At 39.0% G+C, this 72,089-nt stretch overlaps 1 protein-coding gene and 2 non-coding genes across 4 annotated transcripts; 2 read left to right on the forward strand and 1 right to left on the reverse strand.

Annotated features, from left to right (window-relative positions):
- Positions 1-6,590: 6,590 nt before the first annotated feature.
- On the forward strand, positions 6,591-41,545 carry RPAP3 (RNA polymerase II associated protein 3). Of its 2 annotated transcripts, none has more exons than XM_057702705.1 (17): positions 6,591-6,671; positions 9,138-9,304; positions 10,068-10,208; positions 15,497-15,619; positions 16,454-16,581; positions 19,895-20,016; positions 20,711-20,781; positions 21,797-21,922; positions 23,013-23,140; positions 26,187-26,308; positions 27,915-27,985; positions 28,102-28,203; positions 33,228-33,469; positions 36,836-37,022; positions 37,870-37,967; positions 38,426-38,526; positions 41,243-41,545. In XM_057702705.1, exons 2-17 carry the CDS (start codon positions 9,152-9,154, stop codon positions 41,326-41,328), a joined length of 2,001 nt encoding a protein of 666 aa, XP_057558688.1. In that variant the 5' UTR covers positions 6,591-6,671; positions 9,138-9,151; the 3' UTR covers positions 41,329-41,545. The 2 variants fall into 2 exon arrangements, with proteins under 2 accessions (XP_057558688.1, XP_057558687.1); XM_057702704.1 differs by having other exon boundaries at positions 6,597-6,671; positions 9,121-9,304.
- On the forward strand, positions 28,970-29,076 carry LOC130834265 (U6 spliceosomal RNA). The gene has a single exon (XR_009048647.1). It is a non-coding gene; the product is annotated as a U6 spliceosomal RNA (small nuclear RNA).
- An 11,134-nt stretch (positions 41,546-52,679) lies between the features above and the next one.
- On the reverse strand, positions 52,680-52,786 carry LOC130834256 (U6 spliceosomal RNA). Its single transcript, XR_009048639.1, has one exon. It is a non-coding gene; the product is annotated as a U6 spliceosomal RNA (small nuclear RNA).
- Positions 52,787-72,089: the final 19,303 nt, after the last annotated feature.

Genomic DNA, 72,089 nt, shown 5'->3' on the forward strand with positions numbered 1-72,089 from the left:
CAGAAAATTAATAAGGAAACACAAGCTTTAAATGATACAATACATCAGCTTGATTTAATAGATATCTACAGGACATTACATCCAAAAACAGCAGATTACACATTGTTCTCCAGCGCACATGGAACATCCTCCAGGATAGATCACATTTTGGGTCATAAATCAAGCATTGGTAAATTCAAGAAAATTGAAATCGTATCAAGCATCTTTTCTGATCACAACGCTATGAGATTAGAAATCAATTACTGGAAAAAAACTGTAAAAAACACAAACACATGGAGGCTAAACAATACACTACTAAATAACCAAGAGATCATTGAAGAAATCAAAGAGGAAATCAAAAAATACCTAGAGACAAATGACAATGAAAACACAACGATCCAAAGCCTATGGGATACAACAAAGGCAGTTTAAGATGGAAGTTTATAGCGATACAATCCTACCTCAAGAAACAAGAAAAATCCCAAATAATCTAACCTTACACCTAAAGAAACTAGAGAAAGGAGAGCAAACAAAACCCAAAGTTAGCAGACAAACTGGGACATTTGTAGAGACATGGATGGACCTAGAGACTGTCATACATAGTGAAATGAGTCAGAAAGAGAAAAACAAATATCGTATATTAACACATATATGTGGACTATAGAAAAATGGTACAAATTAACCGGTTTGCAAGGCAGAAACAGAGACACAGATGTAGAGAACAAACATATGGACACCAAGTGGGGAAAGCAGGGAGGGTTGGGGAGGAATGAATTGGGAGATTGGGATACCAAACTGTACACTCTAAATATATGCTGTTTATTGTATGTTAACTGTATCTCAATAAAAGTTCTTAAAAAAAAAAAAAAAAGAATCCGCCTGCCAATGCAGGGGACAGAGATTTGAGCCCTGGTCCAGGAAGATCCTACATGCCTCAGAGTAACTAAGCCTGTGAGCCACAACTACTGAAGCCCGCACGCCTAGAGCCTGTGCTCTGCAACAAGAGAAGCCACCACAATAAGAAGCCCCCGCACCGCAGCAAAGACCAGCCCTGGCTTTCCACAACTAGAGAAAGCCCGTGCACAGCAACGAAGACCCAACACAGCCAATAAATAAATAAATAAATAAATAAATTTAAACAAACAAAAAAAGAACAATATAATGCCATTTGTGACACGGATGGACCTAGAGATTATCACACTAATTGAAGTAAGTCTGACAGAGAAAGACAAATATCATATGGTATCACTTAAATATGAAGTCTAAAAAAATGTTACAAACAAACTTACAACACAGAAATAGACTCACAGACATAGCAAACAACTTATGGTTACTGAAGGGGGAAGTGGGGGAGGGATAAATTAGGAGTTTGGGTTTAACAGATACACACTACTATATATAAAACAGATAAACAAGAACCTCTTGTACAGCCCAGGGAACTGTATTCAATATCTCATAATAACCTATAATGGAAAAGAATCTGAAAAAGATTACATATAACTGAATCATTTTGCTGCATACCTGAAACATTGTAAATCAACTATACTTCAATTAAAAAAAAATCTGCTCTGGGAAAAACAATATCAAGGGAATTAGCTGACAAGCCACAGATGGGGAGAAAATATTTGCAAAAGACACATTTGATAAAGGCTGTTATCTGAAATATAAAAAGGCGGCTTGAAACTCCACAAAAAAGTAAACAAACAACCAATTAAAGAATGGGACCTTAACAGACATCAACCATCAACAGACCAAAGAAGATATACAGATGGCAAACAAGCATATGAAAAGATGCTCACCTCATATGTCATCAGGGATGTGCAGATTAAAACCAGACACCACAACACACGTTAGAATGGCCAAAACCTGGAACACTGACAACACCAAACACTGGTGAGGATATGGAACAATGGGTTCTCTCAGACATTGTTGGTGGAAGTGCAAAACAGTATAGGCACTCTGGAAAACAGCTTGATGATTTTGTAACAAAACTAAGCATATTCTTACCACATGATCCTGCAATTGCAATCCTTGATAATTACACTCCCAAAGGAACTGAAGACTTCTGTCCACACAAAACCCTGCACGTGGATGTTTTTGGCAGTTTCATTCATAATGGCCCAAACTTGGAAGCTACCTAGGTGTCCTTTAGCAGGTGAATGGATAAACTGTGGCACATCCAACAATGGAATATAATTCACAGCTAAAAAGAAATGAGCTATCATGCCATGTAGAGACATGGAGGAAACGGAAACTCATGTCACTAAGTAAAAGAAGCCAAACTGAGAAGGCTGCATACCGTTTGACACTCTGGAAAGGGCCAAGCTATGTAGACAGTACAAATGATCAGTGGCTGCTGGGCGTGGGGGTGGGGGGGAGAGATGAGTACGCAGAGCACAGGGGATTTCTAGGGCAGTAAAAATACTCTGTATGGTATTACAACGATAGATATAGAGTCATTAGTCATTTGTCCAAACCCACAGCACAACACCAAGAATGAACCCTTAGTTAAGTTAAGGATTCTGGGTGACTATGATGTGTCAATGTAGGGTCATACTTGGTAAAAAATGTACCATTCTGGTGAGTAATGTCGACAAAGGGGAAAGGCTATGCATATGTGGGGACAGGGTTTTTTTGGCAAATCTCTGTACCTTTATCTTAATTTTATTGTAAACCCAAACTGCTCTCAAAAGATAAAGTCTTTTTTTTTTTTTTATAAGTTATTTATTTTATTGGCTGTGTTGGGTCTCTTTTGCTGTTGCGCAGGCTTTTTTTTTTTTAGTTGCGGTGAGCGGGGGCTACTCTTCGCTGTGGTGCGTAGGCTCCTCATTGCGGTGGCTTCTCGTTGCGGAGCACGGGCTCTAGGCGCATGGGCTTCAGTAGCTGCAGCACATGGGCTCAATAGTTGTGGCTCACGGGCTCTAAAGCGCAGGCTCAATAGTTGTGGTGCATGGACTTAGCTGCACCGCAGCATGTGGGATCTTCCTGGACCAGGGATTGAACCTGTGTCCCCTGCATTGGCAAGTGGATTCTCAACCACTGCGCCACCTAGGAAGCCCTCAAAAGATAAAGTCTTTAAAAAAAAGAAAAAAGAGTTGAAGGAGCATTGCATACAGGCTATGAGTGGGTAAATGGAGACTGGTGATCTCTAGCCCTGATAAGCAGCTCCTTTCACCATGTACACAGGGAACATAAGGATGCCTCTGGATGCAGCTTCTGTGGTTGCAGCACTGACCAGACTGAGGGAGGAGGAGGTCCCAGAGAGACACGGGTAAACAGGTTATTTAGGCCACAGATGCTAGGAAAATGCCAGGCATGGAGGTGTGCCTCAGGTAAGTTACAGAATGCAGATGGATGAAACAGGGCCTCTTCTTACCTTTCCTCAGGGGAGCTCATAGTCAAGTAAGCAAGACAGGGGCAGTAGAACAGGGGGTCACAGGTGTCAGCTCTGAAGTCAGACTGCCCAGGTACCTCACCAGGCTCTGTCACTTGCTAGCTGTATGGGTAAATTTCTTAATTATTCAGGTCAGTGTCCTCATCAGTAAAACAGGGATAATATTACCACTGTTATGAGACAAGGAATGTAAAATAGCATGCTATTTCTTATAATAATTCTTATTGTCTCCCTTATCATACAGATTGCAAAGCATTGGGAGAGGCAGTTTACCTTCCCTGCTATCAACCTTAACCTTCATCTCCTGCTACCCAGTACTTGCACTCCTTAGAGACCTCTTCAGAGGTCTTCCAGGTAGTCAAGTGAGAGACAGGGAGAGATATAGGAGAGTTATTAAATCCCAGGGTCTGGACCTTAGCTTTGCAGGAGGGAGGGACAGGAAATAACTATTGTTAAGCTCTTAGCATATCTCAAGCTGTGTTAGATAGGCCGTTTACATTCATTTCCTCACTCCAGCAGGTTTATTTTCTCGTTTTTGTTTTTTAAGATTTATTTTATTATTTAATTTTTGACTGCATTGGTTCTTCCTTGCTGCACGCAGGCTTTCTCTAATTGTGGCGGGCAGGGGCTACTCTTTGTTGTGGTGACTGGGTTTCTCATTGTGGTGACTTCTCATTGTGAAGCACAGGCTCTAGGTGCCTGGGCTTCAGTAGTTGTGACTCGAGGGCCCTAGAGACCAGGCTCAGTATTCATGACACACAGGGGTAGTTGCTCCTCAGCATGGGGGATCTTCCTGGCCCAGGGATTGAACCTGTGTCCCCTGCATTGGCAGGAGGATTCTTAACCACTGTGCCACCAGGGAACCCCTCCAGTAGGTATTTTTATATTTTCCAATTTAATTTTAATTTAGATTAAGCTTCAGTGTACAGATCTTTTCAGTATGTGGCAGAATCAGCATTTCAGAATTCAACCTTTTCCCTCAGGTTATAGTGAGCCTGGCTTTCTAGCAGTATCAACTCATTCATTCACTATTCTTTCAACAAATACTTATTAAGGTCTTTGATAGAGGTTACCAGTTGCCCCTCAGTATTTGCTTTCTTCCCCTCCTTCCGTATTTATTGAATTCTTAGTTTTTAGATGAGCACATGACTGCCAAGAGTAAAAATCCTCAACCTCCCTGGCAGAGGGAAGGCTGCCATTACAGGCATAGTTTTTTGTAGGACAGTGGGAGCCTCAGGATTAGGTGCTGGTGGCCATCAAGACCGTTTGACTAACTCCTCTCACTTTGATTTTGTACTCACCAAGCAACAACTGATTATTATGTGATGAGAGAGAGAGAGAGAATGTGAGAGGGTCTATGAGGTTTTTTTTTTTTTTTTTTTTTTCTATGAGGTTTTACTAGCATAGCCAGCTGGCCCCCTTCTCTCTCATCTCAGGTAACTCTGCCAGAATTAATTTTTAAAAACAGAGTTGCTTTGGAATTTCCCTGCTGGTCCAGTGGTTAAGACTCTGTGTTTCCACTGCAGGGGGCACAGATTCCATCCCTGGTCAGGGAACTAAGATTCGGTGTGCTGTGTCATGTGGCCAAAGGGGGGAAAAAAAACATCCCCCCAAACCTCAACAGAGTTGCTTTTGTTAAGAACATCTATAAATCAATATCTGTTTTAAAATTATTTATCACTAGGTTAATTTTATGTTTTTAAAATAAATTTATTTATTTATTTATTTATTGGCTGCACTGGGTCTTTGTTGCTGCACGTAGGCTTTCTATAGTTGCAGAGAGTGGGGGCTACTCTTCATTGTGGTTTGTGGGCTTCTTATTGCAGTGGCTTTTCTTGTTGTGGAGCACAGGTGCTAGGTGCGTGGGCTTCAGTAGTTGTGGCACGTGGGCTCAGCAGTTGTGGCTCACAGGCTCTAGAGCGCAGGCTCAGTAGTTGTGGTGCATAGGCTTAGTTGCTCCATGACATGTGGGATCTTCCCGGGCCAGGGATCAAACCCATGTCCCCTGCATTGGCAGGCGGATTCTCAACCACTGCGCCACCAGGGAAGCCCCTTATTAGGTTAATTTTAAAACAACACACACAAAAAAACTTCTTAAAAGTCAGTTTTCTATCCGTCAACACAAAAAACTAAAGACTCATTCCTGCAGTAAATATTTTGTTGGCATTTAATGATTTGACTACTATGACTTTAAAATACAAAGATACCAAATATACAGTGGGAAAGATGTGCTGATGACTTTGTAAGGAAGGACCACAGGGTGGTTTTTCACTGATCACTATCCAGATGAGTGGGTCCCAGCCTCAACTGCACAGCTATATCCTGGGCTTTAAAAAAAATCATGATCCCTAGGCTGTGCTAATTAAGTCACAATCTCTGGGGAAAGGTCCTAGAAATCAGTATTTGTTTCCCACGCTCCCCAAGGTGATTCCAAAGTTCAGCCAAGCTTGAGAGCCACTAATCTCAATTTTTGGTCCAATGTTTAAGATCATAGGACTATTTCAAATGGAAAAGTTTGTTTCTGTTTGCTTCCGTGGGCTTTTAAAATTACTTTTGTTTTAAAATTTGAGTTGCTATGAAAAATGAGAGAACATTCACTCATACAGGAAGCAGAAGCACGACACATTAAAAGCTTCATATTCTTTTTTTCTTTGACTAAGAAACGGCCAGGGAAAATCTAAAGGCAGACCTTAATTCTGACACACATCCAAGAAAGACTCAGAGATTGACATATTTAGAAGAGTTATTTGCAAAGATGCAAGGTAGTCAGACTGAAAAACTGCTTTGCCAAATACAAGAACTTAAAGAAACAAAAAAACAACACTGCAAAAATTGCTAGAGTTACCAGTTTACACAGCCTGTTTGTGGCAGACAAACAGTAACGTTTTCACATGATTAGCATACTCACAAAGGTGGTAAAATCCCATTACACACAGCGAGGCAAACATTAAAGATAAAACTGAGGGGAATCCAAGGAACTATTCAAGGCGTTGTTATTTGGGGAATCAGAACACGTCAGGACGATCCTGCAGTTTCTGGGTTACCTAGTGTGAAGTTTGGTCACACCAGAAGCAGGCAAATCTGGAGACTCCGCGGTAACACACCTTTCAAAGCTCCTGGATGCTTCCACCCGGAGGAGCGCGCCGTACACCTGACCTTCTGCGCACGCTCCGTCCCTGCTCCCGGGGGCGGGGCGAGGGCACGCGGGGACTTGTGGGAAAGCCCAGGAAGGCGGGGCCCGGCGTGAGGCGCTGCGGGCCGGACGCGGCGACCGTAGGGCCGGTAACGGCCTGGTGAGGTGAGCCGGCTTTACGGTCCTCGCCGGCTGCCGCAGCGAGGAGGCTTTTGGGATCGCCCTGCGGGAGGAGGGGGTGCGGGGGAGGGGGAGACGGCGAGGGCGGGCGGCGCGGCGGTGTCCAGGGGAGCGGCGCACCGGGGAGCGCGTTCCGGGAGGGGCTCGCCCGGAGCGGCCCAGGCCTGGACGGACAGCCTTGTTGTGCGTCCTTCCGCCCCGGCTGCCCGCGGCGTGGGGCGATTCGCGGTGGGCAGGACCGCAGATCCACCCTCGCGAGGAGACCTCGGCGGGGCCCGCCCCCTTGCGGCGTGGGTGTGCGGTGCTCGCCCGGGTGTTGGGTGTGAAAGGGATACCCCCTCAGGCGCTGGAAGTTTCTGTGTGCCTGCCTGGACGCAGGTTCGGTGGGAGCAGAGGTGATGGGTGAGAGGGAAAAGGTTTCTGCCCCCCACGGATCTCAGTGGCTTGCTGCGCTTCTGTTCACAGTTTTTGTGTCCTCCGGCAAAGCATTGTACTAGTTTTGTTTTTTAATGAGATGTACATATGTAGTCAAACATGGGTGCTGCCTGAAGGAAGCTTAAATTTAGTTTCCTTTTTGAGGCAAGGCTAGGTAGGGGTCAGAAGACCTGGCTGCTGTTGCAAACGTTTTTTCTTCCTCCTAAACGAATCCTTTTTCTACTCTCTTACCTTACCTCGCTCTCATCCTGACCAATTCCCCCCTCCCCCAGCACACACGCTTAAGCTTCGAATTCACTTCCACCTTTTTGGCGACCTTGCCCCATCACACATCCCCCCCTTCCCCCCAGGCAACTTTAGGTTATTAAAAGCAAAGTTATGCCAATCCACATATAGTCTCATTTACGCAGCTCATTTTATTTCTGTCCTTAAAAAAAAATTCCCATTAAAACTCTAAATAGTCTTTATATGACTAAATATAATGCGTTTTATTTCCCCCATGTGACCTCTGTGGCCTTTGACACTGCTGACTCTCCGTCTTTTTGAACTCACGAAAATTCTCTTCTGTGACAGTACTCCCAGGTTTTGCTCCCAGCTCTCTAGATGCCACTGCCAGATTTTTACTGTGTTGGCATTTCTTCCTTGGTTTGTTCGCTAGATATAGTGTTCTCCAGGACTCCACCCCCCCCACCCCCGCCGTAATTAAACATGTCTAAACGTGATTGTGGCTTCTACCTTAATGCCAGTGACACACAAATTTATATTTCTAGCCCTCTGTAACTACCTGTTGGCTATGTCCTGATGTCCCATAAGAACTCAAATTCACCTTATCCCAAACTGTACAAAGTCTGTCTTTACACTTGTTCTGCAATCCTGAGACCTCTTTTCCTTTTAAATTTGTGATTCTTGACTCAAAATGGTACCACTAATCTTACCAGGCTCCCAAACCAGAAATCTAATAAGATTTTGAGTCCTTCTCTGCTCCCCAATTCCTCAGTCTAATGAGTAATCATGTCGCTTTTATTTTGTCACCTTAATGTTTCCCATAGCTTTCAGACTAGGTCCTGTCTCATGGCCTGGCATTTCCTGATCTGTCCCATATTCACCTTGTTAGCCTTCTCTTCCATAATTCTCCCTCCTAATCCCTCATTCTGCCTGCCAATTCCTCCTCCACATTAATCACTTGGCTGGCCCCTTTTGAAACATGGTTAAATTTCCGCACCTTTGGGTAATTCTTTCTTTGAGCCTGCAGCCCGATGGTCTGATTTATACCCATCCTTTGTGGTCAGTCCCATAGCGTGTATGTACCTCTAGCACAGTGGTTCTCAACTAGGGGTTATTATGCTACCCAGGGGACATTTGACAGTGTCCAGAGACATTTTTGGTTGTCACAGTCCAGGGGGAAGGGAGTAATCCTGGCGTCTAGTCAGTAGAGGCCAGGGATGCTACCAGCCATCCTACATTGCACAGGACAGCCAGCCTACAAGAAAGAATTATCTGGCCCAAAATGTCAGTAGTCCCCAGGTTGAGAAACCCTGCTTAGCATAATATTTTGTTACTCAATACTTTATTTTGTTTTCTTCTCTACTAGAGAAGGGATCTTGTCTTGTTTTTGAATATCTAAATCTTGATACAGGGCCTATCACATAGCCATACTTCAATAAATGTTGAAAGAAAAAGGAGTAAAGGAGATAATTAGGTTAAATTTATAAACTCTAGAGATGAGTAGCCAATCTGTTACCATAGGCTGCCTGCTACTTGCTCCCTATTGCCTTTCATTCACATTGCATGGATGCCCAACTTAATGTGTTTATTTTGCATTTGTTTATTCAGCAAACGTTGATTGACTCATTTTAAACATATTATACTGATATTTTCTTCTGCATCATTCTCGGTTCCTTTCTTTACATGTATCTTGGCCATTTATGAAGAGGTAAAAATCATTGATTAGCTGGGTTTCAAAAAAATAAACCAAATAATTCTGCTTAATTCTTATCAGAAGTTTGTTGGTCAAAGCTCTGCAGGCCATAATGACTTCAACAAGTAAAGCAATTGAATTACAACTACAAGTGAAACAAAATGCAGAAGAGTTACAAGACTTTATGAGGGATTTGGAAAACTGGGAAAAAGATATTAAACAAAAGGATATGGAACTTAGAAGACAGAATGGTGTTCCTGAAGAGGTAAATTTCTTAGTTAAATTCCTACTTTAGCATCCAGCAAAACTACTTAAAGCACCACCTTTAAAATGTTTTCTGGAAATACTGATTGAAGTGATTTGCTTTCTGCAAACATTTTGAAAAATTCTACTTTTTATAGTCTTTGTAATAATTGTATTAACTATATTAAGATATTTTAAGGCTTCGTGAATAGTTACTGAGAGGAGGACTGTGATAATTCTTAAGGTAGATGAATAGTATAAAATATGTAGGTTTGTATATATATTATGAATATCATATATAATTATATATTTAGTAATATATTAACATACAGTATTGCCATAAAAACTTAGGTAGTACCTAGGCTCAACCAAATGCTTTTCTTAAGACAGTGCATTCAGAGATGAATAGCGTTTTCATACTGTTTGTAATGATGTGAAGGCAGTTCAGTTTGCCATTGTACTGCTGCTAAATCATTGTACCAAGGCTGAAGATCAGGCAGTTTTTGATTTTGAATTTAGGATTGCAAATTAAGTGTATAATTAAGATTTCTAAGTAATACTTTTCTTATGACTGAACAATGTTCAGTATTTGTCAAAGGACGAATTAAACTTTTCAGGCATAAGTTATCATTATAAATGAATGAATTGGTATTTCTAACCACTTGAAAATTAAATTAAAAATTACTTTTACTTGAAAATATATGTTAGAATTTTAAACATTGCTAGTTATTATACAGAAAAGTAACAGAGCAGTCTGAAAACATTGTGGTGTTTTCCCTTCCTAGAATTTACCTCCTATTCGAAATGGAAATTTTAGGAAAAAGAAGAAAGGCAAAGTTAAAGAGTCATCTAAAAAAACTAAAGATGAAAACACAAAAAACAGGATAAAATCTTATGATTATGAGGCATGGGCAAAACTTGATGTGGTAAGTTAATCTGGTTATGTGCTTCTTAGTATTTGAGTAAAGTTTTCTTGGAGTTAGTTGAGTCATGGATTAAATGAAAAATAATGTAGAGTTCTTAGGACCTGTGTCTTTCTCTTGTAGACTGTTTTGTATGGAATAAAAACTTAAATACATAGCTCTTCAATTAACTAGATTATTTTTTTCTCCTACAGCCCTCTTTCAGTGAATAGTGGCTAAAACAGCTGGATTCTTTTTTCCTATTTTTTCTTTTTTCTTTTTGCACAAATAGTACATATAGTACATAGAGATTTAGTGTACTCTTTACCCAGTCTCCCCTAATGGTTACATCTTAGTTAACATTAGTATAGTATCAAAACCAGGAAATTGACATTGGGACAATGTATGTATAGTTCTATGCCATTTTATGACCTGTAGATTTGGGTAACCACCATTGCAATTAAGATACAGAAATATTTCATCACCACAAAGATGTCCCTTGTGCTACCCATATATAGTTGCACACACCTCCTTCCTCCTCACCATCTCTAACCCCTAAACAGCCAGAATTCTAAGATAGTAATAATATAGGAAAATAATGACTCTACCAACATCCGTTTTTTTTTTTTAAATAGACTGAAGGACCTGTAGAATACTGGCTAACAGAGAATGCCTTTGGTTTAGTCTTAGGGTTAGGGCTGCATGACAATAGGAGTAGGACTATCTTGATGTCAGGAAAGTAGGCTTCATCCTTCCAGGCTGGTGTGATGCATGCCTCCCATCTCCCACACATGAGACACAGTGTAGCTGGAGAGTTAATTACTCTGCCTCATAACCCTCTACCAAGTGTTCTAAGCAGTCACTGTTGAGTCAGCCTGTGGATGGGAACCTGTTGGCCAGCCTTATTCTAGACTCTGACCCACCTTAAGGGTTGATTTGGTTAGGTTGATTTGGAGCACACATTCATTTTTAGTCTTTTTAAAAGTGTTCATTATGAAATATTTGATTCATACGAAATAGTTTGTAGAGATACATGTAAAGCATGATAATAAAGTGAATACATGAACCCACCATCTAACATAAAGAGAATTTTTCCAATCCCAGTGTGCTCCTTCCCGACCCCATCTTTTCTCCTCTCTACTTTCAGAGGTAACTACTATTCTGATTTTTATGTTTGTTATTTTCTTTGCACTTTTCTGTTTAACATTTTTATTGAGGTATAACATTCATACAGTGAAGTCCCCAAATCTTTTTTTTTGTCCCCAAATCTTAAATGTACAACTTCCTGAATTTTCACTCATGTATACACCTGAGAAACCACCACCCAGATCAAGATGTAGAGCATTTCTAGCATCCCAGAAACTTTCCTTTTCAGTTGATTACCTCCCAAAGGTGGCCACTGTTGTGATCTCTAATACTGTAGATAGTTTTTCCAGCTTTGAAATTTCTTACAGATGTATCATACAGTAGGTACTCTTCTGTGTTTCACTTCTTTTGCTATTATTGTCTGAGATTGGTCTGTATTGTCAGTAGCAGTAGTTTGTTCTTTTTCATTGCTAATCAGAATTCCGTTGTGTGACTATATCACAATTTGTGTATCCATTCTCCTATTGACATACACTGGGTTGTTTCCAGTTTGGGGCTGTTATGAATAAACCTGCTGTGAACATTCTTGTACGTGTCTTTTGATGGATAAAAACACCTTGGATGTTATTTGCCCAGTCATAGTTTGCATATGCATTTAGCATTAGGAGATACTGCTAAATGGTTTTCCAAATTAGTTATATTTCTCTTTTTAAAAAAATTTATTTTTAATTAATTTTTTAATTGAAAATTTAGTTTTAGGTATACAGCAAAGTGATTCAGTTTTATACACACACACACACACACACACACAGACGTCTATACTTTTTCAGATTCTTTTCCATTATAGATTTTTACAAGATATTGTATATGTTCCCTGTGCTTGTTGTTGAGCTGTTTTATATATATTAGTGTATATTTGTTAAACCTGAACTCCTAATTTATCCCTCCCCTCCCCCTTCGGTAACAAGAAGTTGTTCTCTATGTCTGTGAGTCTGTTTCTGTTTTGTAAGGTCATTTGTATCACTTTTTTCTTTTTTTTTTAATTTTAATTTTAATTTTATAGTGGAGCACAGTTGATTAACAGTGTTGTGTTAGTTCAGGTGTATAGCAGAGTGATTCAGTTATACATATACATGTATCTTTTCTTTTTCAAATTCTTTTCCTATTTAGATTATTACAGAATATTGAGCAGAGTTCCCTGTGCTATACAGTAGGTCCTTGTTTGTTATCTGTTTTAAATATAGCAGTGTGTACATATTAATCCTAAATTCCCAATCTATCTCCCCCCCCACCCTTTCCCCTGGTAACCATAAGTTCATTCTCTAAGTCTGTGAGTCTGTTTCTGTTTTGTAAATAAGTTCTTTTTTTTTTTTTTTTTTAAGATTCTGTGTATAAGCAATATCATATATTTGTCTTTGTCTGACTTGCTTCACTTAGTATGATAATCTCTAGGTCCATCCATGTTGCTGCAAATAGCATTTCATTCTTTTCAATGGCTGAGTAATATTCCATTGTACTGTATATATGTATCATTTTTTTAGATTCCACATTTAAGTGATATCATATGATACTTGTGTCTTTCTGACTTACTTCACTTAGAATAATATCCAGGTCCATCCATGTTGCTGCAAATGGCATTATTTCATTCTTTTTTCTATGGCTGAGTAATAATCTGTTGTATATATGTACCACATCTTCTTTATCCATTCTTCTGTTGGTGGACAGACATTTAGGTTACTTCCATTCCTTGGCTATTGTGTTGCTATGAACATTGGGCTGCATGTATGTTTTCAAATTAGAATTTTTGCCTTTTCCAGTTATATACCCAGGAGTAGGATTGCTGAATCATATGGTAGCTCTGTTTTTGGCATTTTAAGGAACCTTTATACTGTTCTCCATAGTGGCTGTGCTAATTGCATTCCTGTCAACAGTGTAGAGGGTTCCCTTTTATGTGCACCCTCTCCAGCATTTATTATTTATAGACTTTAATGATGGCCATTCTGACTGGTGTGAGGTGATACCTCACTGTGGTTTTGGTTTGCATTTCTCTAATAATTAGTGATGTTGAGCATCTTTTTATGTGCCTATTGGCCGTCTGTATGTCTTCTTTGGAGAAATGTCTATTTAGGTCTTCTGCTCTAGTTGTATTTTTCTTTTCTTTTTTGAGAAAATTAATTAATTGGCTGCATTGGGTCTTCATTGCTGCACATGGGCTTTCTCTAGTTGCGGTGAGCAGGGGCTACTCTTCGTTGCAGTGTGTGGGCTTCTCATTGTGGTGGCTTCTCTTGTTGAGGAGCATGGGCTTTAGGTGCTCAGGCTTCAGTAGTTGCAGCACGTGGGCTCAGTAGTTGTGGCTTGCCGGCTCTAGAGCACAGGCTAAGTAGTTGTGGTGTGTGGGCTTAGTTGCTCTGTGGCATGTGGAACCTTCCTGGACTAGGGCTTGAACCTGTGTCCCCTGCATTGGCAGGCGAATTCTTAACCACTGTGCCATGAGGGAAGCCCTCTAGTTGTATTTTTCTTAATGCAACCAAAGCTAATTGACTCCAGAGAGAGCTCATGCTATTATTTAAATAGTTTGTCCTCTGCTTTAGTAATGTCCCGATGTAAGAGAAATATGATTTTGGGTCTCGAATTTATTACTAGAAATGATACTTTCTGAATATATGATTTATTCTCTGCTGAGTATTATTTAGTCTGCTTTCTTTTTTGTAACTTTACCCCTTTCTTATGTAGCCTTCTCCTTTCCATAAATTGGAATCTTCTTATAATACCCTTTCCTGAAAGGCATCATGTCAGGTGATTTCTTAGAGAGTTGCTTTCTGCATTTACTCATTGAACACGTACTGATTCAACTCCTGCATTGTGTGGCCAATGCAGTCATGGTTGTACTGCATTGCTTGACATTTGTCATATTAGTGTGTCTGTACAAAATATAGGTGTTTACTAACTATTCCATTCCAGTTCAGATCTGAGCAGTGGCTTTGGTGTCTTGCTGCTGTTAGTTTTTGACACATGCAAGAGTAGTAGGGTTGGACAGTCTTGGCTTTAATCTTGGTAGGCTGGTGGAGTTTCTAGAATCTTCATGCTAAAACACATAGCTAAATTTCAGTCCATCTTTTAATGTTCATTCAGTGAAACAGCATAGATCTTATTTTGTTTTTTAATTTATCAACAATTTTTTTCTTACATAAATTATTTAGTATATTACTTGTTAAATGCAGAAAGGATTTTGTTTATATAATAATTGTTTTTGTTTACATGAGCTTTAATGAGCTCTTTAGTGCTTACTGGTTTAAAATCTCTTACTAGGGAGTTCCCTGGTAGCCTAGTAGTTAGTATTCTGGGCTTTAACTGCCATGGCCTGGTTTCAGTACCTGGCTGGGGAACTGAGATCCTGCAAGCTGTGTGGTGTGGCAAAAACAAAAAACTCTTACTAAAAATCATTCTTTTATTACATATGCTAAAAAAAATGATTAAAAAAATACTGATGGGGTCCATAAAATGATTTATTACCGTGAAAGGAATGTGCGAGTCAAAAGAGATTGGGAATTGTTGGACTAGCATGTTCTTTGGTAGAGTCAGCTGTATTTTGGAATACGCTGAGAAACAGTGTAACATAGGCATTGGTGGCTCTATGGAGGAAGCAGGCTGCCTGGGTTCAGATCCTTATTTGGCCACTTACTAGCTGAGTGACCCTGAGTGAGTTAACTACTATTTCTCAGTTCAAGTGAAAAACATGGGTAATTATATCTACCTCATAGGTTGCTGTGGAAATCAGGAGTTAATTGTGCTCTACAAGCAGTTTTTGTTGTTTTAAAAAAAAGAAAGAAAAAAGTTTTTAGATAAAACCCTTTCTCTGCTGTTGGATGCAATTACATAGATTTGGGATTATTTGCTAACTTCTCTCATGTAAATCAGTAGTACTTCACTGCTAATAGTTTGTGATTTAGGGGTAATTTGTAGACTTTATTGACTTAGCTTACTTTATGAGTTCAAAGTCACATTCTCTGAGTGGTTTCAATCTTGGTTTTCTAAAGAAGAATACCCTTTTCTCTGAATTTAATCTTAACAACGAGAGGTTGAGTTGCTTTTATATAAGCTTTTAGTCCTTAGATTGTAACAAATTAAGTTCTGTTGAATGTTCTTTTTGGGGTGGGGGGGGAGTGTATCTTCTTTTTTTAATGGTCATGTCATTATGAGCACTTTTCCCCTACTTTTAATTTCAGGACAGTATCCTTGATGAGCTTGACAAAGAAGAGAGTACCCATGATTCTGTGTCTCAAGAATCGGAGTCAGAAGAAGATGGGATTCATGTAGATTCACAAAAGGCTCTTACTTTAAAAGAAAAGGTACTGTTTAGATTATCTGTTGGCCCCTTCAAGTAAGCAGGGTATATTGAAAATCATGTGGATCCCAAGATTTCTACAATGTAATTTTGGGGGAGTTCAGACTTTTAGTTGTTATTTGCTGTATCCGTATCAGGAGGCAGTGTAGCGTAGTGGTTAGGAGTATGTTCTCTGAAACCAGATTATCTAGGTTCAAATCCTATGACAAGTTCTTTGAATTGCCTGTATGTACTCAGTTTTCTCAGCTGTAAAATAAGATTAATGTTATTACTAAACCTCAGTGGGTTGTTGTGTTATTAAATGAATTATTATATGTAAAGCGCTTGGAGCATACGGAGAGTTGTTCTAGGGCTTTAAGTAGTAGACTGAAGTACTCATCAAATCAGCATGTAATTCTTGATATGGATATTATATCCCACTCCTCCATGTCACAGACCATCTTTGGTTGCTTTCTGGAACGTTCAACATCTCCCTGAGGAATGCCTCATTATTGTAAAACTGGCTATATTGCTTTTCAAACAGGTGGCACTCTTTCAGATTAAAATTTATCTTGATGCCTTTCTTTTGTTACATTTCTGTGGGTTATTATTTTCAATAAAAAGTATATAATGCTAGGTATTTTACTTGTTTTTCTGCCAGGGTTCTTGGATTGTGCCCAAACTATGACTATATAGTGAATTTCAGTACTTGTAAAAAGACTACTTTGCTTATAATTCCCTTTTCTTTCCTGTGAGCCTTGATCACGTGGCTCATGAGATAGGAAGAAATGGATACTAATGAAAGAAAATGGCTGTGGAATTTTGTGCGAGTATATATCTGACTCGTATGCTTTTTCAGGGCAATAAATACTTCAAACAAGGAAAATATGATGAAGCGATTGAATGCTACAGCAGAGGCATGGACGCTGACCCGTATAACCCCGTGCTGCCAACAAACAGGGCATCGGCCTACTTTAGACTCAGAAAGTAAGAAGCTGCCGTATGTGTGTGCATGTTTTATGTGTATATGGAGACTATTTTTTTTAAAAAAATCTTTCAAGATAAAATGTGTAGTAATGCTTGAAAAAGTTTTACATTACAACTATAAATTCTTACAGCTCACTCCCTTTTATTGAGTTGTTTTACTTAAGCCATTTTAAACATTCAGGTGCTCAACCCATGCTCCTGTAGCCCAGTTTACTGAGGTGTTCTTCCTCTAAAAATTGAGTAATGATGCTCTTTACCTAATGCACAGAAGAAAAAAAAGTTAGCTGGGTAAAAAGTTTTTATAAATTAATTTTCCTCCATTTTGAAAAATTATCCATTATTTAACACAGAGAACTTTTATTATGATAAAATATGTTCCAACATATTTAAGTTTAAGTTATACTGACCTTTTAAATACATGCTTAATGTTGAAGGACATAAATGTGTATGGTCTTAATCCTAAGCAGGGAACTGATCTGTCATAAGAAATTTTTAAAAGACAAATACTGGGACTTCCCACTGGTGGCGCAGTGGTTGAGAGTCTGCCTGCCAGTGCAGGGGACACAGGTTCGATCCCTGGTTCAGGAAGATCCCACATGCTACAGAGCAACTAAGCCCATGCACCACAACTACTGAGCCTGTGTTCTAGTGCCTGAGAGCCACAACTGTTGAGCCTGAGTGCCACAACTACTGAAGCCTGCAGGCCTAGAGCCTGTGCCCTGCAGCAAGAGAAGCCACCGCAGTGAGAAGCCCTCACACCGCAACGAAGAGTAGCCCACACTCACCACAACTAGAGAAAGCCCAAGCATAGTAATGAAGACCCAACGCAGCCAATAAATAAATAAATAAATAAATAAATAAATTTATTAAAAAAAGATGAATACTGTCAAGGAAGACATTCTTACTGTTTTAATTATTATTTGAAACTAGGAATTATATTGGTGCATGCATTTTTACTATTTTTAAATAGCATATTTTTAGATCTTTGACACATACTATTCATATCCTGACAGATTAAGGGAATGTTTACATTTTATAATATTTGATATCTAAGTGATGAAGGATAATTTTATTTTATTTTATTTTATTTTTTAAGCTACTGAAGTCTAATCCTCTGGTATTTTATTTTATAAATTTATTTATTTATTTATTGGCTGCATTGGGTCTTCGTTGCTGCACACAGGTTTTCTCTAGTTGTGGTGAGCGGGCCTCTCATTGCAGTGGCTTCTCTTGTGTAGCACGGGCTCTAGATGCGCAGGCTTCAGTAGTTGTGGCTCGCTGGCTCTAGAGCACAGGCTCGGTAGTTGTGGCACATGGGCTTCATTGCTACATGGCATGTGGGATCTTCCTGGCCCAGGGCTCAAACCCGTGTCCCCTGCATTGGCAGGCAGATTCTTAACCACTGCGCCACCAGGGAAGCCCCTGAAGGATAATTTTAAATAAACCTGCATGAATCTGCCACCCAGCTTCAGAACCAGAACATTATTTTTGAAGCTACCTTTGATATTCTTTTCCATATCCTGACCCGTGTTCCTCCCAGCTAACCACTATCTTGAGTTATATATCATTCTTTGGATAAAAAAAAAAAAAAACTCATTATATATGTATGTATCTTTAAAATAATATGTTGTATAACATTGCTTATTTTGAGCTTTGAAAGTATATCATACTGGGTGTAGTCTTCTGTGGCTTATCTATTACTTTGAATAGTGTATTTCTAAGATTTGTTCGTATTTTGCATATAGCTGTAGATCTCACATTTCACTCTTATATGCAGTTCCTTTGTTGGAATATACTATTATGTATCTTTTCTCTGGTTGCTGGATTGTTGATTTGTTCCTTTCTTCCTCTCTTTCCTTTTCTTCTCCCCATTTTATTTCCCTGCCCTCCACCCTCATTCCCTTTCTTATTTAACAACAGTGATACTGTGCACACTTCTGTACACATTTCTTGGTGCTGGGTCATAGAATGTGCACATGTTCGATTTTAAATGGTGGTGACCAGTTGTTACAAACGTAGGTGTAACATTGCCATTAGTAGTGTGTATGAACGTATGTTACATATCCTTACCAACACTGGTATAATAGGGCTTTTGAACTGTTTTCGATGTAGGGGGTGTAAAATAGTAATTAATTGTGGCCTTAATTTGTATTTCTCCAATTTTTTTAATGGAGTCTTGGTGAGCAGAAGTTTTGAATTTTAATGTGTTTCATTTATTGATTTTTATAAAATGTTAGCACTTTGAAAAATATGATTTGTTAAAATAGTTTCCTTCCCTGAATTCATGACCTTATGTCTCCTATATTTTCTCCTAAAAGTTATGTTTTACTTTTCACACGTGTCTTTTTATATATGCTGAAGGCAGAATTCCAGTTTTATATCTTTTCACATGAATATCCCAATTGTGTCAGCTCTATTTATTGAATATCCATGCTTTCCCCATGGATCTGCAGTTCCACAGTGTCATATGTCATGTCTGGCGGATCTCTTTCTATCTCTCTATTCTTATCTGTTGCCCATTACTGTAACCATTCCACACAATCTTTAATTATTACAGCATTATAGTTAGAAATCTTGGTATTTGGTATAGGACATGTTTTCCTACCTTATTATTCTTTAGGAATGTTGGGTATTCTTGGACTTTTACTTATCAGTATAAATTTTAGAATCATCTTGTCAAATTCCTTAAAAGATTTTGATCACAGTTTCATTGGATTTATAGATCCATTTGGAGGGAATTATATTGTTGTATTTTTGTGTCTTATAGATGAATGTGAAATTGCTCTACTTGTCTTCTTTAATGTCTTTGAAGACAGTCTTGTAATTTTCTGCATGTGAATCTTGTACATCTTTTGTTAGATTTATTAGTTTTTTGTTGCTGATCTCTAGTAGAGTAGCCACCTTGCTAAACTTTCATTATTTCTAACAACGTTTCCAGATTGTTTTGAGTTTTCTTGGTAGACCATCGTATCATCTGAGAATGTCAGTTTTGTTCCTTCCTTTCCAGTCTCATTAGCTGCATTTCTTTCTTACGGAACTGTATTGGCCAGGACCTCTGGTACAGTACTGAGAAAAAGCAGGACCTTTGGTACAGTACTGAGTGGGCATTTTGTTCTTTGCTTGAAAGGGAGTACTGCTCACATCTCACCATTAGGAATTAATTGATTTTAGTGGGCTTAACTAAAAGGAGATAGGAAACATGCCTTCAATTGGGAAGTAAATTCCCTTTTCAGAGGTTGCAGAAACAAATTTTTTAAAGTTTTGGTTTAACAGATGATTCTTATTAACCTCACTTTATTTTTTTAAATTGCAGATTTGCTGTTGCTGAGTCTGATTGTAATTTAGCAATTGCCTTGAATAGAAGTTATACAAAGGCTTATGCAAGACGAGGTGCTGCTCGATTTGCTTTGCAAAAATTAGAGGATGCCAGAAAAGGTATTAATATTTTCCAGGTCATCATTATCTAAGAAATTATTTAAGATTTTAATTTAACTGATCCTGTGTGAAGAATAATAGATAATCACAGTTACTAACTTGAGATCTTTCTATTTTTGAATAAAACTAATTTTTGCACTTTAAAACGTATCTTGATATTTTGGGAAAAGAGCATGTTATTTGCCACCAATTAGACTTTGGCTCAGATTCTCATTCAACCATGTGTTAGCTGTGTGACTGGGGAAGGATTACATATCCTCTCTGATTTTCAGTTTCTCATCTTAAAATAGGGATTAAAACATCTTGTTGTCTATTGTGAGGCTAGAGGTAATGCATTAACACATTTTTATTTGTGAATTCTAAGCCTTTTATTATTCATAAAATAGATTTGTGTAGTATAAATCACAAAATCTGAATGAAGCTGATATCTGAAAGATTGGTTTTATGAAGTATGACTTACGATACCAAGTATTCTTCCTGGGGCTGGTAGATGATCTGTCACAAGGATTCTGTCAGGGTTTTGTCTTTCCTGGGGAGTGGAGGAAGTCCAGTGGCATAATGTTAGTGTTTCTTAGTTCCTCTTAATTTTGCTATAGGATAGTTCCCTATTTGTCATATGTAAGCAAGTGATTATTGTTTCGATTTTTTAATCTCATGTATCTTTCAAATATTCTTTATCTTCTGTTTTACTCAGATTATGAAAAAGTATTAGAACTGGAACCAAATAACTTTGAAGCTACAAATGAACTCAGGAAAATCAATCAGGTAAACTGTAGTTATTTAAATTAAGTATGTTACTTGTTACCTTTATTTGATAAAGTAAAGGTTTTTGCACAGGCTTTGTACTATATAATATAGACATTTTTCTAATTTTAATTCTTTGTCCTATAGTTTTTTACTAAACAAACCTATCAGCTAGAGGTGGTATAATGGTATTTAAAGTTTCTTAATTAGTTACTATCTTAAAAGGTTGTCTGCGATATTTAGAACTACTGCTGCTTTTCTTCCTCCTAGATGACAGAATTATTTTTCTTTATCTCACTGATTTTTCTTATTTGGCTTGTGCTTCGATTTTTGTACTTTCACATATTTCTTTGATTTTGTATAGTTTTATAGTTCCATCTTTATGGTTTATATATCAAAAATAATACTAATTTTTTAGCAGTAAGAAAATAGGTATGTACTTAAATGTAAAATTTGCTGTCAGATGATGCTGAATAATTAAATATTCCTTTTACTTTGCTGTTGAATCAGTTATAAATATTTTGCCATCTGTTGAAGCTTTGAGAAAACAGTGACAATGATTGGGGAAAGTCTGCCTTTAAATATTGCCATTACTTACTGCACATAAAATCTGTTGGTAAATACATCAACTTGATTATAATTGTGAACTGTATTGTATATTTTTGTGTTTTGTCCTAGGTCAGATAATGACTATGAATATTAAATTTGAGAAATTTGGTGTTGTGGTCTCAATTACCTTCCTTATTTTTGAAAATTACTCCTAGAATAGTGTAGAAGTTCAACAAATATTTGTTGAATAGATAAATGAATAGCTATCTTTAGTGAATATTACTTATTTTAATTGGAATAAGATGCACATTAATTTTATTTGCTTTTTATTTTAGTAAGTAGAAAGACTTTGAATTGGAGTAAATATTTTAATTATTTGAAATGTGGCAGGAATTCTAATATATTTGAATAATTTATTATTTTAAAGTCAAATATGTATGCATCTTCCATTACTTGTTGTATTTTAGCTGACTGCTATGTCTCTTAGGCTTTAACTTCCAAAGAAAACTCATATCCAGAGGACGCTGATACAGTGATTAAGTCAGCTGAAGGAGAGAAAAAACAAATTGAAGAGCAGCAGAATAAACAGCAGGCCATTTCAGAGAAAGATCGGGTAATCTAGGATTCCAACATATGTATGTTTTGCAGAGCTTGCTCTTAGTTTTTTGTGTATCAGTTAAGTTTCTGTCTTTCCCAATATTATATTAAAATTCTTCTTCAGTAGAAACTGAAAATTAAATATACTAAAACTTCTGGAGCCTACTAATTAAAACTGAGTAGTTGATAACCTAATACATAATTTAAAAAGTCTTTAAGTTCAGGAAACAAATTGTTTTTGAACATTTTAAAATGTATTTACATATAGATAGCTATAAGTTTAACATAGAAATAAATTACAGTTCATTCTTATTTATTTTTCATTAATTCCCACTGAACTGTTTCTGATCAAAATTTCTTTAGAAATCTTGAGTCGAGATTTAACATTATAGCATTTCATGGACCCACAGAGGATTCCTAATAAATACTTATGGAATGATTATTGATTGTGATATATCTGACTGATTATAAATAAATGTTACAATGAAGTCTAGTACACCCATTCCAATACAGTTTAGTTTATCCTGTTTAGGCATATTAATGTTACTGAAAAGTGAGCTGTATCGTCTGGTACTTTGTTCTTTCACAGGAATTAAATTATGAAATTCTTTTGTACAGACTCTATTTTTTTTTTTTGGCTATGCCTCGAGGCTTATGGGATCTAAGTTCCCCGACCAGGGATTGAAGGCGAGCCCTCAGCAGTGAGAACACGGAGTCCTAACCACTGGACCTCCAGGGTTCCCTGTACAGATTCTAATATAACTAAAGAGTATAATATTTGGGCTTATATTTATTTAAATGTGTTTTTAATTTAAGCTGTGCTCAGTCTTTAATTAGTAAAATAACAGTTAATGCTGCAAGGTAATATAGTAGCATACCTTTTTTTTTTTAGTACTGAAAAGAGAATAACACCATTATAAAAAAACAACACAAACTAACAGATTCTAAAACATGTATCATGGATTTTTAGCAATTAAAATATAGTTTAATTACTGATATAATAATGATAAATATACTTGCAGTGTTGCTAAATATTTGAATTCAACTAATTTTCTTTTTGCATTTTTAAAAAGAATTCTTCTCCATACTTCTTTCCAAAACAATAGGGGAATGCATTTTTCAAAGAGGGGAAATATGAAAGAGCAATTGAATGCTATACTCGAGGGATAGCAGCAGATGGCGCTAATGCCCTTCTTCCAGCTAACAGAGCAATGGCCTATCTGAAGATTCAGAAGTAAGTATTGGTTACTTTTAATTCTTTTCAGGGTGAAAAATGAAATTGACTGTAAATTGGCATATTATCTAAACAGTAAATTTAAATTTAATTCATTTACTCTTAAGCATTAAAGATAAATGAGAGAGAGAGAGTGTGTGTGTCATAGTACATATTTAGTAAATGTTAGCTGTAAAATATTTCTCTAGCTTTCATGGTCTGGCATTACACAGTTTAAAACTTCTTTAATTTCTTTATGTTATTCTGAATTCGTGATTTGAAAATGATTTTTAATCTCAGAACCCTTTGGGCAGAATCTTATCTGGAAGCATATGCGTATAACAAAAGAGAATTGCTGATTGATTACATATACAACTAAAACTTGGTCCTGTGATACTAACCACATAGTTCTGGATGCACTCAAGGACTCCATATTGGACAATCAACAGGATAATATCTGATGACAGAAACTATGTCTTTGTATCTGTTGTAATAATACTTTATATACTAGTAACAGAGTTAAACATTCCTATAAATATTATAAGTAGGGATTCTAAATTTTTTTGGTGCCATAAACTGCTTTGACTGCATGGTGCACCTTTCTCAAGATAATATTTTTAAGTGTGTAATTATACATTTAGGATTACAGAGGAAACCAACTATGTTGAAATAGAGTTTTAAAACTTAAAATTTGTGATATAGTGGTGTATATATACTTTTTAAAAATTAACACAGAACAAAATGAGAAACTGTATTTAAAATAAGACAAGTTAAAAAAAGTAAAAATACAGGCAAGTTAAAGTTAAACATTTAAAGACAGTAGTGTTGTGAAAGTTTGAATAAAGCCACTAGAATTTGGGGGTGTTCTTTGACACATCTTCCACATATTGATCAACTGGTGTGTCTAGGGAATGCCCAGAAAGCAGCACAGATGATTACGTTACCAGTGTAGTAACATACAGCTTCACTCTTTGGCAGCTGGAGTGACTGCTAGGGACAGAGTTGCCTAGTAATTGGCCAGCTGTGTCATAGGAGCATTTATAAACAGGGGTACTATGATCACATGCAAACAAGCAGCAAGTTAAATTACCACTGTATTTCTGAAATAGTTGTGTTATCTCAAAGATATCTATAACAAATGTAATGTGATATGAAAATATCTGTGATTTTTATTGGTGACAAAGTCATACCTGCTGTTTTTACTACTGTGATTTACTATCTATAGTTGTAACTGAGAGGAAAGCTACATTTCATTTAAAATTTAATGAAAATAAGGATACAGTATTTTTCCCATCCAAGTTTTCAGATCTCTCAAAGGATCTTAGGCTAGGAACCTCTATCACAGAAGATTATAATTGTATATTTAACCTCACTGAAACTAATAGACACACTAGAGATGTATTATTTTGATTAGTGAGAGTAAAGATCATTGCATATCTTAACTAAGGAAAATTTTGCATTTTGCTATTCAAGAATTGCACATGATTTAAGGATTGTAAGGCCTATATTTTTAGGTTTGACTAATGCCAAGAATAATACCTTCTAATAGGTGAGAGATTATATCTACATTTATGAGAGCTCTAATTTATTGTGTTTTATTGCTTTAGCTGATAACCACATAAGTATGTTACAGCAAGTTAACAGTATTTAATTTAAAAGAACTCTGTGACTCTTATTTGTATGTTTTTCTAGTGTGTCTTTTAGGTTCAGTTAATATCAGAAGTTTTCTCTACTACATAGTGACTGCTGTCAGATATTATAGACTAGATGAGGAACAAGGAAAAGAGCAACTTTTCAAACTGAACCGAGAGCTAAAGGGATAGTATGATTAGTGAGGTTGAAAAAATATGTGGAGTGCAGGTTCAAAGGCACAGGAGTGGGAAATTCCATGGTACCTTTTGGAAAGGCAAGTGGTCCATATGATGGCAGGTAGGCAGGGGCAATGGCAGAGATGAGGCTGGAGAGTCAAGCAAGCCCTCGGCTTTGTGCTCTACAGAGGAGCTTGACTATATCCTAAAAAGTGTGGGGACCATGCAGTATCTTGAATGGGAGAATGATGTAATCAGTCAAGCAGGAAATATTCTGGTTGGAGCGTGGATGTGAGCACACACAAACATATTCTTTCCCTTGCTGAAAGTGAATTAAGGAACTCAGAGGTGTTGAGTCTTGTACATGTTAGGTCTTGTTTTGAAGGTAGAATGGCATTTTTAGGCCTCGGGAAGGATGTGATCACAGAAGATTCTTTTTTAAAAATATTATGAAACTTTTCATAGTAAACTCTGTGTACCAAATCATCTAGTTTTGACAAACCATAGCTTTGTTGTCATATTTGTTTCAGCTTTTTAACTCCCTAAATTATCGTAAAGCAAATCACAGACATTATGATATTTCATCCCTAAAGAATATTTCATACATAACCACGATACCATTATTATGCCAGATAAATTCACAATAATTCATTAATGTCATTTTAATATAGATGAGGGTCTCACGTTTTTTCTGTTGTTTGTTTTTTTTAGCTTTTCTTAGTTTTTTGTTGTCATAAAGCAGTGCTCAGACTGAACTGATTGCTGGTTGCATGGCTGAGTAGAATTTATGAAAAGTGTTAGATGATATGGTTTCACATTTATAATGAATCCTAAGTTTTGTGTGTGTTGTTTTCCTTAGGTGATGTGTACTATGGGTAAGTATTAGTGAAGTTTGGAGAATTAATACCTGTTATAATTGTTAATGTAGTAGTTGTACATATTGAGAGTTGGAGGGGAGTACACTGCCAGCAGTGGTGTTCTTTTGTTTGCTCTGCTCATATTTTATCATTAATTCCATCCTTCCAGCAGACTCATTCCTAACTTTCCCTAATCTGATACCTTCCCCCTTTTTACCAGATGATTCCAAAATTTGGTGAGAATTAAGAAAAAAATTATAAATTAGTTTTTTTTTTCTCAAACACAGATTTGGGAGTTGGTAATTGAAATTATATGTATATTTTTTATATTAGAAACCCAGTTTATATGAAGTTTTCTGTAAGCCACATTTTCCTGCTTGGTAATCTTATCATGTTTAATAGGTATGAAGAGGCTGAAAAAGACTGCACACAAGCTATTTTATTAGATGGTTCATATTCTAAAGCTTTTGCCAGAAGAGGAACTGCAAGAACATTTTTGGGAAAGCTAAATGAGGCCAAACAAGGTAAGACTATTTTTATAACAACCAGCACTCACTCTTCCTGTTGACACTCTCAAGTTATAGAAGCAGAGATTTGTATAGCCTTCCTATGGTTCAAGAATACAGAACTTAGAGAAGTACATTTTCTTTCACAGTTTAGATCATGAATAGGTTTGCAGATTTGAAGGAATTCAGCTTCCATAGTGGACCTGGTTATCTTTTAAAAAAAATTAATTTATTGGCTGCATTGGGTCTTTATTGCTGCACATGGGCTTTCTTTAGTTGTGGTGAGCAGGGGCTACTCTATTGCGGTGTGCAGGCTTCTCAGTGTGGTGGCTTCTCTTGTTGTGGAGCATGGGCTCTAGGTGTGCGGACTTCACTAGTTGCAGCATGCAGGCTCAGTAGTTGTGGCACACGGGCTTAGTTGCTCTGCGGCATGTGGGATCTTCCCAGACAAGGAATCGAACGGATCTGGTTATCTTTTAATAGCATACAGTACAATCTGGCCAATTGCCAATCAAAAATTAATGAAAAATTCGAATTATAGGCGAGAAGGAAAAAAGCATGAAAAAGACAAGAATGAAAAGGAAGGAAGTCAGCAGCCAGGAGGTAGAGGATAATGTGAGCTCTGTAGTGATGCCCCTTTTTTTCTTGATACTAGTTATTCCTATTTTTTCATGATCTGTCTTTTAAGTATTTATTCTTTTAGTCATTTTGAAGAACCACCTTGTTTCTCTGTGTGTGCTTTCTGTTTTGTTTATTTCTGCTCTTTACTTCCTTCCTCCTGTCTTTTGGCTTAATTTGCTGGTTTTCTAACTTCTTGACACATCCTTACTTATGTAATTGATTTTCAGCCTTTGTTTTTTGATATGTTCATTTAAATCTGGCAGTTTAAGTCTGGCTTCAGCTGTAGCCCATGCATTTTTTTTATGATGGTAAAATATGCCTAACATAATATTTACTGTTTTAACCACTTTTAAGTGTACAGTTCAGTGGCGTTGAGTATATTCACATTGTTGTGCAACCGTCACCCCTATACACCTCTGGAAATTTTTCATCATTCCATTCTGAACACTCTACCCATTTGACAATAACTCTCCATTCCCCCTTTCTCTAGTCCCTGATAACCAATATTATACTTTTTGTCTCTGAATCTTGCTATTCTAGGTACCTCATGTGAGTAGAATCATACAATAGTTGTCCTTTTGTGTTTGGCTTATTTCACTTAGCATGTCTCTAAGGCTCATCCATGTTGTAGCATATATCAGAATTTGATTCCTTTTTAAGGCTGAATAATATTCCATTATCTGGAATTCTCTTAGAGTCTGTCTTACATTTGGTGAGTCATTTGTTAACTGTGTGAGTTTTGGTAAGTTAGATGACCTCTAGCTCAAGTTTGCAGTTGTATTATCTGTAAAGTGGAGTTGTAGTGAGGGTTACATGAGAATTCACATAAAGCAACTGGAATAGCACTTAGTAAATGTTAGTTCTTACTATTGCTCACTGGTTTCCCAGCATCCTGCGTAAAACTTCTTGAGATAAATATGGTGTTACTAACTAAATATATCATTTCTTAAATTCCATAAAGTATTTTCACTAATTTATTATATTTCTTAAAAATTCATTTTAGATTTTGAAACTGTTTTACTTCTGGAACCTGGAAATAAGCAGGCAGTAACTGAACTTTCCAAAATTAAAAAGGTATGTGTTCTTTCCACCAAAATATGGTCTTATTTTCTGAAGCATAAACACATTTATTTGTTACGTGATTAACTTGAGAATATTTTGATAGTCATGATTACAAATTTATTTTCAAGGAACTAATTGAGAAAGGACACTGGGATGATGTCTTTCTTGATTCTACTCAAAGGCAAAACGTGATAAAACCCGTTGATAATCCACCTCATCTTGGGTCAGTTGTAAGTAAAGCCCTTTTCTTTACTTTTTTCCCTTGCTATTTAAATATCAGTGTTGTATCAATAAGACTTGAAAACAAACTGTTGAATCAGTAGACTCTTAAAAGAAATACTGAAATCTGTTCCTAGAGTCTTTTTTAGAATCTTTAAAAAATACTTCTTAGGAATATTGACATTGTCAAATTGGGGAAAATTGAGCTGTTTAAAGTTCTGGGGTAACTTTTTAAAGTGAATTTTAATTTAACATTAAATATTTCTACATATTTTCTGACTTTAAAGGAATTTGAAGCAGTTTTACATTTTGTAATTAAATATTTTTTATTTCTATTACTGTTCTTATTTGAGATTGGGATTTTATTACAATAGTCTTGTGTCTTCTGTGGGGTTAGATGTAAAATTAGCACTTTGGCAAAAATCTAGTACAGACATACCTCGTTTTATTGTGCTTTGCAGATACTGTTTTTTACAGATTGAAGATTTGTGACAGCCCTGTGCTGAGCAAGTCTATCGGCACCATTTTTCCAGTAGCATTTGCTTATTTCGTGTCTCTGTGTCACGTTTTGGTAATCTTTAAGACGTAATGCTGTTGCACACTTAAAAGAGTACAGTATAGTGTAAATATAATTTTTATATGCATTGAGAAACCAGAAGACTTATGTGACTTGCTTTATTGCTGTATTCACTTTATTGTGGTGGTCTGTAACTGAACCCGCGATATCTCTGAGGTATGCCTATATAGGCAAAATTACTCTTAAGAATATATACTGCAGTGCTTGCTTCGGCAGCACATATACTGAAAATGGAACGATGCAGAGAAGATTAGCATGGCCCCTGTGCAAGGATGACATGCACATTCGTGAAGTGTTCCATGTGTTTAGAATCAATGGCACAGTACTGGAAGAGAAACAACAAACAGTTTCTAAAGTCCAAAATTTTGGAACTCAGTGTGAAGGGGGACTATCCTTATCTCTGATTGGGGGCTACTATAAAGGACAGTTTTGTTCAGAATAGCAGTTTCTCTTATTAGTGAAATCTCCTGACTTAGGTGAAGCCAGGCATAGAATACATTTGGACCTGGCAGGTAGATGCTGATTCCCCTTGGTCTTTCCCTTGGATTTATGCAAGGAAGGATATTCTGGTTTTGGATGCTGATATCCCTTCAAACCTAAAAATGCAGGTTTTATCATTTGAACTTACATACTTTTGCTGCGGATGGATGGAACAGAGAGAAAACTTAGTGGACTGGGTCTATAGCCTCTACTTCCCCAGCATCTTGTCTTTGAACCTGCACCATGGGTTCCCTTCCTTCTAGCAGAAAGGGAAAGGGGAAACAGGAGCTTGTCCACAATGGCAGTGGAGTTTCCTTGGCAACCAATCAATGTTGGTATGAAATGTGCCTCACACTGGGTAGCTCATAAGAGAACACCAGGTTCATTGAAGAAAGTGGGCAAAACATTGTTAATAAATAAGAATTCTACTGTAGATGGTGACTTGGTTAAAGAGTTTTCAATTAAAAAACAAGAAATAAAAAGAATATACACTGTACATTGTTTTTAGTATACCATACTGTTTTTCGTTAAGTCCAGCAAAGCCAGTTTTTTCCTGCAGTATTGGAACAGAGAAAGTAGTTGGTAAAATTCAGCAGTTTATTTTGTTTATATATATTATTATAATGTGACTCTATGGTAATTTCTAACATTTACATGGTATTATATATAGAAATTATAAAAGATAAAATACATATAGAAAAGTACACAGGACAAATTAAGATTTAAAGAATAAAGTGAATACCTAGGAAACCACCAACCAGGTCAAAAAATTGAAAGGTATCAGCTTCCAAAAATCTCCCCGTGTACCCCTCACCGATCATGATCTTCTCCCTGCCCCCTAGAAGTAACCATTTTGCATGGATAATGCTTTGAGAGAAATAACAATTTTATGAGGAAGTCAGAGCAGATATTTTTATCCTCCTTTTACAAAGGAAGAAGATGAGGCAAAGAAAGTTTGTGTTTTGCCAAGTTCATATTTCAGGTTAGTAACAGATGAATTCTGTTTAAAATTTTTCCTGGGTTCTTATTTTGACTTTATTCTTGAATTTTCTGAGATAATAATTGTTTCATGTGCCAGGCATAAATTTAGTTGCTTTGCTACATTACGTTCATTTTCATACATCCTGTTCACTTGCTATTATTCAGTTCTTAACAGTAAAGGTGATTAAATGTTTAATTCAGTATGATTGAAACTTTTATGTCTTTGTAAAACTTTGTCACAAAAGTTAATTCAAAAGTTAAAAAAATAAAAGCCTTTGTCAGACTTTGCTGTCCATAATTATAAAAACATTACCATGTGCTAAATCAAATATCTGTGTATGGAAGAATGTCCCATGGCCAGTATACACTAAACATCTTTTATAAATCTGTTGGGTTCTCTTCTCCCTCAGTTTAAAAATCAGTTTAATAGTTGTGAAAATGCAGCATAAGTTTGAATCTTTTGTGGCTGGGTCTTAAAACAGAACACCTCCATCAATTGAGAGATCTGGGGTAAACCATATTGTAACTGATCCGACACAAACAAAATCATCTTAGTGGGAAGGTGGGAAAATTGCTATTTGTTTTTGTAATAAGTCTCGATTTTAAAAAGTGGGCATTATTTAAAAAATAGTAGGTGCAGTTTGGTATGATGCTTTTGAGTTGATTTGAGCCCCACTTCATAAGCTTTAAAATCTTAGGCAAGTGTGATCCCTGTGTGATTCTTACTTTTTCTACTTACGTTGAGAATAACTCACAGGTTAGTTGAGATCAAAGGAAATAATGTCCAGTAATTCTAACGCAGTTTCAGGTGAAACAAATGTTAATTTCCTTTTCTGTCACATATATGTGAGGCCATCTTGACACTGAGGAAAGTGTTCAGGAAAGAAGGGAAGGCCCAGGAGGTGGAGAGAAAGAGTCCTGGGGTTACTTTATTCAAGTGAGAGGCTTGGCCACGGTACCCTGCTTGAGGGCTGGCAGCAGGGAGTACTTTTGGTATATCTTCTCTAAAGAGACTGTAGAAGAGCAGCAGTGTAGACCAGCTGGGCCTGGGGTTCCTAGGTAGGGTGGTAGCAAATGAGAGTTTGTCCTGATCTCTGTCTCCACTAAAATGTTTTATTTTCCATTATTTTATTTTCATCTTCCTGTTTTCCCATATCAAAATTTCACCTTTCTGTCTGGTCCTCTTTCTCCCTTTCTGTTCATTCCTACTTCTCTTTTCTTTTTCTTGAAATGGTATAATATAGAGCTAAATAAAATGTTATGCTTCTAAATCTTAACTTAAAAAGAGATGAATTGATCCTTTCATATTTTCTTATATCTTTCAACTGTAGTGGTATCTTTTGTGTTTGACTCCTGTTACCAGCGTACTGTCATCCCCTCATCCCTCCCAGCCATCATCAGTAGCATTGAGCAGCTCTCAGTAGTCACTGGTCTACCCTGAAAGAGATTATGTTAGGAAATTCATTAACTAGGATCACATTTACACATCTGTTGTCAGTGAAAGGATTTGGTTTTAAATGGGACTGCATTGATATAATTCAGTAGTTACAGTCTTTTTTTTTATAGTCTGTTCTTTAACACTAACATGTCCATTCTTGGTCAGTATCTTGATAGAAAACTATTGGTGTTGATAGTTATTAGCAAAACAGAGGCCTTAGGTTAACGTGATTATCCTTCAAGAGAGACCCGCTAGCAGGATTCTGTTGACAAATTTTTTTTTAAATTAAATTAAATTTTTTATTTTTGTCTGTGTTGGGTCTTCATTGCTGCTTGCAGGCTTTCTCTAGTTGTGGTGAGCGGGGGCTACTCTTCATTGCAGCACGCGAGCTTCTCATTGCAGTGGCTTCTCTTGTTGCAGAGCACAGGCTCTAAATGTGTAGGCTTTAGTAGTTGTGGCTTGGGGGCTCTAGAGCGCAGGCTCAGTAGTTGTGGAGCACTGGCTTAGTTGCTCTGCGGCATGTAGGATTTTCCTGGACCAGGGATTGAACCCATGTCCCCTGTGTTGGCAGGCGGATTCTTAACAACTGCGTCCACCAGGGAAGTCCTGTTAACAGATTTTTAATAGCTTTTTTTATTTATGTGCATTCATCCAGTAACACTCAGTTGTTACCATTAGTTCTTAGTTATGCTGATGGAATGTCTGGTTTTAACATTGAGTTTAGTATATATATCAAAAGTTTTTATATTTACAACTTTTTGATTTAAAATTCAACTGTACAGTTGGAATGAAAACGAGTATACTGAAGAAAATATTTTATTAAAAATTAGAGTATTACATGTAAACTTAGAAAGAAATTGAGTGTTTGATACCTGTTATGATTGAAATATGGTCAAGTATTTACCAACTTTGTGTATATTATTTGGCAAATCTTTAATCCTAGGCTGATTTTGTCCAGCTGTTACATATGGAGAAGATGCAGTTAGGTTTTAATGTTAGTCTCTTTCATACAGGATGCTGGTTATTGCCTGGCCTCGTTCTACTTGCCTTCAGCCCACAATACTGATGTCATTTGGTCATATTTTTTCTTGGGTCTGTTGCTTCTAGGATAAACTCTCCAAACTCCTTGACCTGGTACAGAAGTCCCTTTATAAGCTGTCTTTGAGCAGCCTCTCAGGCTTTGTCTTCGCCTCTTCTCCCCTTGCACCGGCCCTACTGACTTCTCAACTTTCCACTGGCCATGCCATACCCTTCCTGTGTACTTTTTCTGTGAAGCTCCCGGATGTCAATTTTTATCTTCCTTCCTCTGTTCTTTTAGCACTTTGTACCTGCACCTTTTATAGTGCATATTCTGTTGCCTTGTAATTATTTATATATGCATCTTCTTTCCCCCATTTAGATCTACATATGGTAGTAGTCAGACAGTATGACTCCAAATTGAATTTACAAACAACTGGAATTTACTTACAGCTGTAAGAACAACATAACCTTTTAATTTGTGACCCTAAAATAGGAAAACTTTGTATGTTGATGTAAAGAATTGATTTTAATTGTTTTAGAAACCACTCAAGAAGCTTATTATTGAAGAAACTGGTAATTTGATACAGGCAGTTGACGTGCCAAGTAGCACCACTACTGCTGCTGCTCCTGAGCGTAATCCTGTTAATCCAGCAAATGTAACAGCAACCACTGGCACGACAAGTAAGAAGAACTCAAGCCAAGGCGACTTTTTGCCCACAAGTGATATTCCCAAAGCGAAAGTATTAAAAATAGAAGAAATCAGTGATACTTCAGCTCTGCAGTGAGTAGAAATACTTTTATTTGGTAATCATCTAGAATGGTAATAATTCCACTAGAAAATTGATGTTACTGATGAGACTTCTGGTTTTTTGTTTTTTTTTTTAATAAATTTATTTATTTATTTTATTGGCTGTGTTGGGTCTTCGTTGCTGCACACAGGCTTTCTCTAGTTGCGGCGAGTGGGGCTACTCCTTGTGGTGCACAGGCTTCTCATTGCGGTGGCCTCTCTTGTTGCAGAGCACAGGCTATAGGTGTGTGGGCTTCAGCAGTTGCAGCACATGGACTCAGTAGTTGTGGCTCACAGGCTCTAGAGCGCAGGCTCAATAGTTGTGGCACACGGGCGAGACTTCTGGTTTGTACTCATCCCCATAATTTTTTGAACTACCCAACTTTACATTCTAGTTTTTTTTCTTTCAACTGTAAGAGAGGTTTTGCTGAAGGAATGATCACTATTCCTTAACCATACTGAGAGGAATTTAGAAATAAGAGAAAAGTATCTTTAAAAAAAAAAATACTTTAATTTTATTGGAGTATAGTTGATTTACAATGTTGTGTTAGTTTCAGGTGTATAGCAAAGTGATTCAATTGAATATATACATATATTCATTCTTTTTTAGATTATTTTTCATATAGGTTATCACAGAATATTGAATAGAGTTCCCTGTGCTATACAGTAGGTCCTTATTGGTTATCTGTCTTATGTATAGTAGTGTATGTGTGTTCATCTCAAGCTCCTGATTTATCCCTCCCTGCCACGTTTCCCCTTTGGTAACGATAAGTTTGTTTTCAATATCTGTAAATCTGTTTCTGTTCTATAAATAAGTTCATTTATATCTTTTTAAAAATTAGATTCCACATATGAGTGATATCATATGATGTTTATCTTTCGCTGTCTTATTTCGCTTAGTATGATAATCTCTAGGTCCATCCATGTTGCTGCAAATGGCATTATTTCACTCTTTTTAATGGCTGAGTAATATTCCATTGTATATATGTACCACATCTTCTTTATCCATTCCTCTGTCAGTTGACATTTAGGTTGCTTCCACGTCTTGGCTGTTGTAAATAGTGCTGCAGTGAACATTGGGGTGCATGTATCCTTTTGGATTATGGTTTTCTCCAGATACATGCCCAGGAATGGGATTGCTGGATCATATGGTAGTTTAATTTTAAATTCTTTAAGGAACCTCCATACTGTTCTCCTTAGTGGTTGTACCAGTTTACATTCCTGCCACCAGTGTAGGAGGGTTCCCTTTCCTCCACACTCTCTCCAGCATTTATTGTTTGTAGATTTTTTGACGATGGCCATTCTGACTGGTGTGAGGTGATATCTCGTAGTTTGAATTTGCATTTCTCTGATAATTAGTGATTTGTTGAGCAACTTTTCATGTGCTTTTTGGCCATCTGTATGTCTTCTTTGGAGAAATATCTGTTTGGATCTGCCCATTTTTTGGTTGGGTTGTTTGTTTTTTTGACTTAGAACTGCATGAGCTGTTTGTATATTTTGGAGATTAATGCCTTGTCGGTTGCTTCATTTGCAAATATTTTCTCCCATTCTGAGGGTTGTCTTTTTGTTCTGTTGATAGTTTCCTTTGCTGTGCAGAAGCTTTTAAGTTTAATTAGGTCCCATTTGTTTATTTTTGTTTTTATTTTCATTATTGTAGAAGGTGGATCAGAAGAGATACTACTGTGATTTATGTCAAAGAGTGTTCTATCTGTGTTTTATTCTAAGAGTTTTATAGTGTCCAGCCTTACATTTAGTTCTTTGATCTATTTCGAGTTTATTTTTGTGTAAGGTGTTAGAGAATGTTCTAATTTTATTCTTTTACATGTAGCTGTCCAGCTTTCCCAGTACCATTCATTGAAGAGACTGTCTTTTATCAATTGTATAGCCTTGCCTCCTTTGTTGTAGATAATTGACCATAGGTGTGTGAGTTTATTTTTGGGCTTTCTATCCTATTCCTGTATTTCTGTCTTTGTGCCAGTATCATATTGTTTTGATTACTCTAGCTTTGTAGTATAGTTTGAAGTCACAGAGTCTGATTCTTCCAGCTCCGTTTATCTTTCTCAAGATTGCTTTGGCTATTTGGGGTCTTTTGTGTTTCCATATAAACTTAAATTTTTTTTGCTCTACTTTTGTGAAAAATGCCATTAATAATTTGATAGGGATTGTATTGAATCTGTTGATTGCCTTGGGTAGTATAGTCATTTTGACAGTATTGAGTCTTCCAACCCAAGAACATAGTATGTCCTTCCATTTGTTTGTGTCATCTCTGATTTCTTTCATCAGCATCTTATAGTTTTCAGAGTAGAGGTCTTTCGTCACCTTCAAAAGGTTTATTCCTAAGTATTTTGCTGTTTGATGTGATGGCAAATGGATTGTTTCTTGAATTTCTCTTTCTGATCTTTCGTTGTTAGTGTATAGGAATGCAAGAGATTTCTGTGTATTAATTTTGCATCCTGTAACTTTACTGAATTAACTGAGTAGCTCTAGTAGTTTTCTGATGGCATCTTTAGGATTTTCTATATATAGCATCATGTAATCTGCAAACAGTGATGAAGAGAAAGCATCTTGAATAAATTGATTTTGTGCATTTTCTTTTATAGAACTTCAGTAAATATGTTTCACTTTGTAATTCAGCAAGAATTTTTAATTTTTTAAAAGGAAGCTTCAAGAACAGTGTAGAATTTAGGCATTATCATTGTTCTAGCCATTAATATTTAAGATTATTTGTGGGCTCTTTAAATTTTGTTTGGAATTTTGTAAAAAGTCATGCATTTTCTTAATGATGAGAGTATAGAGGACATAGATTAATAGTTTACTTTGGGGTGTTGAAATTTTATTCATGTATTCTTGCATTGCTACTCAACAATCCTATTAAAAGATTTTTTTTTTTTGACTGAATTTTGATGGTTCTGTTTAGAGTAGTAGTAGTGTATAGATTGTGGAAAAATTTAAGTAGGCTGATTTTTTTTTTTTTTAAGGAGGAAGCATTTCTTCCTTCTTGGAATCTTTCTTGAAACTGTGGTAATTCAGATAATTCAGAGTGAAAGGTTTAGTTGTGAGTATATGTAATGTAATAATGCAGTATATAGAAATGATTTGTCAAAAGGTGGCCAGCCTATTAGCCCAGCTAATGAGAATTGTCATTACATAGCTAGCATGTAAAAATTTGCAGAAGTATAAATCTGTCTTGCCAAAAATATACATATATTATCAGCTGAAAGAATTTACTACTGGCAGAATATAAATAGATAATACACTGTTAATAAAGTCAGCAATTTAAAAATCTCTGATGTTTCTTTATATAAGCTTTGACTATTTGTGGTTCTTTTCTAATTGTTTGATGCCTCTGAAATATTTCAGACCTGAAGTCAATTTGAAAAAGGATGTATGTCAGTCTTTCAGTGAGAAGATCTCTATAGAGGCAGACAAAACACCTGCCCAGTTTATCAGGACTCTTCTTCCTCCAGTTCCTACAAACTCATTTCAGCTTGAATCTGATTTCAGACAACTGAAAAATTCTCCAGATATGTTGTATCAATATTTGAAGGTAAGAGGGAGGAAGCTGGTAGTTCTCTTGTAAGTTAAAGGTCAAAGAACTTCTTTTGTCTCTGTATAATAATAGTGCTATATTCTCTTTTTTTGTATAATATGATTGTAGAAAATGCTCTTATCCTTGCCTGATACATGTATCAGCCTGGTCAGACCATTTTAAATATTTGAGGCAGTGAACCTCTGGAAAAAAGGTTCTGTGTTAAATTTCATTTTCTAAAATAACTTAAACTTCATACATCATGACTTAAACTTGGGTCAAGATGCAGAAAGAAGCTGAAATACATCGAGTGCCTTCTGTGTGCCAAACAATGCTTGCAATATTTAGGCAGTGATTCTCTTGAAAATGAGCTTTTATTTGCTCAAGAAAAAGAAACAAATTATATGAAATTTACCAAATAATGCATTTTTTAGCATTGTCTTTTGTAATTAGTATAATAATACTAATATTATAATATAAGTGTAATTAGTATAATAATGTCTTATAATTGTGCAGTATATAATATTTCCAAATATATTATCTCATGTAGTTCTGTTTTTTTAACTCTCTCATTCTTTTTATTGCTCCTTGAGAGCTCACTTCTCGTTTCTGTTTTCTCTTGGGTGGTACACATCCCTCCAAGAGATTTTTCTCTGACTTGAACAGAGTGATTATCTTATAGTTCCTCTAACTTTCATTCTTCTATCATAGTTACATTTCAGTGTGATTCCATTATTATTCATGAAGTACTCATGCATAGAAGTTATTTTTTACTATGTTGACCTAAGCAATTATTATATAAAATGATTTGTGACTGGGAATGTTGCCATAATTTAATTTTCTAACTCCTTATATTTTTTCCAAGCAAATTGAACCATCCTTGTATCCCAAGTTGTTTCAGAAAAATCTAGATCCAGATGTATTCAACCAAATCATTAAAATTCTGCATGACTTTTACATTGAGTAAGTAAGTTTAGTTATGCTTTCATGTTGTAATGCCCAGCTATTTCTAGTGATTTGGGAAATTCATTCTTTTTTGATATCATATTACTACCTTTTATATAGCAGAATTAGCTCTCTTGTAAATTTTACTGTTGTAGAAGTTGTAAAGAGATGACAAGTACAAACAATGAAAAGGGAAGTGATTAAGAGGAAAAAGGACTTAAAATTATTTTTTAGAGAAAGAGTATGGAAGTGACAAGTATTATAACAGATTAATAACGTCTGTGCTATGCCTCACATTTAAGAATATGAGAATTTCTTCAACTGACTTGATAAAACTCTTCATTTGGGCACTGAAAATATAGACAATATACATGGAAAAAAGATAAATGAAGACCTTATTTATATATAATTAGAAATATTATTTTAGTAAGTAGACTGAATGAGCTGCTTTTAATTGTTCATTTGAATTATTTCAGGAAAGAAAAGCCATCACTCATCTTTGAAATCTTACAAAGACTTTCTGAACTAAGGAGGTTTGATATGGCAGTGATGTTTATGTCAGAACCTGAGAAGAAAAGTGAGTTCTGTGGGAAAAGCTTTTTCATATCTCTTTATTCTTTTATGTTCCTTTATTCAACAAATGCTGGCAAATATTTATTGTCAATTATGTAGAAGGTACATAAAGTTATATTAATTATAATTAAGCTAATTAAATTGAATTATAGGTAAGTTAAATTTTTTCATCCTGACAGCAACTTTGTGAGGTGTAGTTTTGATTCTCATTTTGCTTTTACAAAGGAGGAAACTGAAGCATATACAGGTAAGGAACTTAGCCAAGGTCCCATAGCTAGGAAGCCAAACCCAGGAGTTAAACCGAGGTGCTCTGGGCTCTTCTACTTGAAAATGCAGTAGTAGCTTAATGGTTGAGCTCCTGGCTTGATGGACTGTGCACAGGGTCCCTGCCACAGGAGCGTGCAACTGGGCGTGGGTGCGTGGGAGGTCTCACTCATTATTTGAGCTAATTTCCTTGAGTATGTTTGAGCTGAAATTTGCTTGAGATTTAAGCTGAATTTTCAAAAAAGTGCAGGAGGTAGATGAAGGGGATGGGAATGTACAGAGGTTTTGAAGTAGGAGAGAGCAAATTGAGCTCAGAAAATTAAAAGGCGTACAATGCGGCTGGATTGTAGAGTTAGAGGGTAAAAAGAGGCAGGTGATGAGCCTGAAGAATTAGATCCCTTATTTATTACTGCATCTCAGTCTTTGGCATGCAGTGTCAGTTTTGGGGAACCCTAATTTAAGTAAAATCAAACTGTGGAGAAACTTCAGTCACAGTTGACCATTGAACGATGTGGGAGTTAGGGGCGCCAACCCTCCGCACAGTTGAAAATCCACGTACAATTTTAAGTCAGTCCACAGTACCCGAGGTTCCTCATCCGCAGATTGAACCAACCGTGGATCGTGTAGTATGGTCGTATTTACTGTTGAAAAATATCCACCTGTAAGTGGATCCATGCAGTTCAAACCAGTGTTGTTTAAGGGTCCGTTGTACTTGGAGTTTTAGGCTATACTCTAGTTTTAGGAAAAAGAGAAAAACCATTAGGATGCAGGAGTACCAGTTTTTTGCTTTTAAAAATAACAAAAACTGTATCATTTCCAGATACTTCCTGGGCTAGACGTACTTTCTCCTTTTCTGTTTCTTCTTTATGTTTGTGACATTGAGTCTGAATCATTAAGAAAAATACTCTTTATGTTGAACTTGGGGAAGTGGGCATGTAATTTAGAGAGATTCTTAATAGGGTTAAACCAAAAGAAGTTTCTGCTTAATCTTTAATCAGAAACAGTCCCTGAAATTCCCTGAAAGTATTACTGTTTCTTATTACTATTCTGACCTCATTTTCTATCACTTTTTTAGTCATTCTGTCCCATTGCACTGACCTTGTGTTTTTTTAATATACCAAATTGCCAAACGTCTTGTAGCCTCAGGGTCTTTGTGTTTGACTGTTCCCTCAGCCTGGACTATCCTCCCCTGCCTCTTCCTCACTTCATTCAGTTTTCAGTTAATAGTCATCTCCTCAGAGACACCTTTCCTCACAGGCCTACTCAAAGTAACTGCCTGCCTCCCCTTCCTCATCACCGTCTGTCATCTTACCTGGCTTTATTTTTCTTCATAATACAGAACTAGCTGACAATATTTTAAGTATTTGTTTATTTCTCTCTCTCTAATAGAATGAAAGCTCCATGACAGCAGGAACTTTGTCTGCTTTGTTCTGTAGGCCTCTGCTTTGTGTAGAACAGTGCTTAGTACATAATCACCTCTTAGTATACATGCATGGCTGAATGCATTTCTTGCCCCTGTGATGTGATGACTTGAAGTGTACTCAAAGAATCTGAGTTGGTCCTTCAGATTGGCCTACTAACAGTACTGTCTTGGTTAGGTCACCACTGTTGGCTAAGTTAAACATGGGAAGCACTTAGAGTGTTTCCTGGCATGTAACTAAATATTCAATAAATAGTAGCTGTTGTCTTTTATTATCATCATTATTATTAACAACTTAGCTAGTTTTAATGTTGAGGAATGTATGAACTATAGCAGTATTTTCCATAGTGTTGAGTGTAGACCATTTCAGTGGTATGAAATGTAAAGATTTTAAATGACTCATAAGCAAATCTTTCTTTAACTTTTAATTGTTAGGTATTTTAATGTATATTATAAAAATGTATAGCTTGCCCATCAAACATGATTTTTGTGGATGTTACTGCTAATTTTCAATTTATAGTAGTGATATAAAATTTTCTTTGAAAATAAAATGATTTAAGTTTTGAAAAACAGTTAATTGGCACATTGAGTACATAAAAATATACTTGTTACACAGGGCAAAAATCTTTAAGGCAGTACAGAATGAATTATGTTTAATCTGCAAAGTTAATGTTATTAAGCAGGGGTCCCCAATCCCTACCCTTGTGCCCCGTCCCTGCCCACCCTGGCCATGGAAAAATTGTCTTCCAAGAAACTGGCCCCTGGTGCCAAAAAGCTTGGGGACCACTATCATTGAGGATGTAGGGGAAATTTTTTGCTGCTGAAAGAAAATACTCTGGTAAGAAACATCATTGCATTGCTGTATAATTTTCTGTTTTCAGGTTGGGCTTTTTAAATATCTGAATTAGAATTTGTAAATAATCCTAATGATTGCTTTAAAATATAAAAAGTATTTAACAGATTTGATTACTCCCTTTAAGTTTTGCTTTACTTTTTAAAAATGGAGATTAAAATGAATTTTTTTTTTCTTTTTCAGTTGCACGTGTATTATTCAGTCACATAGACAAATCAGGATTGAATGATAATTCTGTTGAAGAACTCAAGAAAAGATATGGTGGTTGATTTCCATTTTTACTGAAATTGCCTTTGAGTTTCTTTTGTAAAATTTTTCTACTGAAAATAAATGTTTTGTTTTTTAAGAAAATGAAATCATACAGAAAAAGGACTGTTTTTGGACATAAGCTATTTAACTATAAAGTGAATTGTGATTTAACTAGTTAGAAATATACTTAAGTGAACTATTTATGTTTTTTTCTGAAAATAAAAATATAAATAGTGAGGTATACTTGTAAAGATCAGTATTTTATGTCATTTTAAATATAAAGTTTAGAGTCATTCTTCAGTGCCCCCTAGTGTTACATTATTGTTATATTTTCATGAGTTTTTGTAACCACATGACAAGGTTGCTTTATTAGCATATGAATAAATTGTATTTATACCGAAGGAGTTAAGTAGATAGTCAGATTGTTTCATTATAAAATGTTTTTGTATCATTGTGCCAGTTCACTAACATAAAATTGCTTAGTGACAGGATGTGTATTTTTAGTATTTATGTTGAAAGGAGACTAAATTAGACTTTTTAAATAGGTTACTTGGAGACTCACAGCATCCTTAAATTTTAATGCTACAGCTTTTTTTCCTCATGATATCCACATTTTATGTCAACTAAAGGCAGATAATTGAAAGCAAGGTGTAAAAGTTTAAAAACAGAATGTTTAAGGTAGTAATTAGTTTATAGCTTGTGTGTATGTGGTTCATGTGAGTGTGGTGTCTGTGAGCTTTTGATATCTGGGCTAGTGTTCTCCTTACCCTTGTTCTACATGGTCCCTGGCCCAGTCCTTTGCACATAGCTAGGTGCTTACTTGATAAATTGAATTGAATTGATGGTATGAATCAATTTTAGTAAATGTTCAAAGTAGCAACTTAGCAAATTTTGGGCATCCTGTAAATATTGCTAAAATCAATTTAATTTTACAGGTTATCATGTTAAAAAAATATTAGGTCACCATCCTATAGCTATTATTAGCATCAGTAAGACAGTCAAATGTAAGACTTTATTTTTGTTGCAGCATGCATATTATTATGCCTACAATTACTTGAGGAAGAATCCGTTTAAAAAGATAATTTCCCCAGTTTATGGTATAGCTTATTAAAATGATCATAATTTGTATAGCTCAGTGTTTTACAACATGCTTGGAGTTTATTAATCTTATATGTTGCTAAACATATAGTCTTCTTGTGATATATAAACAGGCAATGAAATTTAGCCATAAAGTATAGCTTATACAAGGGTGAGTCAAAAATTATCCCCACTCTGGCTGTAGACTTTATTTTAATTAACTTTTAGAAAAGACAAATACATCATCTTTGACACAATCTCCTTGCTTTTCAATACATTTTGTCCATCTGTCAACAAGCTTTCGTATTCCCTCATTAAAAAATGTTTCAGGCTGAGCTGCAAGCCATGAATGCACCACTGTCTTCACATCTTTATTAGAAGCGAATCTTCATCCTCGTAGGGCTGCTTACAGGGGACCAAACACGTGAAAGTCCAATGGAGCAAGATCAGGACTATGGGGAGGATGCTTTAACACCCCAAAACAATTTCTGCAGAGTGTTGACAGTGTGGGCAGAAGTGTGCGGACGTGCATTGTCATGCAAGATCACAATGCCCTTGGATAGCAGTCCTCTGCATTTAATCTGAACTTTAGGCTTCAGCTCTTCAATAGGCATCTCTGTACATTCATACACACTTCTTTGCAGCAAAACGCTTTCTCCATACTGCGCACAAAGTCTTCAATAAACAACAGCATCAAGTATACTGTCAGACCACCAAAAACGAATCACTGCAGGCTGCTCTTCTTTCGTACAAATCACAAGTGGAGCATCCATTCTTGCTTCCGCCACAGTTACAGATGAACTGATGTAACATGTTCACACCTGTAGCAGTAACTGGGGAGACAGTAGCTTTGAACAGAAAGTGCTGATAAGACAGTGCGGCCAACAGAAGTTTTGATATAGCCGAGTGCAGATACTTTTTGACTCATTCTTGTATGTAAACTATATGTAATGAATTTTGAATGACAAATTTTTCTAAGTCATTAATAAGAAAGTGATTTAGCAGGGATTTAGGGACAGGAGGGTGCTTGTGGGGTCTTGCCTTTGGGGAGATGGTTGAGGGTGGGAGCCAGATCTTGAAGGGCCTTTCATGCAGTGACGAAGAAGCTAGTTTTCTGAAAGTGATGAGGAACCACTCAAGGGTCTTAAGCAAGAGAATGCCATGTGATTTGAGTTTTAAGATTCTGGTAGCAGTGATGAGGGGTGGATTGATGATGGTGTGGCTGGAAACAGGGAGACCAATTAGAACAATACAGGAATGCAGGAGATAAATAACATTTGAACTAACAGTAATGGGTAACATGAAGTTACTACCTATTTACTTGTCATTAGGGACTTTATGTCATTTTTTTTCCCATTAAAATCATCAGCAAAGCTGGGAGGTAGATTCTGTTACCTCCACTTTACAGATAAGGAAATTGAGGCATGTATATGTTATGTAACTTGCTCATGGTCACCTGATAACAGGTAGCCTGTATCTAGAGGCTACGTGCCCATCCACCATTCTATACTATACTGACTGGTACAAAGGATGAAAGACAGAATGAGTTTACGATATCTTAAGGAGGGAGAATCCACAGGGCTTGGTGGCATCATTCACATCCATGCAAACATTTCTTGAGTGTCTATAATGTGCTGGTAGGTGACTAAGCACTAGGGAAAACACAGGCACAGTTTCTGCCCTCCAGTAACTCGCAGTATAGCTGGGGAGTCAGGTAAACCAGCACTTGCAGTACACTGTCATGTGTGCCCTGATGAAGTTTGGAGAGGGCACTGGGGGAGCACAGAGGGTGCAGCTCTGAGTCAGACTGGGTGGAGCCAAGGAAGGAGGAGGCAGTGTTTGATGTGAGACTCGAGAGATGAGAACGATAGTCCAGGTGCACAGTGGGAGGGAGAGGGTCCCGGCAGAGGGATCAGCATAGGTGGAGGTCATGTAACACGTCTTGAGCCCCTTGACTTGTCCTGGGTATTGTAGGCAATTCCATACAGTATCAAGGCTGTTGTATGGGATAGAGTTTGAATTTGATTGGTTACATTCTCCTTTCATTTGTTTTTTATTTGTTAGTTTTTCATGTGTGCACATCCTGACTCCACACTAGATTTTAAGCTCCTTGAAGGTCGTGACATTGTCATGTATGTCCTTAGTGCCAACATTGTCCTTGTCCACTACAGAGGCTCAGTTAACATTTGTTGGTGGCTCGGTCTAGATTATTACCATCTTTCTTCCTAGATTAGGTTCGAGTTAGTGCGTTTCTTCTCTCACTGTGGTTATTTAATGTAGGACCCTCATTAATCCCGGCTCTAGCAAGCTACAAATATATCACAACATTTGCTAAACAGTTGGTTTCTCCTTAGTAAGATTTAGTGATGTTGAAACGAACCCCACAAAGAAGCAGTTGATTTAGTTCAGCATTTACCATCTCCTTCCTTTTTTGGGGGGGCTGCTACTGATTGGCTTTGATGGCAGATATTTTGCTACAGCTAATCTTCACAGATGTGGTTAAAGAAATCTTGTTTTCATGCTTGTAGAAATCTGAAAAGGTGGTAAGTAGACTTTCAAGGGCTCTTGCTTTTGAAAAAGAGATGAGAGTTTCAGTTGTTTTCCTGAAGTGAATTATAAGGCAGGTGGCATTGAAAAATAAAGCAACATTTCTAATTCACTGGAGAATTAACAGTATTCACAAATTTTTCACAGAAATCACTTGGAAAGTGGAAGAAAAATGAAGCTATACGTGGTGTGGGTTATCCCCAAATCAGTTGGATTAAAATCAGCAATAATTTGGGGCAATAAGAGAACTTGATTAAAAATCCTTTTTAATATGACTGTTTTATTGAGCTATAGGTTTAAAAATTCAGATATTTCCCCTTGAAGCATGAGGATGGATAGCTTCACTTTAACTCAGCCCTAACATCAGCCCATCTAGCTGTAAGACATTTAACAAGATGAGTGATGTCTTTTACTTTTATATAGCAGTCCACGTGGCCTTCTAATTCCCACCTGGCGGTAGTGAGGAGGCAGAATTCCTTACATCCCTCTTCTGAAAATGGCTGCTTCTACTTGAGCACCTTAAATATCTGGAAACCTTAATTAACTGATGCTTGCTATGAAGTTTAAAATTAAGCAAAAAAAGGCCGCTGGGTAATTGTACTTTATAAATATTCATCTACTATGTTTGCCTCACTGGACGTTACTCTCGTGGGGACTGTGGTTAATCATGCAGAGGGCTTGTCCTGTGTTCGCCCAGGCTTTTCCTATCCCAGGATCCAAGACCATGGGCAGCTTATCGAAGAAGGCAACACTCCTTTCAGTCTGTGTGGACTTCTCTGATTGCAACCAGCCAAGCACATGGGAGGTGGGAGATAGTCGATTCCCTCGTGGCTTATGGAATCAGTACTGTGCTTTGTCAGTGACTGGCATCTTGTTGACAGCTGCACAGCCAGCAGGAGTGATGAAAGGCTCAATGGAGGGATTTGACCAACGGTTCTGGAGCCGGAGATGTGGGGAACAGACGGGGAGGGTTGCAGGGAGGAGGTGGGGTCTGAGGGGGCCTCGAAGGACAGGTGGGATCTGGATAGGTGGGGGAGGGGTGACAGCATCCTAACTGCCGTAAGTTGCAGATGGATAGTGAAATGGCAAAGTGGAAATTGCTGTGACAGCAGTTCCCTAATGGCAGCAAAACCCAGTCAGTTCACTCAGGAGAGGTCGGGGGAGAAGAACAGTAGTAGACTTGTCATTTGGTGTGTCTCCTGGAGGATCTTATATTTTATATAATGATCCTGCCGCATTTAAACTTCATGTTTTGAGATAATCAGCTTGAGGGCTCAGAAAAAAAAAGGGAACAGACAGTTCATGGGATTGTATTATCTCTTCGTGGAGTAGTGTAAATGAGAAAGAGGTGTCTGCATTCTAGCAGTCTGGCTTAATCTACTTCTTGCTTTACTGACTGACATTTAAAAACCATCAAATTGAACATATTGATGATGACCCTGAGGTTGATGGTGGGGGAAGTTTCAGCTTCATGAAACTAAAGACATCCGTTGGGTGGTGTGGGGCAGATGAAATCAGGATAAAATGAGCAGCTTAAAAGCGGTTGAGTATAGAAATAAGAAATAAGAGAAGTATGTAAAAATATCATCAGTAATAAAAGATTCTCAGCTGTTAGTATGCCACTGAAATACGTCAAACGCCCTTCCAACCCCTGTCTGGTTTGTTTTTCGCTAATGAGTCTCCTGAGTTGCTTCCTGTCTCAGGATGGAGGCCTATTTGCAGAGAGCAGAGCACAGGACAGGAGCTGGATAAACACTCACTGAATGGAAGGCAAGTGGAGCTGGAGACAGTCATTGCTGTATGTTGTCCACAAACACCAGGCAAAAGTGATTCTGAATTAACTTGATTTTTACAAAAGGAGAGTTGAAAAAACAGCCATTCTGTAGCCAGAGTGGTGAAAACACAAAGGTGGATGACTCAATCATTCCATTAATCATGTAGCAAAATGGAATTTGCAGCACTGTTTAGAATACATGTGGAATTTTGTCCCAAAGAATCAGGGCCATAGAGAGCATAGAGTTTTTATCACAACAGTGTGCTCTGTGCTGTATAGTTTTCTTGACACTTGGTTGGTTCTATTTGACTCTTGAAACTGTCCAGTGAGATATTTAGGGCAACACTTAGGTTAAATTATTTGCCCAAAGTCATGTGAGTAGTGATAGAACGTTGTGCTGGTCCCAGAAATGTCTATCAGGTCTCCTCGCATGGAACCCAGTAATGATATGGACTTTTTACTGAGTCAGGTTTTACACCACAAACCATTGAGCGTGGACTCAATGGGAACTAGAATTAGTCTGCGTATCAGTGGGTTATAAACATGCAGTGTGTTTTCAAGAGATGATTTCCACAGCACATTGCTTGGCTTATAATAGGAAGTTTAATATTTGCTGAATAAATGAATGAATGGATTCAAGCACTATAGAATGAGCTGAAGAATCCAGATGAAGAGGCTTTTACATTTGGCTCAAAGCACTTGCCTGAGCATTAAAGACCTTCTCATCATCAATGGGGATTATTTCAATTCTCTTTTACAGGATTGTGTTCAGAGAGCTCCTACCCGCAAATATTTTTTGAATACTAACTGAGTGTGGAAAGGGAATAGGAATTTTTTGTCTCATGGAACTCTCTTATGGGTCCTAACAGTTCAAACAGACTTAGTGATATGATAATATTAGCTACCATTTGTATGCACTCTATTGTGTGCCGCGTACCGTACCAGGGCTTTGCGTATATCATCTCACTTGATCCTAAAAACATCTCAGAGAGATAGGCTGTCCTGTGAAGCTGGGAGTCCAACAAGTTAGACTGACTTAGACACTCATGCTCTGACTTCTACGCTGCAGTCATGGCTGAACAATCTTCACGATAACACAAAAGTGGGACCTGGGGAGAGGCGGGCTGGTAGCTGGGATTTCTTTATTGCTGCCACCCACTGGATCATCAGAAAATAGCATGTAGGTGGCCAAAAGTATACTGATAGCAATCAAAATGAAAGTGAATTTATTTTTTATTGAGGCAACCTTGGTTTATATATAACATTATATGTTTCATGTGTATAACATTATGTTTCTACTTCTATGTACACTATAGTGTGTGCTCACCACCAAAATTTTAGTTTCTGTCACCATTCAGTTGACCCCCTTTACCTACTTTTCACACCCCAAAGCCAGTGTCCCATACTGACCACCTTCTTACACCAAGCAGAGTCCCCTTTTCCAGTTTCACAAGGTCTTTCTAGGGACACGTAGGGTGTGTGGAAGGTTATTCTTCCTTTGGCACTTTAGTGTGTGGGACCTGGATCTAAAATAAATATCAGACCGGGCTTTGAAGAGGAAGAGCTGTCACAAAAATGCGATCAGAAAGAAGTGTACAGAAATATCTGTCTTTCCTTGGGACAGAGAGGGGGAGGTGCATGTCCGTGTGTGCACGTGCGTGCGCGTGCCCACGTGTGTGGTGGGAAATGGCTGTGTCTGTGCATGATACTCAAGGCTGTTTTAACTGCTGGCATACAGGGATACCTGTTCATCTCTTCTATGTTCTCTGCCTCCCAGTTTCTATCATCAATAAATTGTCTTGATATTTATAGAGTCCATTTAAGTAATAAAATATGATGATTTTGCTATTCAGTCTCACTGGAATCATTGAATATGTATGTTCTGTAGCATCAGAGCAAAAACTATAATAATAATGACATCAAGGCAGATCCTGAATTATGGTAGAGGAGTGCATTTGCAGTGGCAAAAGGCCAAGTTGAGACCAAGAAGTTGTCATAGTTTTGTGGTCATTGATTTGATATCCTAAAGATTATATCATGTTCCATAGTCTCTTTTCTATTCTTTCTACCAAGCCTTTTGTGAGTGCTAAACATCCTGGAATTCTCTGTGATTAGTTACTGCTCCTTGGGCAGGTGGTAATTTATTAGGATGGCAAGAGGACCAAAGGAAAGCACTCATCTGTTTATTAGCCAGCAATAGATAGAGACCACTGGTGAGCCAGTCTGTCTCTAGGTACTGATCTGACTTTAGCACCAAGAGCCTACAATTCAAGACCCAAGCAGGGTTATCCAGAGTCTGGTGGGGTGGAAGCTCTGTTTGGTTATAGACTTGATCATGTCCTGGGCTCTGGTCCTGGATTAGACAGCCACTGAGCAGTGCCAGAGGGCCCCTTGCCGGATGCATCTCCCCAGTGGCTTGCTGCAATGCCTAGAAAACCTACTCTAGACCTCTTGGAGACACAAACAATTTTACTTGGCCCAAGCATTATAATAATTTGAATTTGAGCTAATTGGTCTGTTAGTAGAGATGATTTTATCTGATAAAACCTATACCATCCTCATGCCCTGGAGAAGAGGATTCTGAAAAAACCCAAAGGCAGGCCTTGGGAGACAAAAGCCAAGGTGGAGTTTAGGGTAATCCAGAAGTGAAAAGGGTGATCTAACTGGGGAAATGGAGAAGAGGAAGGTAGGGAGCCTGCCGCCTCCCACAGGCTCAGAGCTTTGCCTGCGTGGGGCCCGAGAAGCTGAGGTCCGGGGCTCACAGCCTGACATGAGAATCCACGGGTCTCCAGGGTGAGCATTCTCCTGAGTTGGTGCAGTGCTAGGCACTCCTAACTTGCAGCTTTGGTTACTGTTATCTCAGTAACAACTAGGCTGAGGTTAGTGGAGAGTGAGGATGCTATCAGGCGGCCCCTATCTGTCTTCAGCTCTACTGCAGACCAAACAGCAAGGCCCATCTGAAGCCCCCAAGATGCAGAATCCAGAGAGAGTACCAGACGCAAATTGACTCAGGTATCGTCACCAGGACTCCAGCTCTAGGGGATCATTCATCACTCTGATGCCCCCAAACATAGCCTGAGCCTCCTCCTTGTATCCCAGGATGATACCAGCCTTTTATTGGGTCCCAGCAACACTTACCCCAGGGACAGCTTACACGTGCACAAGTCCATTGTCTGTCCTTTTCTGGACGGCTGCTGCACGCTTCCCTCTTCCCTGCCACGGCCATCTCATAGCCTCTTCTCCAGGCTTCGCTCCTCCCCAGGCTGGTCTACGTGTGGGCACAGGCCTCTCCGTTAGCTTCCCAAACGCAGGTGATACTAGAAGGCGGAGTTTAATAAAACATTACCAAATATTTGAGGATGCCATCAGAGCATTAGGGGACAGAAAAGAGAATAGGCAACCCTGCTGCTGGAGTCCACTGCTTCTTTGCACAGGTGCCCCTTCACCACCACCAGCTGCCTAAGCCAGGCGAAACAAACCCAGCTACAAACCTCATAGTTTGTGAGCAAACCTCATGGTCTCTGCAGAGGTTCACTACTCTCTGTGAAGACGAGCTTTATATGTGAAGGCTCTGCATCTCAGCCTGCAGCCTCTGCATTTGCACTTGTATTGTTCCTGCTTTCCGGACTTCCTTGAAAGAGTGGGTAGGCAGTTACCTTAGATCTGCTTGACTAAAGCCCCAATTGCGTTTCCCAGAACAATGGGAGAATCTTCCCAAAGGATAAAGAAAATCCAGGAAACACACAAGAATGCCAAAATGCTTTTGAGTCCCCAAATGTTGTCCTTATTTTCGTTTTGTCTGTTACTTTGGGTACCTGGGATTGGACTTTGCCCTTTAGACTCACCCTATCACAATCCTTTCCATCTAAGAAAGCCTGATTTAGATAATCAGGATCAGTCAGTCAAAATGTGGATTTGTAGTCTTTGGAAAAACTCCAGCCTTCAGTCTGAAATGCTACAGTCAGGTTGCACTGCATGTTTGCCATCTCATTTTTCTTTACATTTAATCTGTCATTGCTTTTGATAGAGCAAAGCAGAACAAAGTTTTCTCTAACTGACCACATGACAACATTGGCCACTGGAGAATTTTGAATTCAGGCTTAGTGGATATTCAGAAAAAGAGAAAATCATATAAGGGAATGCATCTTCTTAGATGAACTTGGAAGATAGTTTTAACAGGTCACCTTAACTAAGCTGTAAGTAACCTGAATTTAGGACTAAGATTTTCATTACTATAGTGATCATTATTGATTTTAATTATATTATCTTTAGCATTTGTTAGAAGGAAAGCAAAGAGTCTCATTTTCATGTATAATTACTTTTCATAGATCTGCTTTTTACTCAGAGCTGTATTTGTGTCATTTTTTTCAGGGGCTGCATTTTTAGCTTTGATCCAGGAGATGGCAGTGTGCCTTTCATTTTGGGACTTGGACATGAACTCTCATACCTTCTCCCATAAGCTGTCCTATATAATAGGGTGGTTCGTTGGGAAATCCGTGATGTAATATGTTCATTGGTCCACCATATTAAAACATTAATAAAAAATCAAATTGGGATTATAGGAATGGGATCATATTATAAATTCATAAAATTAATCTACTTATTTTTATCAATCAAATAGTGAACACTTAATACTGTACTGGATATTCAGTGGGTAAATAGAAATATAAAAACCCATTATTGCTTTAAAAAGCTTAAAACCTAGATGTGGACTCACAAGGCTAATAAAAATGAAACAGAACAGTTATATGTTAAATGACCTAGGAGTTAAGAGATTACGGTAGCCCAACATCAGTAAGAGGACTTCTCAGAGGGAGGTGGTAATTAAAAGGATGAGTGGGGACTCCTGGGTAAAGAGGGTGGCTTAGGCACCATAATTTTTCCTCCTCTTCTCAGATGCTACTAAGATAATAGTAAAGGATTACAAATAAATAAATCATGAACAGCAAAAAGAAAGGCAACATTAGGAAATATCAACAAATTTTAGAAAGATGAAGGTGGAAAGAGTTACAAAAAGGATTTCCATGAAGAATCATAAGGAAGGTTTTTATCAAGTTGAAGAAAATGCATTTTATTTCTATTTTTCTGAGAGTGTTTTTGTTTTGTTTTTTCTTTTTGTTTTTGATCAAGTATGGGTGTTAAATTTTTTCAAACGCTTTTTTGGCACTATTGATAAGATCATGTGATTTTTTTTTCCCATTAGCCTTTTTAATGGTGGATCATATTGGTTGATTTTCAAATATTGAACTAGCCTTGCATCCCTGGGATAAATCTCATTGGGTCATGGTATATAATTCTCTTTATATAATGCTGAGTTCTATTTGCTAGTATTTTGTTAAGAATTTTTTTTACATCTATATTCACAGAGGATATTGGCCTGTAGTTTTCTTTCTCTCCCTTTCTTCCTTCCTCCCTTCCTCCCTGCCTTCCTCCTTCCCTCCCTCCCTCTCTTCCTCTCTTTCCCTCTCTCTCTCTCTTTCTTTGGTACCAGGGTAATACTAACTTCAGAAAATGAATTGGAAAATGTTCTTTCCTCTTCTATTTTCTGGGAGAGTTTGTGTAGAAGTGGTACTAATTCTTCAAATGTTGGATCAAATTCTCTAGTGAAACAATCTGGGCCTGGAGACTTATTTTTGGGGAATTTTAAGTTACAAATTATATTTCCTTAATATTATAGGGCTATTCAGATCATCTATTTAATATTGAGTGATGTATGGTAATTTGTGTTTTTTGAGATGTTGATCGATTTCTTCTCAGTTGTCAAATTTGTGTGTATAAGGTTGTTTGTAGTATTCTCTTATTATCCTTATTATTTTAAATTTGTTGAGGTTTGTCTTATGACCCAGGATATGGTAAATGATTTGGTGGGAACTTGAGAAAAAACTATGAATTCTGCTGTTGTTGGGTGGTGTATTTTATTTTATTTTATTTTATTTTATTATTTTTTGGGGGGTGGTGTATTTTTTTTTTATTTTTAAAATGGAACGCTTCACGAATTTGCATGTCATCCTTGCGCAGGGGCCATGCTAATCTTCTCTGTATCGTTCCAATTTTAGTATATGTGCTGCCGAAGCGAGCACATGGTGTATTTTATAAATGCCTACCTGTTGGTTGATGGTATTGAGTTTTTCTATGTCTTTGCTGATTTTTTGCCTATTTTATCAATTTTTGAGAGGAGTGTTGAAGTCTCTAACTGTAATTGTGGCTCTGTCAATTTCTCATTTCAGTTTTATCAGTTTTTGCTTTATATATTTTGTAGTTCTGCTGTTGGTTCACATACATTTATGTCTTCTTGGTGGATTGATCCTTTTGTCATTATGTAATGTCCCTTCTTGTTTCTACTAATTTTCTTTGTCCAGAAATTTACTTTGATATTAACATAGCCACTCCTGCATTCCTTTGATTTATGTTTGCATAATATGCCTTTTTCTATCCTTTTACTTTTGACCTTCTTATATTATTATACTTGAAGTGAGTTTCTTATAGACAGCATATAGTTAGGTCATGGTTTATAATCCAACCTTCTAATCTCTGTTTTAATTCATATATTTAGACCATTTATAGTTAATGTAATTATTGATCTATTAGGATGTAAGTCTGGCATTTTATTTTTTTTCTGTTTGTTCTATTGTTTTTCATTTCTTTTTTTTCCCCTTGCTTTCCTGTGTGCTTCTGGAACATATTTTAAAATTCCATTTTGATTTATCTTTTAAAAAATATTTTTAATATAGCTCTTCTATTGATTTCTCTAAGTATTACATTATATATACATAACTTATTGCAGTCTACTGGTGTTGTCATTTTACCAGTTCAAGTGAAGTATAGAAACCTCACCTCTCTTTATATCCCTTTACCCTTCTCTAATATAACAGTCTTAAATATTTCCTCTACATACATTTAGAACAGTATCAGATAATGTTATAGATTCTGTTTTAACCTTCAAATATAATTTAGAAAACTCAAGTGAAGGAAAGTCTGTTGTATTTACTTCATTCCCTAATATTCCAAGGTTCCTCCTTGTATTGTTTTCTTTCTTTTTAGAGAAATTTCTTTAGCCATTCTTTCTGGGTAGGTTTCCTGGTGAGACTTTAGCTTTCCTTCATCTTAGAAATTTTTGATATCCATGTCATTGCTGAAGGATATTTTCACTGGATATAGGATTCTTGGTTGACAGTTCTTTTCTTTTGGCACTTCCTCTAGGCTCCGTGATTTATGATGATAAATCTGCTGTCATTGTTATTTTCTTATAGGTGAGTTGTCATTTTTCTCTGGCTTCTTTCAAGATTTTTTTCTTTGTTTTTAGTTTGCAGAAATTTAATTATGATGCATCTTGGTATGGATTTTTTCAGGTTTATTCTGTTTGGGATTTGCTCAACTTCTTGAATCTGGGAGTTCTTTTCCTCCTGGGAAATTTGGGAACTTTTCAGCTATTATTTCTCTGAGTACTTTTTCAGCCCTGCCATTTTTCTCCTTGCTTTATGAGACTCAAATTATACAACTGTTAGGTCTTTAAAAAAAAAAAATCCCATAGACACTTGAGACTCAATTTTTGTCTCTTCTTTATATCTTTTATTTCCTATTTTTGTTTGTTTGAAGCATACTTGTCATTACTTGTTGAAGCATTTTTATTGTGGCTGCTTTAAAATCTTTGTCAGGTCATATTAATATCTCTGTCATCTCAGTGTTGACATCTGTCATCTTTTTCATTCAGTTTGAGTGCTTCCTATTTCTTTGTATAATTAATTATTTTATTGAAACCTGGACATTTTCATATTATGTATGAGATTCTGGACCTTATTTAATTCTTATTTTTAAAACTGATTTAATCTGACACATCTCTGGCAGTGGGGGTGGGGCAGAATGAGAGAATGGGGAGGGGCACCACCACCCTGTTCCTGTCAGATGGATGTAGAATTCTGTGTTCTCCATTCAGCCTCCAAGTGGTGGGGGTGAGGGTGAGGATTCCTCCTTTCTGCTGGGTGGAGATGGGAGTGTTGTTCCCCATTGTGGTCTCCACTAACACTGTGGTAAGGGCAGTCTTTTTTTTTTTTTTTTTTTCGTGGCACACGGGCTTAGTTGCTCCGTGGCATGTGGGATCTTCCTGGAGCTGGGATCGAACCCATGACCTCTGCATTGGCAGGCGGATTCTTAACCACTGCGCCACCTAGGAAGCCCAGGGCAGTCTTTTTATTGCTGAGTGGTGGTGAAAGTCCTGATTCTCCATCAGGCCTCCTCCTCTTCTGACACCGTCTCAGTGGGGAGGGGGATGGGTACCTCATTATTGTTGAGTGGGGGTAGAAGTCTGTTTGCCCCATGTGGTCTCCATCAGTACCATGAGGGTTGGGGTGTCTGTTACTGGCCAGCTGGGGTAAAATTCCTGGCTGCCTACTTGGTCTTTTCTTATACCAGCCCCTTGGGTATTGGAGCTCTTCACTAGAGCCTTGTGAGAGTGGGAGCCTAGGCTTCCTACTTGGTTTTCACTGGCATGGATGAGAGTGGGGTCACGATTTTTCTGCAGTTTGCCTGGAGTAGAGCAGTTATTATCTAAAAGTTTCCCTGTCTTGGGGCTTCCCTGATAGTCCAAGGGGTAAGACTCCACATTCCCAATGCAGGGGGCCTGGATTCAGCCCCTGGGTGGGGAACTAGATCCCACATGCATGCTGCAACTAAGAAGTCCACATGGCTCAACTAAAAGATCCCGCATACTGCAAGGAAGACTAAGACCTGGTGTAGCCTAAGTAAATAAATAAATATTAAAAAAAATTTTTTTTTTCTATTTTACTTGCCTGTTCCTTTACTAGTCTTTTGGTTAGAGAGAGCAGGCTTTGGGGGGAATTTTTGTGATCTGTGCCCCCTGGGGTTTCTGGTTTGCTATCCTCATTAGCCCCATGTTTGGGACATACGAGGCAAAAGGAAAGCCCAGGGTATTCACCACTGTATTCTTTGGGTCCCAAAGTCCCTAGTTGATCTGCCTTCTCTCTACTTTTTAGAGTCTTCTTATATTTAATTTAAAAATAATGTCCAGGGCTTCTCTGGTGGTGCAGTGGTTAAAAATCTGCCTGCCAATGCAGGGGACACGGGTTCGAGCCCTGGGCCGGGAAGATCCCACATGCCGTGGAGCAGCTAAGCCCGTGCACCACAACTACTGAAGCTCGCGTACCTGAAGCCCATGCTCTGCAACAAGAGAAGCCACCACACTGAGAAGCCTGCGCACCATGAAGAAGAGTAGCCCCCAGCTCACTGCAGCTAGAGAAAGCCCATGCACAGCAATGAAGACCCAATGCAGCCAGTAAATAAGTAAATAAAAATAATGTCCAGGATTTTTCATTGCACTTAGCAGGAGAAATAAGGGAAGGTATACCTACTGCTAATCGTTTTAAAATATTTTCTGTACTTTCAAACTTAATCCCACCCAGAAGCAAGTCAAGATCTCTACATCAGGCTTGGTTCCTTACTTTCCCTCATTTTCCACAGTCAATCTTCTTGGCTCTATCTCTGAAATATATTCAAATCCTCTCCTCTCCATCTTTGCTCTTATCAGCCAAGGTCAAGTCAGCGTCTCCTTCCTGGCCTAGATGACCACAGTCAGGAGCAAGAACTTGTTAGAGTGAACTTTTAAAAATATAGATCACTTCATGTCACTCTCCTGATTAAGAAACTCTAAATGGTTTTTCATTGCACTTTGAATAAAATATGAATTCATTATTCTAGTCTATTAAGTCCCCAAATAATCTACCCCATACCTACCTCTCCAATCTCATCTCTTCCACTCCTCTCAAGTGAAAATGCTCTCATCATACTTACCTCATTTCCTCTCATATGTACGTCTATCTTGTACCTGCCTCAGGGCATGAACTTGCCATTGCAGAGCTCCGAGTGCTCTTCTTCCAGATCTTCACGGGTTTTTTTGGTTATGTGGATTCCAGCGTAAAGGTCACCTCCTCTTAGAAGTCTTTCCCACCACCTTCCTTGCCCAAGTAACTTTCTCTATCAACACCCTGTTTAATTTTCTTCAAAGCGTTCTATCACTTGTATTTTCTTGTTTTATTTATTTGTGTACTAGCTATCAGCTGTCTTTTCCTTCCGAGATATAAATTCCATGAAATCAGGGTCATTGCTTATTGTGTTTACTGAGATTCACTGGGGGCACAGTACCTAAATAATTTTTATTGAATGGATGAATTTAATCAACTCCTAGTGAACTAATTTTGTTGGGTGCAAGACAATATTTCACATCTGACATATCATTGAATCTGAACACTGATGTTTTGTTTTAGATCTTTGTCACCTCCTGTAAAGGAGGAAACAGAAGCTTGAGGAGATCCAGTCCTTCCCCCAAAGTTAATGAATTTGATTCCACCAGCATTTACTGGAGGCACATTTTACATGCCAGGCACAGTGCATGGCACCAGGGATACCAATGTGAATAAATCAGGGCTCTTGCCATCTAATTGCTCACAGTCTGGTGGGGAGACAGAGCACAAACCATTAACTGTACTACCATGTGATATATGAATAAACTGGTAAGCCTTATGCCAAAGGTAGGAACAACACATTGGTAGATAAAGAATTGTGTGACTAATTTTGCTGGATGGTTGAATGAAGATTTTGAAAAGCTTTACAGAATAGATGGCATTTGAGCTAGGCCTGCAAAGATGAATAGGCTTTTGCCAGGTGCAGAAAGGGTGATAAGAGCTTTCCAGACAGAGAGAAGAGGAGATATAAAAGCAGAGGGGCTTGAAAGAGGACAGATCCTGGCTAGTTAGTTGTTTGAGAGCAGGCTGGACTTTCACTGCACTTATGAAAGTCAATGCTAAAGTGAATCTGGCTGCGGGACTGAATGAATAGACTTTCATCCTTTTCTGAGTTAATGAACTTTCAATCCATCTCCAAGAGTCAGTAAAAGTTTGCTTTGTCTAAAATTTTACCTTCAAAGCTTAATGTAGTTTTTCCTCAGTCAGCCTCTTCTATTTGAATGGACTGTGGTAGCACCATGAAGAAGTGGGGATAGGGCATGGTAAACTCACAGACAACCCTGGTTAGCTTGTTCTGGAGGCTCGGTATAGGGTGATGTGCTGTAGTTAGGGGAAGTTTCTGTTACCCTCCACCAATATGACCACGTAGCATGAAATCTCTGAACTAGAAATTCTTTGCTGTGGATTCAGCCTTGCTGGCTAGAACACAAAAATCCCTGGGAAGGAAAACACATGAAACTGTTATTGGATATTAGCATCTTCATGAGGATGAATTTGTGAGCATCTTCCCTCTGTGCTAGCCAGTGTCCTTAGGGAACCAAGGGGATGGGCGTTTGATTGTAGGGGACAGATGAGAAGGTTGAGTACTGAACATATGCCAGATACGGAGCCAGGGGCTCTGGCGCTTTTTGCATTTTAATTTTCTCAGCACTGTTCTCTTAATTTTAGAGACTGGCCCGCTGGGACACATAGAGGGTGGGTAGCTTGCCTGAGGTCACACTGCTAGCGGTAGTAAAGCTGGAATACAAAACCTGCTCCTAAAGCCACGCTGCCTCTCTACACCCGTCTCTTGCAGTATAGCATGATGTCACATGGGAGTGGGGTGGTGGTGAGCATGGTAGGAAAAAATGATAAAAGTGTAGAGCACGGAGGTCAGTGCTCACTCAGTCCCAGTCATCCTTTGGGCTGACCCTGAGAAGAGTACTGCCTCTCTAGGCCAGGTGTTGTCTCTTTGTCCGTATCTACATGCTATCTCTCTGCAGCACTGGGAAGGGTAGAAGCATTCTCTGGATAGGCTGATAAAATTCTCAGCAGAATAAGAATGTGTCAGATGACGATTCAGAGGGGCCTGTGTGCTTGCTTCCTACGGTGAATCTGTAGCTTGGAGATAATCAGAAAACCTTTTTCATCAGATGGCATATCACAGACAAGAAAAACAGTGTGAAGGAAGTGAGTCAGGCAGACAGCGTCAGGTACAGCCTGGCTGAAGCCCACCGTCCCCCGCCCTTGGGAAGGCTGGTGTGATTCTTCACCAGGTCCCTTCCTGCTCATCCTCGGGGTTCTTGGAAGCAGCAAGCGTGGCTCTACAGAATCTGTCACCCAGGAATGGGAACGACACTCCCCAGGGAAAGGGCCTCCTCCCATATGTTGCACGCATTTTGTCCTGCAGAGATTAAAGAGGATCGTGCGTGTAGCGGAAAAAAGAAGCTGTTGTGCAGACCGTGATTGGGGCCTCCCCCCCCACGCACCCAGCAATGACACGCCCATTTCCAACTCTTTGAATTACAGGCACGCAACAACATGCAAAAGGCCTTTGATTTGTGGTTCTCCATTCTGCTGCGTCTCTGGGGTTTCTAGCCAACAGTCAGGCTCACAGGGGGCAGCAGAGGTGGAAGAAAACTGCATCCTGGGTCGATACAGGATCCACCATTCTGTACCTCCTTCCTGAGAGCCAGAAGCTGGGTATTGTTCTCTCTCTCTCACATGTACCGTGAACACATCACTAAGTGCTATAGAATCAGTGGTAAAGGAGGAGTTGGCTCTCTATTACACTGCAAATCAAACCTCACTTCCGGCAACAGGCAGCATCTCCTTGTTCATTTCACTTTTAGCTGCATGAAGCTCCTTTCTATTTCTTGAACACACCTGAAGCCTTTGCCTGGGACTCTCTTCCCTCCTCATCCTGCAGGTCCCAGCCCAAAGGTTACCTCCTCACTGAGGTCTTCCCCAACCAGACTGAAGTTACTCTTTCCCTCCTGGCCACACACCTGCTTTAGTCATTCTCTAGCCAGTACATTTGCTTCGTTTATTGCAATCTTCGCCTTTACCACTTTTTGGTTAATTTTTTTTCACTTAGTAGTTACTTGTGTCTTGCCTGTTCTCTAACCTCTAGAATGTTAGCTTCTTGCAAATGGGACGTTGCCTGTTTTACTCCTAGCACATAGCTTAATCTGTAGTAGTTGTTCAATAAATATTTGTGAAGGAATGACACTGTTGCCCCCTTTGTGCTTCCAGTCTGGAGAGGTGGTGTCGCGTCAGAGCTTAGACTCAAGAGTCAGACGGCCAGGGGTTTGAATCCGAGCTCTGGCACTAATGACCCAAAGTCTCAGAACTTCAGGTTTTTCATCTTGAAAAGGGAGAGGACAATAGCACTTACTTCCCAGAGTTGAAGTGAGGAGTAGATGAGATGATTTGTCTAAAGTGCTTGCCGTTGGGTTTGCAACATAGTCAGTGACAGTAAATGTTGTGTTTTATTATCACGGGGAGCAAATCTATGCATGTAAAGAATGCAAGAAAATGTAATAAATGGGGTGAGAGGGGAGGTGAAGGCAGGTTGCCTCAGTGACCTCTAAGGTGAGATCTGTTTCAGACAGATTTCATTGAGGAGCCGTCCCCATCTACTTATGCCCATGACCGGAATCAGCAAGCCACGCCGAAGGAGAGAAGTTAGTGATGAGGGTCCCCACTGGCATCACAGCACCAGAAGGATCAGACCTGAGTTCTCGGCCATTTACCTACAGCCCGAGAGTCAGGCTGTTTGTTACAGTGGAGGCAGCAGCCCGAAAGCAGTGAGCACACTTTGATTAGGGATACTGATGGAATGACTTTAATAATGTGATGTCGTTGAGATCACTTTCTCTCATTTGGAGTCTGAGTCACGTCTTGGAAGAAGCACACTGGCCCTTTATCTGCTGTCAGTTCAGATTTCAGGCTTCCTTCTGCAGGCTCTATCTAAATTAAATCTCCCGTCCACTGGGGAGCCCTCTGGCTTTTAGCTCCTATTTTTGGAACAGTAGTCAAGACTTGGATCTCCCAAAAAGGAGGCCCCTGGCTCCTGCTGTGGCCCAGGCTCCCCCAGGCTCTGCCTGCTCTGCGTATTCAGCCAGACCACAGTGGCTCTGAGAGTCTGTTTCTCTTTTTCTGCCACCGGGAAATTGTTTAACAAGCACTACCACTGGTGTCTCAAAGCCAAACCTTCGTCCACCAGCATTTCCAGGACCTCCCCCATAGGCTCTGAAGCCAGAGGTCCAAGGACGGCATCGAGGTTCTGCCTTTCATGCATGTCTGGCTCTTTTTTGGATAAGTAAATAGACTTCCACAAAGAATGACATGTAACAGCAAACTAGAGATCTGCGGCGGTAGTAATGGATGTGGAAGCTCAGATTTCTGTGCTGGATTGAGAATGTTGCCAAAGGACAGCTGTGGCCAGTCCTGGACCCTGTTGCTATTTTCAGGAACACATGGGTAGAGCTGGGGTGGGGGGTGGGGGGTAACTGATGGTGCTTTTTGACTGACTATAGTTACTAGTTAAGGGAAGTTGCCAACATGTTCTACAATTTCTGGGTTCATTGGGTTGCCCACGTCATACCTTGAGTTTGACTTTTTGCTGAGGAACACCCTCTAAGAGTTTATACAGAGAGAGAGTGTGGGTGGTAATAAAAAAAACTCTATTAGTTTTTGTATATTTAAAATGTGTTTATTTTGCCCTTATCTTTAATGCTCATTTAGCAGAATGTATAATTTTTATTAAAATTTTTTTAGTACTTTGGAGATACTGTTCTATTGTCTTCTGGCATCCATTTCTGGTGCTGAAAATATTGAGCATGGATTATATTCTAGAGACAAAGGGGAGCCTTTAGAGGGATTTGAGTTCAGATGTAATATGATGAGTCTGCCTTTAGGAAATTGGTCTGGCTGCAGTGTGTAAGATGATTATATTAATTTTAATGGCAGAGTTGTAGACAGCAGTGTATTGAATGAAAAACCATAACACATAAATATTTTATTACAAAACCATGACTCTTACATTATGTTGTGGCAGAAGAATATTTTAAGATACAACCAGATTTTTTTTCTCTCCCTGAATTTCCTTCTGTCTCTTTTGCATTTAAGCAATTAGTTGGCCCTGTGCTTCTTCCACAGGGAAGAGGATGGGACAGAGATATATAAGTGTGGGAATCTTCTTGACTTTTGTTTTCAAAAGTCTAAACTCCAAGGAACGGGGAAACGATTCTGAAGAACAGATAAAAATTCCTGGCCAGACCCTGAAGGGAGGTGTGATTTCTCAAAGACTAGAAAAGATAAATCTCTGTCTTGTCCCCAGGGTGGGCAGAGAGGGTGAGAGGTGGTGAGAGCAGGGAGAACCAGCACCCTGCTCTCCATCAGTGCTCACAGTCAGAGCCCGCAGAGGCCACCAGGCTCCCAGGCTCGGCTCAAGGAGAATGTGGCCTCCGGCAGCTCCCCAAAGGCCTGGGACTTTGTGTCACTGCAGCATCAGTGCCTGGGACCTCAGAAGCGTGCCCAGTGTGAGCAGATGACAGGGTCACCAGAGGGTACCCTGCCCACACAGCAACCCTGATGCTGGGTCAGATCCTGGGATTGTGGCTGAGTAGGAAGCCTGTACTTCCCGCGTGTGTCTTCTTTACCCTCACGTTACAACCTCACACGCAACACTGCTGACACCAGATGTGGGTTTGTTTTTCCCCACACCAAGCAATTCTCTGATGGTAGCCGGGTGTCCTACAAGTTAACTGAATTCTGACACCATCTACATGGTGATAGCTTCAGATCCTGCAGGTTAAGTGTTCAGTCCCATGAGATTGCCCTCCATCCACTTCAGATGCCAATCACAGGTGGGTGGTCCCCAGGTTACCCACAACTTCTGTCCAACTTGGCTACAAGTCAGGGGTTCCCATGACCTCCTCCCCCCTGGATTTGAGTATATGCTAGAGTGGCTCACAGAACTCAGGGGAACACCTACTTCAGGATAAGATAAAGGATATAGATGAACAGCCAGATGAAGAGATCCATAGGGCGAGGTCTGGAAGGGTCCAAAGCACAGGAGTTTCCTTCCCTGTGGAGGTGGAGTGAGGAGGGGATGAGACAGGAAGGGGGAAGGGCACAACCTTTAAAAGAATGACAGCCGTTGAAGACATGACATGAACTTGTTAGAACCAACTAGGTCCAAGATGGCAGACAATTGACTTCACTAGTCCTTGAGTCTCATTATATGCTCATTGCAATACATCAGCAAGGTAAGTGATACACACACAGGCACCATGACAGTTCTGAGGCTGACCATAAAAGGCCAAAAAGTGGGCAGTGACCCAATTCCTGGAAATCTCCACCCCTTCCCCAAAATAGTTGGAATAATCCTCCCAGTTATTAACCTATGAAATTACCTAGCCTATAAAAACTAACCACCCCATATTTCAGGACCCCTTGTCTTCTTCTTCTTTTTTTTAATTCATTCATTTATTTAGTTTTGGCTCCATTGGGTCTTTGTTGCCGCGCAGGGCTTTTCTCTAATTGTGGTGAGAGTGGGCTGCTCTTTGTTGCAGTGCATGGGCTTCTCATTGTGGTAGCTTTTCCTGCTGTGGAGCACAGGCTCTAGATGCGCAGGCTTCAGTAGTTGTGGTGCACTGCCCCAGTAGTTGTGGCTCGTGGGCACAGCTGCTCCACTGCATGTTGAATCTTCCTAGACTAGGGCTCGAACCTGTGTCCCCTGCATTGGCAGGCAAATTCTTAACCACTGTGCCACCAGGGAAGTCGTGGACCTCTCGCCTTCTGAGATGGCCCACACTCTGTCTATGGAGTATGTATCTCCCTGAATAAACCTTCTTTCACTTTACTATGGCTTGATCTTGAATTCTTTCCTGCACGAAGCCAAGAACCCACACTCGGCAGCTGTCCCAGGGACTCGCCTGAGACCTGGGATGTGACCATCCTCTCGAGCCCCACTTTCTTTCTGACAACACTTCCAGTATGTGGTGTGGATGTGTTCACCAGTCTGGAAGCTCTCCAAACTCCGTGCTTTGGGACACAAGCATGATCAATTCTTAAACTCCATTTCCAGCCCCTCCTCTCTGGAGGATGAAGGGGCAGGGCTGAAAATTCCAAGCTTCTAATCATGGCTTGGTCTTTCTGGTGACCAGCCTCCAAGTAGGAGGCATCCAGGAGCCCACCCAGAGTCACTTCATTAATTTAGGAAGTTCCAAGGGATTTAGAAACTTTGTGTCTGAGACCAGAGTCAAAGACCCAATATGAGAGCAGAAGATGCCTCCTAGGGCTCTTATCACTTAGGAAATTACAAGGGTTTTAGGAGCTCTGTGCCAGGAACTGGGGGCAGAGCGACAATGTATATAGTTTTGGTTACTTCACTGTGGTGGAGCATCCCAGGGAGAGGGTGGAGAAGTAGTGCTTCCATATCTCAGAAGAAGGAGGATTTGAAACACAAACTAAGTTGAGTTATAAAAAGAAAGTTATAATTTTTGACCCCAGGGTGTATGGATTGAAATTCATGCCGGCTACAAGGTTAATTTAGCTATAGTGACAAATATTAGTTTACTTGACTATTTGAGTATCTGATGGAGGCCGTTTTCAATAACTGCCTCTTTGCACATTCGAGCAGGGGAGTTTAGACCCCTGACCCCAGGCTGCTGGGAAGAGCCCTGGGCTTAGAGGAGAAGCCCTACCTTACGAGTCCCAACCCTGCCTTCCACCAGTCCTGTGACTTTGGGTTAAGGTTGCCATGTATCTACAGAACACTCAGTTAAATTTGAATTTCAGATAATGAATAATTTGTACTAAAATATAATTGTTATTATCTGGAATCCAAACTTAACTGAAGAGACGGTGTGTTTTGTCACCCCTAAGTCTGGCAGCCCTCGTTTGGGCAGGTCATTTAACCTCTTGGAGTTTCAGTTCCCTCATCTGAAAGACAGCAGAAGGATACCCACTTGAGAGTGCTGTGCTTAGCATCGTGTGGGGTCCCTGCAGTGGAGCTGGGCAAGTTTCCCTCAGCCCTCTTAGGGTCCCTGGCTGGGCCTGATACTGATCAGGGTTCTCAACCTTCCCCAATAAATAGAAATTGGTAAGAGGCCAGACAGGAAATTCAGGCAAAGCTTTACGGGGGCTCCTGCTGCACAGGGGGGAGTGGAAACAAGTAAAGAGTTTCCTTCCCTCACTCCCTGAGGGGGGCGAGCTGGTTCTTTATATGGGGTGAAGGAAGGGGTGGGTCCAGGGGCTGGGGGCTTAGTTGGTTTGCCCACCCCTTTGGTGGTGCTGAGTGCAGGGGGCATGCACAGTGCCCTGCTTTTGCTCCTGGCTCTTAAGAAGTGGCAGTTGGAAAAATGGTACTGATGAACTCAGTGACAAGAACAAGGATGCAGATACAGAGAATGGACTGGAGAACTCGAGGTATGGGAGGGGGCGGGGGGTGAAGGGGAAACTGAGACGAAGCGAGAGAGTAGCACAGACATATATATACTACCAACTGTAAAATAGATAGTCAGTGGGAAGTTGTATAACAAAGGGAGTCCAACTCGAGGATGGAAGATGCCTTAGAGGACTGGGGCGGGGAGGGTGGGGGGGACTCGAGGGTGGGGGGAGTCAAGGAAGGGAGGGAATACGGGGATATGTGTATAAAAACAGTTGACTGAACTTGGTGTACCCCCAAAAAAAATAATTAAAAAAAAAAAAAAAAGAAGTGGCAGTTGGGTTTTTTTGGTCTTTTTGTATCATGTGGTTCATAATTTGCCCTAGCTAATGAAACAGTTAAACTGAATATTTTAATGTTGGGTTTGATGAAGAGTGGATAGTCATGGAGAAATAGGATAGGTTAAGGCGTATGAGGTAGGCGTAGTAAACTGGGGAAACTTAGCAAGGCCTGCTTCTTAGGATTCTTCTTGGGGTCCCTTTGTCTTCAGCGATAAGGATGCTTCTTTCCTCCAGGTAAAGGGGGCACTTTTCACAGAAGGGTTTTATGACCTGTTTCAGGGGGAAAGATGGGCTGAAGGCCAAAGTGACCTTCTTGCTTCTTCGGTTTTCTCACACTCCTTCAGCTTAAAATACTCAATATACCAAGGGGCCATATTAGGGGGTACTGTGTCCTGAACCGCATCGTTACTAATGGTTGAGATGATTTCGAATCTGCAGTCCTCAGCGCTCCTAGAATAGTTCTATAATAGTTAAGTCTGTGTTGAGTAAGAGGAACTCAAGTTTTAATTCTTCTACTTAATAAATGTGTATTCTGAGCTGTCCATAAAATGGGACATTAATGGTATCTACCTCATGGTGTACTTATGAGGCTTTGATGAGTTAATGGATGTAAGGTGCTTAGCCCTGAGCATGGTACCCAATAAGTGCTCAATAAATAATACTTAGTTCCCACTGCAGTTGTGCAAATATGATGTAATATTATCAAAGTGAATCGAGGAGACTTGGAAGTGAGTCATTGAACTGAGGATGACTTCGTGCTCTCTCTGCACTCAGTGCTGAGGGGCAGTATCTTTTCCTTTTTCCTTCCCGTTTGTTATCAGAAGGGGACAGAAATTGCCAAGTTTAGAAGGGGAAGAAATTTACAAAATTTTCTGAGTGTATTAAGAGACAAAGATAACACATTTGTGAACATTTTTGAAGAGTAAAACATTTTCCTGAATCTCGGCCCATTCTATAAACTCAGAAGAAATCAACAGCTGTTGCCGACATTTTACCCCAGGCAAAAACATCCCTCATATACAAACTGTGGACTCACTGTGGCCTTAGATGTATCTCTAGCCTGAGGCTAAAACTCTTCCTGTTTGAAAGAAACAGACCCTATCTGGGTCACAGCGTTATTGAATGGTGAGCCGGCCTTGCCCTCTTTCTTCAGATCCCTGAACACAGAGGGAGAAAAAAAAGAATCAAACTGCTTATCAGGGGAGTTTCAGGAGGGACTCTGATACCTTTCAGTATAGAAAAACATTAAGATGTAACCACAGCTAGATTTTAGTGACAGCAGCGTCAGTTTTAAAAAAGTTTCTGAGCTTAAGAAATATGAGTATTTGTTTTGCTGCATCTCTTGTACTGTCAGTGATGACTTTTCAGGAACCTCAGAGATTTAATGGATAAGTGAACTGATAAGCCCGTGATTAAGCCATCAGACCCTGCAGCCATCAGATAAAGGGAAAACCCAGCTTTCTCCTCAGCCCCATCTCTATGGCTCCTGAACCCACCTGGACTTGAGGTGCAGATTCTTTACAATGCTCTTATTCTCTTTTCTCTCTTTCAGTCTTTCTCTCTTGTGTCTTCTTTACCGAGTTTTTCTATACCAAAGCTTTCACAATCCAATCTCTATGTTGCTCTCTTGCAAAATCATTTTTAACACTTGGTAGGGTTTAATTGCTGAAATAATTATGCTCTTTCCTGAACTGACGTGCTAGGGTGTGGAGTGGAAGGAAGACGTGATTACCTGTTTATGGCACTTGAAAAGTGATAAACAGATTTACATCAATCAAGCTGCATAGTCTGAACTGACATATAAGATGCCCCTGGGGAGTGAGTGATTTTTTTTTTTTTGGGGGGGTACATCAGGTTCAATCATCTGTTTTTATACACATATCCCCCTATTCCCTCCCTTCCTTGACTCCCCCCCCATCGAGTCCCCACCACCCTCCCTGCCCCAGTCCTCTAAGGCATCTTCCATCCTCGAGTTGGACTCCCTTTGTTATACAACAACTTCCCACTGACTATTTTACAATTGGTAGTATATACATGTCTGTGCTACTCTCTCGCTTCGTCTCAACTTCCCCTTCACCCCCCGCCCCCTCCCATACCTCGAGTTCTCCAGTCCATTCTCTGTATCTGCATCCTTATTCTTGTCACTGAGTTCATCAGTACCATTTTTAGATTCCGTATACATGAGTTAGCATACAATATTTGTCCTTCTCTTTCTGACTTACTTCACTATGTATGACAGATTGTAGTTCTATCCACCTCATTAAATATAGCTCCATCTCATCCCTTTTTGGAGCTGAGTAATATTCCATTGTATATATATGCCACATCTTCTGTATCCATTCATTTGTTGATGGGCATTTAGGTTGCTTCCATGTCCTGGCTATTGTAAATAGTGCTGCAATAAACATTATGGTACATGTTTCTTTTGGGATTATGGTTTTCTTTGGATATATGCCCAGGAGTGGGATGACTGGATCATATGGTAGTTCTATTTGTAGTTTTTTAAGGAACCTCCAAATCGTTTTCCATAGTGGCTGTACCAACTTACAGTCCCACCAACAGTGCAGGAGAGTTCCCTTTTCTCCACACCCTCTCCAACATTTGTGGTTTCCAGACTTTATGATGATGGCCATTCTGATTGGTGTGAGGTGATACCTCATTGTGGCTTTGACTTGCATTTCTCTGATGATGAGTGATGTTGAGCATCTTTTCATGTGTGTGTTGGCCATCTGTATGTCTTCTTTGGAGAAATGTCTATTTAGGTCTTCGGCCCATTTGTGGATTGGGTTATTTGCTTTTTTGGTGTTAAGCTTCATGAGCTGCTTGTATATTTTGGAGGTTAATCCTTTGTCTGTTGTTTCATAGGCAATTATTTTTTCCCATTCTGAGGGTTGCCTTTTAGTCTTGTTTATGGTTTCTTTTGCTGTGCAAAAGCTTTTAAGTTTCATGAGTGATTTTTTTGCTTTTTTTTTTTTTTTCATTTGAAGTACTTTTCATTTCATATTTCTTCAGAGGCAATCAAGACATGTTAGCGAGTATAAAATGCACAAGTTAAGCATTTCTTTAAAAAGAAACTGCTTGGAAACAATATAGCCTTTGGAAGTCAGATATATTTTTTAACCTTATAAGAAACATGTGCTAGTGTAAAAGCCTTATTATAGAAGCCTATCTGCATATGTGAAACAGTGTACAAGCCCCTGTGTCCTTGCCTTTTGAGGTAAAATGCTGACTCAAGAGTTAATGACTGAGATATGTGAAGATGTAGAAACAAAGAATAGCTGTTGGGCTGGGGAACTGGTAACAATTTACACTATAATTCTGCCACATAGCAGAATCCCTGAACTCACAGTTCCCTGAAAGATATAGATAAAGGCCTGACACACATTCCCAAGTTGTTTTTACGGGAAGAAGACCCCCTTCAGATGAAAACTGCTGAACACAAGAACAGAGACCCCAGACTGGTTGAAACCAGAAGGGTGATGATGCTTGAAACTTCACCTTGATGCCAATCAATCCGAGAATTGTCCACCAGCTGATCACGCCCTGCTCCTTGAACACGATAAAACTCCTCATTAACCCTCTGGGGGGTCACACGGTCTTGAGGGCATTAGCCCACTGTGGGTCCCTTTGCCTGGCAAAGCAATAAAAGCTACTCTTTTCTGCTTTACCCCAAACTCTGTCTCTGTGTTTCTACTCAGCACCAGTGAACAGAGACTGAGTTTCGGCAACATATACAATGGTAAATAATTCCTGAATACCAAGGGTCTGGTTATGAAATAGTCTTACAGGTTGAAAAATAAATTATGCTTTCTGTTAAAAGTATATATTTCTCTCTTTTCTTACTTATGGTTCCTGTAGCTCAAAATCCAGGGTCGTCTGCGAAGTCTGCTGCATACATTAGTTTTTTTTCTCCGGTGAACCTCTTTTAAACTACCTTGTTGTTCTTAAGCCTCTTTCAGTTTGTTCTTATCTCATTTTCTCTTTCTTCCTTTCTTTCTCCCTCCCTCCCTTCCTTTCCTTCCTTCCTTCCTTCCTTCCTTAAGTTTTTTTTATATATTTATTGGCTGTGTTGGGTCTTTATTGCTGCACGTGGGCTTTCTCTAGTTGTGGTGAGCGGGGGCTACTCTTCATTTCAGTGTGCGGGCTTCTCATTGCGGTGGCTTCTCTTGTTGCTGAGCATGGGCTCTAGGCATGTGGGCTTTAGTAGTTGTGACTCGCGAGCTCTAGTGCGCAGGCTCAGTAGTTGTGGCACAGGGGCTTAGTTGCTCCGTGGCATGTAGGATCTTCCCAGACCAGGGCTCGAAGCTGTGTCCCCTGCGTTGGCAGGCAGGTTCTTAACTACTGCACCACCAGGGAAGTCCCTCATTTTCTCTTTATTTCTCCCAGAAAAATCGTTTAGGAAATTTATTAATAGTCAACATGTGTTGACTGTTTCCCATTATAGGCTTTTTGTGGTTTGGAATGTGGGGAGATGTGAATTAAGCAGTGAGAGAGGTAGCCTGTGGAATGAACCAGGCTGACCTAGTTGAGCAGGTTGATGTAACCAGATTAATCATCTTCATCACCCCCTCTCTCCGCTTCCCTCATCTGCCCTCTCCCCCACCTCCTCAACACTTTAGACAAAGGCAGTGAAAAGAGCATGAGTGTTGGCATCAGACAGATTGAATGCTGCCACCTCATAAGCTGTGTGACTCATCAAGCACTTGGTCCCGTAGGTCAGGATTTTGTTAGCTGGAACATGAGCTGGGTGACCATATACACTGCCTTGCCCGGCCAATTTTGTTTTATACTTTGTGGCCTGGCATCCTTATTAATGACATATCTTTTCACTGTCTCCAGTGCCCTGAGTAGATTATATGGTGACCGTAAAAATCAGGATAACTTATCTCATGTTGTTGTGGTGAGAATGGCATTGCAAGTGTCTACTATAGTGTCTGGCACATAGATCCCCGAAATGGTACCCTTCATTATGAGTATAATTATTTGAAAGGATGCTCCACCTGATCTAAGTGGTTTACTTCGGGTGGTGAGTCTGGACATGAGCTTAGAACTGAAAAGTTCATTTTTGTTTTCTATGCTAGAATTCATTTAGGTTTTATGCTTTGTTTTAGAAATAGAATGAACTCTCATCTAGGTTTTTTAGGCTCTCAATTAAGTATAGGGCTCTCTGAATAAATTTACCAATGTCAGAAGCAGTAATGATTACTTTAGGTTGGAAAAGAGAAGAGAAATTAGGCACAATTTATTTCATTTTAACAGGAAAAAAGTGCTGTTTAAAATAAAACAAAACAAAACAAAAATATAAAGCATTCCAGGGAAGGGTAGAATTAATCATAGGCATAGTTTACTTTCTCAAAAGTAATTCTCCTGAATGAGCTCTTTGGGTAGAAGTTGAGAGCTGAACAGCCTGGTAACAAAATCCAGAGGGCAGAGATCCTTGGAAAGATGGGTGTGGTGTCTCAGTAGAGAAGAGAGGGTTCAAGTGATGCACCAGGTAAAAACAACATATACAAAAAGTTCTCTGTAATGGAAATGGCAGAGGAATTTATGGTAAAAAGATGGTCAGGAAGAAAACCAAGGCTTGGCTGCATCTGTGTCTCCTGGAGTCATGAACCAGTTGCCAGACATATTAACTGCACACCGTTACGCTGACCCTGTACGAGGCCCTGGTAAGGTAAGGATGTGACACACAGTCCCTGCCTCAAGGAGCACAGACTGTAGAGAAGGAGAGAAACACGAACAACAGCGGTCCTCTGTACTGTGGTGACGATGTGCTGGGTGGCTAGATTGGTTAACTGCTGCAACAGACAGCCCCAAAGCCCTCAGTGATTCACTGCACAGACGTTGTTTCCTTCTTGGGTTAGAGTAGCGAGGTGTTGGGAAGGCAGTCCTCACGCCACTCCAGTGATCTCCCTGGTCTTCGAGTTCTCTTCCACATCCGCTGCATCTTGTCATCATATGGGAGAAAGAGGACACTGGAGTGTTGCATAGGAAGACTTTTTGGACCAGGGTTGAAAGTGGTGCCCACAAGCCATTTGTCATAGCTTAGTCACGTTGGCCCACGTAATGCTGTGGCCAGACAGCCACTTTCTGGCAACAATTCTACACTAAGGAAGAGGACTTTGGTGAACAGCCAACTGTTTCTGGGACTTATACACGGAGGAGGAGTGTAAGGGGAGTTAGAAGTGAGAGAAATGCATGTATGAGTGTGTGTGTGTGTGTGTGTGTGTGTGTGTGTGTGTGGTGGGAGAGGGAAGGGAGATGATAATAAAAGCCTCTCAGGGATTAATATTTAAACTGAGTTTTGGAAAAGAATTAGGATTTAAGTACTAAACAACAGTGCTGGGAGTGGAGGAAGGACAGTTTAAATAGAAGAAGCAGCATGTGCAAAAGCCCTGGGGCATTCATTCATTCATTCATTCATTCATCTATACAACAAATCTTGATAAAAGTGCCTTTAAGGTGCAGGAACCATTCCAAATGCGGGGATGGCACTATACAAAAGACCGACGAGTTTCCCACTCTCATGACCCTATATTCTAGTGACGGGAGACAAGCATAAATAAACAAGCCGGTAAGTACACAATGCAAAACATCAAACAGTGCATTGTGTGGGGGAACCACATGTCTTCAAGTAGGGTTGGGGCAAATGGTACATGGTGAAGGTGGGGGTGGAGGCAGAGAGAAATGATGAGACTGCGGAAGACAGACAATGCAGCCAGGAAAGGGCCTTTCATGTGTAAAGAGGCATCAGGCAGAGGAGATGGGCTCAGCTTTGACCTGTGGGAAGGTCCCTGGCTCGTGGCTGCAGGGAGGCCAATTACAAGGCTGTTGGAATAATTGAGGTGGGACTTCCCTGGTGGCGCAGTGGTTAAGAATCTACCTGCCAGTGCAGGGGACACGGGTTCAA

The sequence above is a fragment of the Hippopotamus amphibius genome, chromosome 12 (genome assembly GCF_030028045.1).
Source record: "Hippopotamus amphibius kiboko isolate mHipAmp2 chromosome 12, mHipAmp2.hap2, whole genome shotgun sequence".
NCBI classification, from domain to species: Eukaryota; Metazoa; Chordata; class Mammalia; order Artiodactyla; family Hippopotamidae; genus Hippopotamus; species Hippopotamus amphibius.

Coding starts and splice junctions, on each gene's coding strand:
- RPAP3 (XM_057702705.1), top strand. CDS start 9,152: ATGACTTCAACAAGTAAAGCAATTGAATTACAACTACAAGTGAAACAA. Junction 10,209..15,496: donor CATGGGCAAAACTTGATGTG/GTAAGTTAATCT, acceptor TTTTAATTTCAG/GACAGTATCCTTGATGAGCT. Junction 28,204..33,227: donor CACCTCATCTTGGGTCAGTT/GTAAGTAAAGCC, acceptor TAATTGTTTTAG/AAACCACTCAAGAAGCTTAT.